We start from the raw sequence: 72089 nt of genomic DNA, 5'->3' as shown, positions 1-72089 counted from the left end.
CGTCCTCGGTGTTCCAAATCCAGAGAACAATTTTTTTAAGAACTTTATCATGACCCTAGCATCATTTGTTAGGAGAGCTTGTGGCTCTAACCATTTGGAAACATAATCAACTCTAACCAAAATAAACTTGATACCAAATGATACATAAATGGTGCCATAAAATCAATACCCCTCATATCGAAGATTTCACATATAAGAATACAATTTTTGGGCATTTCATATATGTGAGAATGATTACCTGTGCATTTCCAGTTGTCACAATTTCGTACATACTTGTTTGCCACTTGGAAGATTGTGGGCCAATGAAAACCTAATTCCAGGACCTTGCTGGCTTTTTGATTTGCGCTAAAGGGCCCTCCAACTAGTCCTGAGTGACAATATCTAAGAATATCCCATCATTCAAATCATGGTACACATCTTCTAATGGTCTGGTGTGCACAAATTCTAAACAAGAATGGATCTCCCCACATATAGTGGTTAAGGTCCGTGAAGAACTTCTTCTTTTGTTAATACGTGAACCATTTAGGAAGAGTTCCTGCAACCAAATAATTTGTGAAGTCAGCAAACCAAGGTGGGTCCTCATATCTTACCATATTGAATCTGTACAAGCATTCTTAGGGAAGGAATCATCAAAGTCTCCATCATTTAATGATTTCTTTCTGGGATCCTCTTGCCTAGATAGGTAGTATAGAATTAAGTTCTCTAATCCTTGTTTATCCTAGATCTCTACATCGAATTCCTGTAAGAGTAAGATCCACCTAATGAGGCATGGTTTAGCATCAGTCTTACTCATGAGATACCTGAGTGTGGAGTGATCGATGTAGACCGTGAGTTTTGAAAGTACTAAATATGGTCAGAATTTATCGAAGGCGAAGAGTATTGCTAGCAGTTCCTTTTCAGTGGTCATGTAAATTTTCTTGTGCATCATTCAAGGTTTTGCTAGCATAGTAGATGGGATGAAAATATTTATCCTTCCGCTGACCCAATACTGATCCAACTACAAAATCACTGGCATCGCACATCAACTAGAATTGCTAATTCCATTCCAGGGCAATCATGATCGAAGCTTGCACTAGTTTATGTTTTAATATTTTGAATACTACCATGCAAGCCCTCTTGAAGTCAAATGGTACATCTTTCTCTAATAGTTTGGTCAATGTTCTAGCAATCTCTGAGAAGTCTTTTATAAACCTTCCGTAAAAGCCAGTGATCTGATCCGTGCAATCCCACAAGTATATAGGTCATCAAATAATACCTCTTGTGCGAACACGAGAGGGTCGTATTCCCAAGGGTCCGAGAATCTACTCTTACTTCCTCTTCGCAATGTTGTTTAACCTACAAGCCTGGATGTGATAGAAAAATTGCAAGATACTAAGTAAATACACTAGAATATTAACAATGAAAGCAATATACGGGGACTAATCAGGGCAAGGAAGTGGTCACGGATGAGGATCCCCTCACGGGCTACTAAAGTGTGTAGGATGCTAGAATTATAAAGCAAGTGGCAGTTGGACCTAGAAAACCCTAAATTAGGTCAACTCGATGGTCATGGCAATTGACCCCTAATCCGATATGAGTATTGGATACGGAATCTCTTCCGCCCAAATCCTCCTATGATTGCAATGGGAGTAGTGGTTTTCTCAAGGTAGGGTTGAAACACGACTTAGTAACAACCCTAGAAATGGAGGTATACAAATACCACATGGTCATGGCGTATTTATATATATATCCCTTCCAAGCTTGGTGAGTCTAATACTAAGGCAATGATCATGCAATCCAGTACTACCTAAGAATTGATACACAGAGTTCTCATGCATACCAAGGCATTAAAATACACCAAAGAAGGATCAAAACCAAGCCAAAATGCAATAGATAAATCAAGCATCCAAAAAACACAAGTTCACCCCCAAGGTTTACCTACATTTGGTGACCTTGGGAGTTTAGTTGATCATAGTCACAAAACAAAAAATCAAAGCCATAGAAACAACTAAACAAAACATGAACAAACTCCCTCAAACGTTGGAGGCCGAATGACACTTGGATTCCTCAGAGATAAGCTCCCAAAGACGCCACTCAAAGGGGTGGCTTCCCTTGTCTTCAACCTCAAACAATCAAGCCTTAGGGATGGATCTTACTCAAATCACGCTCTCCTAGTCAAATCCTTCGTAGAAATGCCCTCAAAAACCTTCATCTTCCTTAGATCGACAATGGTGGTGAGGAGCTCCAAGAAGGGGTATCTCCTTCTCATAAAGAAATGCCCTAAACAAGATTTTGAAGAGTGGCTTCGGGATGGCCTGCGGGTTGCTTCACGGTTAATCTACTGTCCTTGAGGATGCTCAAAAAATGGGCCAAAAATTTCAATATTGCTACTCTCTGAATTTCTTGTGGTCATCTTCACCGCCGTGAGGTTGCCTGTAAGGATTCCCATACATAGAATTTTCACCAAGTCTTCGTGCTTCGGGATGCTATATTGTTGCTACAGTACCTGGGCTCTAAAACACCATTTTTGGTGTCGATTTCTTCTCAAATCGCATCATTAAGCTCACCTGGGCTTATTTTATACCTGTAATATGAAATTAAACAATTAAACCATAAAAGGGCATAGGTTCATCAACAATATACAAAAACTATGAGCACAAATACATATAAAATATGTGCATTTAGACATTTATCAGCCAGCATATTCCAGGAAACTATGAATTTCCAAGACTGAAGTGGGTGGTGGAAGCTTCTTGATTGTAGCAACTTTAGCCTTGTCCAACTCAATCCCTTTTTCTTTAAATTCTGTGTCCCAACACGATACCCTCCAGGACCATGTAGTGGCATGTCTCCCAACTGACTACAAGGTTAGTCTCCTCATATCTTGCTAATACTCATTCTAGATTCCTAAGACACATATCAAAAGAGTTTCCAAATACAGAGAAATTACACATGAATACCTCTATTGTGTTCTGTACCATATCCTCAAATATTGCCATCATGCATCTCTAAAAGGTCGCAAGGGCATTGCAAAATCCGAGAGGCTTCCTGCGGTATGCGAAAGTCCCATATGGGAAGGTAAATGTGGTCTTCTCTTGGTCTTTAGTTGTGATGGGAATCTGAAAAATATCCTGCAAATCCATCTAGAAAGCAATAATGTGAGTGCCTTGCTAACCTTTCTAGCATCAAGTCTATGAATGGCAGCGGAAAGTGGTCATTTATGGTGGCATCATTGAATTTCTTGTAATCGATACATGCCCACCATCTTGTAATTGTTCTAGTGGGTGAGAGCTCGTTCTTCTAGATAGTAATTACTTTCATCCCCTCTTTCTTTTGTACCACTTGTACTGGACTCACCCATGCGGTGTCTGAAATCAGATAAATAATACCTGCATCCAAAAGTTTCATTACCTCTACCTTCACTACATCCTTCATATTTGGATTCAGCCTTCATTAAGGTGGGGTAGAGGGTCTATGATCATCTTACATCAAGATCTTGTGGGTGCAAAAGGATGGGCTAATTCCCTTGATGTCAGATATTTTCCAAATAATAACTTTCGTATCCTTTCATAAAACCTCCAACATTTGTTTCTTTTGTTCTGTAGCCAATCCTAAGACAATAATCACTTGAAGTCATGATTCTTCTTCCAAAAGGGCATACTCTAAGTGATCTGGTAAGATCTTTAATTCCAAGTTTGACGGCTCCTCAAGAGATGGTTTGAGTTGATTATCAATGTTCAATGTAACTCTGGTGATGTTTTCTTCTTCCTTAGGAACCTGATCATCATTAACATCATCATCTAACTCACATGCCTCAGTTTCCTTTTTGTTTATTTATTTTATTTGCAAACTTTCAATCACTGTAGAGTCTTCTACGGCGCTACTCACTGTTCTTTCTTCTAAATCCCTTGTCTTCATAAACTGTCGAACGTTTCCTGTCAAGCTATTTCTTCATGCTGCCCAAAGCAAATGTAAGATGTAGGGCCTAGCTTAACTACATTGATGTATTAAGACTTCGCGTTACATGGTGTTCAATCCACTGATCAAGAGGACTAGTACCCTCTTCGACTGACCTTTATACCTGCCATGAAAAGAAAGCTATTCACAATATAGTGTAGCAATGATAGACACACATGATATACTAAATTAACTAAAGTAAATACAAAAAAAACTAAATGGCTAAAATACTAAGCTACAAGTTTTCCTAGAATCTCTCGACTGTGTTCCCCATCAATGGAGCCAAAAACTTGACGGACACGTTATGGGTGTGTCAATTTTGCAATTATATAAGCATGCAAGTATGTATTTAATACTACAATTGGTCTGTGATACCACAAGTGTATGGGTCATCAAGTAATACCTCATAGTTGAACATGAGGGTCATATTTCCCCAGGAACGGTGAGCGGCTCATATTACTTCCTTTTCCCTTAATCAATAGCCTAATCGGTTATGCTCTTTACCTAGTTTACTTGTACAACACTATCAAACAATACAATTGGAGGCGTCATTAAATACACTTAGAAGGAGTTGGGAGTATGATAATTACTTAAGTAGACATATTTTCTATATGTTTTATATACATTGAGCACCATTTTTACCATGGTTTACGTCTCATATAGTGTATTTGGTGTTTTTTTGTGCAATTAGGTTGGGAATGTCTTGAAGGAAGAAAAAGAATCAAAGATACATTATAAATATGCATTTTGGGAGTTCTTGTGCAATCCAAGGAACAAGACACAAGAGGAGCTCATGTATGTGAAGGTGTGTGCCAACTTCCAAGAAGATTCAAGCCAATTTGCTAGTTGAAAGGGCACAAAGCCAGTCACATCTCCATGTCCCTACTCTATGTAAAGAATGCAAGACCTTCCAAATGATGATTCGATGAAAAAAAGTCTATAAACCTACCACGTGGACGTGTGCCAGACCATGCGACCTTCCAAAAACAATGTTCACGAAACTGCGTGAAAATTCCACATGGTCGCGTGGGAATTTCAATAGCTCACGCGGGCACGTGAAATCTCACGCGGTCATGTGGAGGCACGTGAAAGTCACAGTTTAGCCCTATAAATAGCCCTTTTTCCCTATTTTTTAGGGACTTTTGGCTAAAGTTCAAAGGGCAAGGCGGCTAGGGTTTCAAGAGGAGGTCTTTGGCGAATTTGGTTGGAGTTCTTCACCAACTTCGATAGATCTTTCATCCGTTATAGCATCGAGGGGACCTTTGGCAACCTTGCTTCGGAGAAGGATCCTTCAAGACGTTGAGTGACCCATCAAGGGCATCATCATGAATTCGAGGGGGTTTTTCTCTATGGTTTATATTGCTTTTTATTGCATTATATTTTGCTTTGTAACTCGCCCCATGGAGGGCTAAACCCTAGTAGGTATTTAGGCATGTAAACCTTAGGATCTTATCTTTTGTATTGACTTACTTTATGTTTTCTATTAATTCCGAGTTTACTTGAGTTTTAATCTTGTTTTCTCATTGCTTGCATGTCATATTGATCTTTGTGAATGATTGGTGATGCATGATTTGTTGCCTTGGTGATAGAGAGGTCTCCATTAGGGTTAGAACTCCAAGATTAAAGAGGGTTTAGAGGGTGAGTCATAAGATAGTGGAGTGTCCCCTTTCTTATCCAATGAGTGCTTCCTATCTCCGTATTCCCTAAATATTATACCACCATATTTGGTGTAAGGTGTGAGGTGTGCGATTGAGAGATTTCTCCACCAAGACCTAGTAAGGAGTTAGGGATCTTCCGCCTAGAATAGGGTTAGATCTATTTTTAGGAATCAGTTGCACTCTTAGGTATCCCTAGAGTCTATTGTGGTCATATGGGGTATGAGGTGTTGAGATTGAGTGACCTTGTAGTGGACTAGTATCGGTAGCCTGGAGGCAGGGACCGATTGTTCTTGGATTACCTTGACTCATCTAACTTGGTTTAGGAACATTTAGTAAGTCTTGCACTTCATGTTTAGATCTTAGGAGGAGCATTGTCTGAGTACCTCATCTTTCCTGATTAAGATCTCCCTTATTTTCTACTTGTCCTTTGTTTGCTTGCATTAGTCTTATACTTGCAATTAAGTACACTTCATTACAACTTTGATTTTGACTAGATAACTGAGAAATGGTTACTACTAATACTTCCGTTTCCTATGGATTTGACTACCAACTCACAGAGTATTTTATTACTTTGACATCAGTTCACTTACGAGATGCACACACAATTCGGACATGTTAGAGTATGTGCTATAGTTATTTTGATTATTAATTATGCTAGGAATTAAGTGTCAATCATGTTCTAGGATAGAACTATGGGAATTCAAAGGCCTACTAGCCCCAATAAGCCATGGCGACTAGGTCTTAACCACTAGGAACTTAAGATGAAATCTCTTCCACCACAGCCTCCTAGGTTTGCCTTAAGTGTGGGAATCCCATGACAAGAGACCAATCAGACCCTAAGCCTAAGGGACAATCAATCCCTAATCCGGAAACCTAGTTATGCCTAACCTCTTAGAACATGCATAGATTTATAATGGCATGGGCGTCATCAACATGGGGGCATATTGTCCTTATCCACATTAACGGTAATATGTAATTAAGAGCATGTAATGATTACGAAAACTAGAACAATTTGTATTAATCAAAAAGATTCATAAATAATAACCGAGGGACCTAGACATACAATTCCTCTCTAATTAGGTCCTTATAGATCACAACAATTAAAGCATCAAAGCACAAGAAAACCACAAGACCAAATAAACAATAAATAAGCATTTAATATATTCCTAGACTAACTCCCTCTAATAGTTCTCTAAAAATTAGAATTAGAGGATCCCAAGATTGTCCGGATGACGTGTGACACTCACACTCCTCTAATGATGATCTTTGAAGATGCTTGTCAAGTGCGATCTTCTATAATGATGTCCGTTGATGTACTCTTGAGAAATCGATCGGAATTTGTTAGAATATGGAAGAAACTCCATCTCTCGCTGCTCAGATCTCCAGAAATCTGGCCGCCGTAGCTTCTTTGGCAAAAAAGTCTCCCTGAATTTAGAGAATAATTGGGTATTTATAGTAATCAGCTCACCCACGACCTCACCACGGCCGTTGTGATGTACGTTGTGAGTAAGTTGTTGCTTGGACTCCAAGAAGCATCCTGGCACGGTCTTTGGCCATATGTGTCTTGACAATGGCCATTATGGACTGCATAACGGCAATTGTAAGGTCATTATGGCTTCTATGTTGCTACTGGTGAGTTCATTCAACCATGGCTTGATCATGACAGTAGTAAGTGTAGACATCAGGCATTGTGAGTTGCCATAACGCCCGTTGTGAGTTGTGGTGCAACCTTGATTCGGTAACTTGCTTCATTTTGCTTCAAAACATCCTCGAATTTGCTTCTTTCTACCTAAAATAGAAATAAACGTTGTTGTGAACAAAAGAATGAAATTTCGTACTAATAAAGTGCTAATAAGTACAATTTCACGCTAAATGCAGTTTAAATGATATAGAAAATATGATTACTTTGGCACTTATCAAAGCGAATCTTATTTTATAATACTTGCTATAAGATAATTTCTAAGGTTCTCACTAATCGTTTGAAATTGGTGATCCACAAGTTGGTTGGTATGGAGAAAAATGGTTTTATAGTTGGTTGGTCTAGCTTTGATAATATTGTCACTGTCCAAGAGATCATGCATTCCTTAGAATTTGAGCCAAAACCACACCAACAACCCTCTCCCCCTCTCCCCAAGATGCTTATTAAGGTAGATATAGAAAAAGCATATGATGATTTGGGGTGAAATGCTATTCTTGCTATGCTCCAACTCATGGATTTTCCTCCAATTTAGATTTCCTGTATTAGATCTTATATTACTTCTATCAACTTCTTTTTTCTTATCAATGATCAACCTTTTTCTTGGTTGAATAATCATAGTGGTGTTACGCAAAGTGATCCTCTGTCTCCCTTTCTATTTTTAGTGATCTCTCAAAATCTCTCAGCTATTTTAAATCATGCATTTGGCTTAAAAATGATTCCTGGCTAATGACCTTATTATTCTTATGAAAGCCACTACAAATTGCAAGAATTGTTTGATATTTATAGCAATCCTACAAGGAAAAAATACAAATTTTGATAAATCTAATTTCTTTCTGTCTAGTCAGTGTAATACTAGCATTACTTCTTCTCTAAATTCAATTCTTAATATGAATCCTGGTATATTTCCTTTTAAGTATCTTGGTGGTTTAAGTTCTCCTACAAGACTTTCTATTAACCAATGTTAATTTCTGGTAGATGAGTTTGCTAATACAATTAAGTCCTTGAATCTGTGTACAATAAAACTGGAAAACGTGTTTTGGTTAATAGTTTTGTCTTCTCTAATCCTACATACCTATTGTCATGTTCTCCAATTCCTATTTCAATTCTTGATAAGATTTCCAATTTTGCAATGAATTTTTTATAGGGTAAGAATAGTAATATCATTGGCTTTCACTTTGTTAATTGGAACACTATTGAACTCTTAAAGACTAGGGGGGCCTTGGAATTAGATTCTTTCAAATGCTAAAAGAGCCTTGATGTCCAAAAATATTTTTGTTATTCTAAACTCTGAGGACAAATATTGGATCCATATTCTTAATCTTAAATAAAACAATTTTAATATTTGCATCAGTGCTAGTCCTATACAAACTTCTTGGTTTTATAGAATGCTTTGCAAGACTATTGAAAAGCTAAGACCAAATTTGTGGATCAATGTGTGCAATCCTAATCTTTGTAACCTGTGGAAGGATCGTTAGCTTTTGATATTCCTCTAGCTTCCAAAACTATTTATGTTATTATGGATTTGTCATTTGAGTCCTTAAGCATCTCTAGTTTCATTCGAGATCAAAATTTAAATTTTAACTATCCGGCAGAATTTTTAGGTAGCCATTTTGATTGGAGTGCACTTAATAAGCTGTCTATTGACTATTCATGCTCAAGTCAATGGGTTTAGTTACCTAATACTTTTGCTGGTAGGATTACTACTACTATGTATAAATTTTTAAATTATGAGGATTTTACTAATTTAATAGACTGCATATCTTGCGGAGGTTGCATGTAACTCCACAGGCAAAAAGTATCATGTGGAAACTTTTTCAAGGTAAAACTACATTTGCTTACTTTTGTAACCTCAATATTAGTCATAAAATGTATTGCACCTTTTGTGATTTGAATTTTGAGACTATTAATCACCTAATTTGGAATTGTTCTAAAAGTAAAAAATGTTGACTCTTTGTTAGTTCGTTTGCTAGTGTTAATATCCAGGATAATGATGATTTTACTAATGGGGATTAGATTGTTAAGAATTAGAAAAAATAGATGGGCAACTACCAATTCAAAAGCCTTAATGATCTCATATTCCTGGTCTATATGGAAGGCAAGGTGTAACTTGGTTTCAATAAGAATTATCCAATTACCGGCACGTGTTTCAAAGGGTTCTGGAACTGGTTTATGACTTCTCTTTCAAAGAAAGAATTCAAATCAAGGAGTTATCTTATCTTTTCATGATCAGAACATCTTTTCTATTTTCTGTGATGCATCTAGGATTAATAACAGATCAAAGGCCAAAATATAAAAATAGTCCCTCTATTATCCAAATTCAGCCTCTTTGGTTCCTCTAATATAGAATGCGCCTTTTCAATCCCTTTATTTCTATATTTAGCAAATCTTAGTCCAATCACTGATGGACGTTACTACTATCATTTGGTGTGTGTTGACATGACTTGTTTATTATTAAAAAATTCTTTAAAAATGAGAAAAAGTATTAAAAAGAACATCTTGAATTTGAAAATTCCAACCAAAAAATATGAACAATAAGGCCAAGGAGATCTTAGATCATATCTATGAAAACAAACAAAAACAAAGTTGAAGGGAATTCTACAAAATCAAAAATTAAAAAGTATAAAAAGAAAAAACAATCCAAAAGCAAATAAAGAAGCATAACTCTATTTTTTCTTGAAAAATATTTTCTTTTTCAATTAAGATTGCATGACTCCTTGAACCAAAGAGAATTTAGGATTCTAGATGCCATTTTATCCATAGAATGAGAATTCTTTAGTTCAGAGGCATACTTGGCCTGAGAAACATTGGGAAAGGGTGAGCAAGAGTGATGAAGGAGCTATTGTTTCATAGGTGGGACCCTCACACACGATGATTGAGGGTCACTGGAGCCAAGAGGATGGAGGTTGCCGAGAGTTCTTCACGATCAGACCAGAGTTACTCAAGCTTAGGGATTTGAGAGGGATGAGTTACATATTTCATTATTACACTAACTTTTTCTCATTCTTTAAAGAATCTTTTATTAATAAATATGCCACATCAGCAAACACCAACACCAAATGTTGGGAGTAACAGTCGTTAGTGATTGGATTGAGAATTTCTAGATGTGAAAATAAAAGGACTATAAATGCATACTTAATATTAGAGAGACTAAAGTGGCTGGATTTGCATAATAGTTGAACTATTTTGATATTTTGGCGACAAATTAAACTATGATCTAGGCTTTATCCTTGTTAAGAATAGTAATGCTATTGTGTTGGCGGGTGTTATAGCTACAGTTCTGAGTAACAAAATGCAAGCAATGGCTACCGCTCTGGTAGTAGCCATAAAGCATAGTAGAAGAAGGAACTTGCTTATTGACAGAGCTCTTTGTGATTGTCCTATGCTTATGGACATGATTAAGCATGAGGACTTGCGGATTTTATAGCAACATACAACAGAAATTGCCACAATTAAAGAGTGCCTTAGCTACCATCCACTAGCAACATTGGAGTATATAGCATGAGAACTTAACCAGCTGGTTGATTCTTTACGAACATATGGTAACCTTAATCCTAGAATTAGCCTCTTCCATAAGGCTTGAGCTACCTCGTTAGTTGATGACTATAACACAAGATTGCTAATTTAGCTTTTCATTTGTTTTAAGGCTGCGTATGAAGGGAACCACTCCCATCCTTTGCTGTATAACCTTGTTTGGTATACAGCAAAGGGATTAATAGTTTATTTTTAAAAGGAATGGGACTCCTTCACAAAGTAGTCCCACATCCCTCAAATTCAGTGGGATTGAGTAATTTCTTTCATGGAAAAGACCATTTTACCCTTTATTTATAATTTATTTCCAAAACCTATTTTTCTTTTCTCCCTTACTTTACTCTCCATATCTTCTATGACCCTAACCCTTGTAATCCTCTCTATCGAGATCTGGTGATTATTGTTTGAAGCTAACATGGATTGCAATTGGTAAGTGTTGTTTGTTCAGTTTGGTTTATTGTTCCTTTTGAGGCATATTATCTAAACCACCATTTACTTCCTTGTAGCCAAAGAGCCAGGTTGTTTTCCAGCTTCAATCATTCTTTGAAGCCTCCCATATCCAGATATGTTGAAGTGGTTGATTGAAAAGGAGGTAAAGCTTGTTTGTATTTGTAATGTTGAAAAGTTGGGTTGTTGAAGAGATGGGTTGTTTTGATTTATTTAAGATATTATTGTAAGTTATTATGGAGATATGGATAATTAGCTCATGTATTATTATATTTTTTTATTGTGATAATGAGACAAGTCATAATGAATTTATTATGCTTATCTATTTGCAATTTTGTTTATGTTCTGTTAAGGTGAATGGAATCAAATAAATAAAATATTTTTTTAATAATAATAAGTGTTTTTGATTTAAAATTTCATTGTTTATCCTAATTTTTGTAATTTCCCCTCTTATTTTCTCAATTTATCTAATTGTTGATCTCATGGGATTTGATCTTATCTAGTTGTTTGTGCTTCATGGAAAAAAAAATCTTCTTTTAGATTTTGTGCAATTTCACAATTGTAGATCTACATGTGGAATTTGGTTTTCTTTCCGATAAATTTTGAAAGTTTTCAATTTGATATAATTTCAATAAATATCATTCTATCTTCTATTAATCATGCTTGTTTGTGTTCTTTACAACATATCATTATAGCTTTTTCATTTTGAAATTGGTTGATCAAAGTGCTTATTTGTTTGGTTTTATACCTAAAATTAATTGTGTTTGTATATACTAATTATATATATATATATACATATATAATAATAATAATAATAATAATAATAATAATTGTGTTTATATATACCCTATCATTATAGAATTAATTGTGTTTGATAAAGGATATAATAATTGGTTATGTAATATTAATGACAACAAATTTCATGAAAACCAATAGTAATATCAATGAGCACATATTCCATGAAAATCAATCATCTTACGAAATAATAATTGGTTATGTAATATCAATAATTGGTTTACATATTTGTAACATTTCAAAAAATGTTATGCTTATATACAAAGAGTTGATTAACAGCCATAAATGTTTTCTGCAATCTCATGGAATTCATTGAGGATGCAACATTTATGTTTATTATATCATTGATAAACTATGGTAATTGACATATATTCAATTGTTATTTTAAATATGGCAAATGAGAATATGGACAACATTGATGAAGATAATCTATTTCACATGATGTACGCATGTATTTTATTGGTTGTAAACATTTTGATCACTCTATGTGCATTAGATGAACACGACAAAAGAAGTCACATGGTTGAATATGAGATTGAGTCATCTTCTGTTAGGCACCACAAACAATACCAGTATTTATATATAGTAGTTTATGAAAGTTGCATTAAGTGCATTGATGAACTACGCATGGATCATTGTTGCTATCATAGATTATATTGATTACTGACCATTTATTGGTGGGCTTCATGGCACGAGAAATGTCATGGTTGAGGAGATGATCGCAATGTTTTTAAATATTGTTTCTTGTCATGTCAAGAATAGGATAATTAAGTTTGATTTTGTAAGATCGGCCGAAATAGTTAGTAGACATTTCCAAGCTATACTGAAATCAATTATCCTTTACCATGGAGTCCTTTTGAAGAAACATGAACCTATCCCTAAAAATTCAAAAGACTTTAGATGGAAGTGGTTTAAGGTAATACTCAAGTGCATTGATTTTTTTTCTTGTCACTTGAAAATGTCACAATAGATATTTTGTAAATAACAATTCACTTTTTCCCTATGTAGAATTGTCTTGGAGCATTAGATAGAACACACATTCGAGTAAATGTTTCTAAAGTTGATCAGTCAAGATATAGAACAAGAAAATTTGAAATCACTACTAATTTACTTGGCGAATGCAGTCAAGACTTGCCCTTTATATATGTTTTATCTAGCTGGAAGGGTTCAGCTTATGATGATCGAGTTCTCAGGGATGCTATTACAAAGCACAATGGTTTAAAGTTTTCAAACGGTAAATAAATCACGTGCTTATTACTTTTAATATGTTCTTCAAAAAAGATTGTTCAAGCTAATGATAAATATTTATCTACACATTAAGTTTCTATTACTTGGTTATTTCTGGATACGCAAATTCACCTGCTTTTCTTGCACCTATTCTAGGATAGAGATATCATTTGAGCTTTTAGGTTAGTAGTCATCAACCTGTTACAGCTCTTGGGTTAACATGAAGCAAATTGCTTCTAGAAACGTTATTGAAAGAACATTTCGGTTCCTAAAAAATTCATTGGAAAATTATGTCTAGCCATAATTTTTAAAACATAGCCACCCAAAAGCGTATCATCAATGCTTGTTGTTTACTTTATAATTTTATTAGAAGAGAGATGGAGAAAGATCCTACAGAGGATGAAGTTGATAATCTAATAGTAAAGTGAAGTACAGAAGATGATATCGATAACATTATAGTTGTTGAACCAACTGGTGAATGAACCCAATTTGGGCTTGATATGGCTAGGGTTGCAAACGAACCAAGTTGCTCAAGGCTCGGTTCGAAAAAAGCACGTTTATTAAGCAAACCAACCGAGCTCAAGCTTGACTTTCAAGCTTGAGAAAATAATCGAGCTGAGCTCGAGCCTCACACTATTCGGCCTGTTAAGGCTAGTGAGAAGCTTGGTGGTGTACCATATAATACTGTAGCAATTTAAATATTTTTGAAATTGATTAAAATTACTATAATGCATTTATTATATCTGTATTACTGTGGCAAACTATTATACAATATGAACTGTAGCTATTATACTATAGCTACCTAAGCCGAGCTCGAGCTTGATATTTCCTTAGCGAGCTGAGCTTTAGCTTAACTAAGGAAGCTTGAAATAGGCTCAACTCAAGTTCAAGCTCGGTTCAAATAGTATCAAACCAAGATTGAACATCACAAAGCTCGGCTTGGCTTGACTTGATTGCAACCCTAGATATGGCTAATGACATGTTTAACACATGGCAAGCAAGATGAATGTAATGGTCGAGACTTATATACTTTATATGAATGTTTTCATCTATTAGTCTTTTTCGCTTAATGTATGTTTTGTAATCACACATTGCTATGTTAAGAAATAAATTTGAATTGCTTGATAACGATATGCGCTTTATGCGCATCATGACATGTGCTTTATTGTTTTTCTTTTTTCTCTAGAATGGATCAAGAATCACAAAAAAGAGGGAGGGGACAAAACAAACACTGTTGGACTGCACATGAAGATAAGGCCCTAATTGAATTATCTACAAACACCTTGTGGCGGGTGAAAATGGATTTCTCACAAATTCTCAGTGATGATTTTTTATGACCACGGATGAACCGATTGACACATCATCTCCTTCTACTTCAAATGATAATGCCTCAAGTTCTAGATGTTCAAAAAGGAAAATCCGTGCTAAGGAATGAAATATCGAAGCAATTTCTAAAAGGTTCTTGCAATTTGTGGAAATGATTGGACTAGGATTTAAGATGATGGATGAATGTGCAATCTGCAATGGTGAAACCAATGCACTGAAGAAAGTAGCTCATAGAGAAGTTCAGGAAAAAAAGGAATTACTCAGTAATGTAATTTTCAATGTTGATGGATTTTCTGAAGATGAGACATTAATGGTAATTCAGGCTTTACAGAAAGATGAAGATCAACTAAACATATTTGGAGACTTACCAGATGATAAGAAGATGTGTTTCAGTTAATTCTAGGAAGGATGTGATATTACCTACCTAATATTATGGACTTGTATTTTGTTTCAAGGACTTTCTCGTATTTTATTCAACTTTAAGACATTAGCATATTGCTGGTTTGTATGTTTTAGTTTGGATTATGTTAATGCTTTGTTACTCATATATTGTTGGTTCAAGAAACATGGTGTTTAATTGATGGTTTTGTTTGTGTTTGCAATGTTTGTGGTGTAATATGATACTTGTTTTTTTTAGTTTGTATATTCAACAAGTATGCAATATGTGATGATCATATCAAGAATATTTATGCAGACATGAAAGCAATTTGTGAGCGTGTAAAAATTATATTCAAAATGTATGAAAACCATAATTCTTTAAGCCCATGTCATACTTTCTTTGAATCTAATTAATATTTATTATAGTTTATTTTAAAATAAAATACATGATTATACTTTTTAAATTGAAAAGTAATTAAAATTAATGGTTTACTTTAAGTATCTAATAAAAAAATTTGCTGATTAATAGTTTTCAACATTAAATTAATAATAATAATTAATATTAATGATTTAATTTAAATATAAATTATCCTAATCCGAGTGAGTAGGGATGTATGTAAAATACTTAAATATCAACGAATTTATAAACAATAAATTACTTGAGTAATTATCTATGTAAATATTTAGTTATAAAGTGTCTGTCATATATTATGGTTCGTAATCTAATTTTAAATATTAGATAAAGCAAAAAAAATTAGTTTAAATAGTTGATTATAATATAATAATTATAATTAGTATTTTATTTATATATTTAATTATGATAATTATAGTGAAATATAATTCACTACATTATAAATTAATTTATTTTATTCATATGAAGGGTATGGAAGTCATTTTATCCCATTCTACCTTTTTACTTTTTTTCATTCCTAATGTGGCTTTTTTTAAATATTACATAAATTTTTTTTAATAGGTAAAAAGATGAAATAATCACCGTTTTAGTTTAAATTCATTGAAAACGGTAAAAAAATTTACCGCTTTCAGTGATTTGCACAGAAAACAGTAAATCTTTTATCTTTTTAGCAAAGCGTACAGAGCATATAATATATGATCATCTTGAGCAAATGTTCTCTTCTGTAATGGTTTCCAACAATGGCTTCCTAGGCCTGCGAACACTCAACCTATACTTAAACTCAAGCATGTATGATGATGATGATGATGATGATGATGATGATGATGATGATGAACAACAACCTTCACCTCTTATATCTTCATCCGGATTCACCACCATCATCTCCAGCGGTGCCTGATGCAACTGTCGGCTTTTTTAATGCATGGGAAGTGTAAAAATTAAAAAGAAAAAAGAAAAAAAAGTCACACCAGTATCCAGCGATTCTCAAAAACAAAGAAGCCAAAGCACCTCTCGTATTAATTAAAGAACTTACCATCCAACTTTGTAGTTGCAGTTCAATTCACCAAACTTCAACCTCTCTGATCTCCTCTCTCGGGTTATTTTCTTCTGTACGTACCTAATTATGTACTTATTTAATTTTGAGCACCTAATCTCGATTTGAATCAATTTGAGCAACGTAGTTTGATTTCCTTTCAACAGGAGGCACTGAGATGATTCCGGTGATGGCTTGTTGATGTGTCCACCAAAAAGCAGCCATGGAATTAATTTTTCAACATCATATGAAGACATGACTTGGCCAGCTGGGTGACTTATCCAAATGGCAGCCCTTCTTGCCACAGAGGATGCCACATCAGCCTCTTCCTCTCCCTCTCCTTCTTTCCCGTTCCTTTCCTATTAGCTTTGCCCTAAAGAACGATAATCATTCCCCTCCCCCTTTGCTACTTTGCCCCTTCCCCCTTGCTTTGCTCGCCAGCCATTCCAAAGGATTTGTGACAGCATTTTGCTCAGCAATTGGTGCTTGTGTAACTGTGTTATTTTTCTTTCCTCCCAATACATGAAAATTACATACAAGGCATGAGAAAAAAAAAATTCACCTCAGATTGTTCCACATCATTAATTGCTGCATCACTTGGTATCATATATATGTATAGTTGATAAGTGCTTTTGTATGCATATTATTAAGTGTGTTTTACTTATAATGAGCATTGCTTTTACCAGGTTTTATGGCTCATTCGTGTGTTTTTTTGTTCTTTTGTGCATTAAAGGTTTTGGAGATAGTATAAGAGAAAAGGAAGCAAAAATAGGTCATGAACGCAAATTTTGAGGATTCTTTTGCATAAAACAAGGGTTAAGACTGCAATCATGATCATACGCATGAGGGTGTATGCTAATTTCCAAGAGTGTTCAAGTTATCTACAAGTTGAAAGGGCACAATGCCAGTCACACACTCATGCTCCGGTCTGTGTAGAGTTTTCAAGAGCTTCATCAACACATTCGAAAGAGAAGAAGCGACATGACCTACCACACAGGTGTGTGTCCAATAGTGTGGCCTTAATGGAAGAAGAGAAATCCGTGGATCACTGTAGTAGTTACTGTTTATGCAGTGTGAAAATCAGAAAAACAGAGAATCCGCATGCCCGTGTTGAAATTCCACATGGGCGTGTGAATTCTCGATTTTTGTGTTTAAAAGGCCGATTGAAGAAAGTTTGAAGGGATCTTTTGCCTATCTTGGGGAGAGAGTGCGGATAGAGTTTGGAGGAGATTTTTGCTAAGTTTTGGAGTGCTTCTAGTCCGTTCAACATCGATTTCCTCCAAAGGAGAGTTATTGGGAGAGCTTTCGTTGACATCGTTCCAATGAGATATGCCCTAGGCTTGACGGAAGAGTCTTTGGAGAAGGAGAAGCGACTCTTAAAGACCATCATCATAGACAACAAGAGGGTTATCTTTATGGATTATTTTCATTTATCTTTGATTTCGTTGTTGAATTGTATTGCTCCATGGAGAGCTAAACGCCTAGTGGGTACTTGGACATGTAAACCCTAAGATGATTTTGTTTCATTGAATGTTATTATGTTTCCTTTAATTGAGTTTTTAATTGAGTTTCAATCTTGTTTGATTATTGTTTGATTTTCCTTTAGAGTGACACTAAGGTTGAGAATCTATCTAATCATCCTTTTAATGAGTGACCATCACTATCAAAATTAGATTTAGCAAGTGATGAGTGCTTGTGCGATATGAATGCGAAGCGTTCATTCCTTATGTTGAGCATTACTTTTCTCAGGTTTTTACACTAATATGTGTGTTTTTATGTTACTTTTATAAATGTAGGGTTGTGAGGCCAAGTATGAAGGAAAGAAGCCAATGTGGATTACAATGCACTGATTTTGGAGGAAATCTTGCTAAGGTTCAAACGTGAAGACATAGGTCGATGTGAGATGCTAGAGTGTGTGCCAACCTCCTCGTATTCGAGTTGGCACATCCATTTGGAGGGGCACAAAGGCAGCCACACTCGAGCATTCCGACTTATGCACATAGAACAAGAGCTTCACCAACTTGCCTATCATTGAAGATGCAAGTGATCCACGAAGTGAACGTGTACCCGTTTGCGTTACTCCGATGAAAGTATGGATTCGGGAAGCTATTCAGGCCGGATACTGTAGCAGAGCACTGTAGCAACACGGCAGAAAGTACTATAGCAGCACTGTTCACAGCCGGTCGAGAAAACAGGAGTTTAGAGGATCCACATGGGCGTGTGGATATTATCCACGCCCGTGTGAAAATTCCCCACGGGCGCGTGAAGCATCCACACCCGTGTAGTCGCCCGATTCCAGCCCTATTTAAAAGGCGAATCAGCCCCGATTTTAGTATTCTTTTCTCCATCTTTTCCCCAACTTGAGAGAGGGCTTCGGTTAGGGTTTCGAGGGGTATTGGCCAAGGTTTTGGAGAGGTTCTACGGCTCCGACATGGTCATTCCTTAGGAAGAAAATTGGTAGGGGAGCTTCCGTGGAGGCATATCCTATACCGGACGAGGGAATCCTTGGATGACGAGTAGAGGACTTTCCACAAGACCATCAACACGACTATCGAGGGGGTTTCTTTATGGATTCATTGCTTTTACATTCTATTTCTTTGATTGTACTTAGCTCCATGGAGAGCTAAACCCCTAGTAGGTACTCGGGTATTATGAACCCTATGATGTATTTGTTTCTTTGAACCTCTTTATTATGCTTTCAATAAATTGATGTTTATTGTGAGTTCCAACCTTGAATGCTTGATTGTATGAACATTTTCTCTAGAGTGACACTAGGGTTGAGAGTTCTTGTTGGTAACCTTGTGAGTGAGTAACACACCACGAGCGTTAGACAAAGCTAGGTTGGAGAGGGTTGAGAGGGTGAGTCGAGAGGTACATGAGCGTCCCATTTCCTCTCCGGCATGATAGATTCTACCTCCGTTCCTCGAGTTCTTTGCGGTCATAATAGAGTGAATGGTCTAAGGGATGAACTTCCGCTGGGGCTTACTTGCGCGTGCAACGGAGTGAAGCGTTGAGGTGATCTTAGTATCTAGGGCTCAATTGTGGTTAGGGACCTTCCACCTGGACCAAAGGGTTAGGTCTATAATAAGGAAGAGATTTATCACTTGGAATCCCTAGAGCTCATTGCAACTCTATGCGAGTGCGAGGTGTTGAGATTGTTCGATTTCTCCTTCGGGACATGTATAGAGTTAGGCATAGTTGACCTTATATTTGGGACTATGTAATGAAGGATTTCCACGACTCACTATTGCATTGATTAGGAAGCATAATAGAGGGTTTTGCAGTTGAAGCGATCGTCCTAGGCGGAGCATTATCACACTTATTATCGATTGCCTTACCCCCTTCTTTACTTTTGCTCTCTTATTTGTTGTTTTTACTGTTGAGAATTGAATCATTGTCACACTCATTATCATTGATCTTTTACATAGCTAAGAATCGAATTTAAGTATTTTTATTCCCTACTCCCTGTGGATTCAATACCCGCTCACCCGGGATTATTACTTTGACAAACCCGTGCACTTGCGGGATATACGCAAGGGGATCTTGTCAGCAAGGTTGAAGAGGGTTGAGAGGGTGAGTCGAGAAGTAGCGGAACGTCCCCTTTCCATTCCGCTGTGATTTATCCTACCTCCACATTCCAAGAGTTATTTGCAATCACAACAAAGTGAATTGTTAAGAGATCTTCTCCACTAGGGCTTAGTTGTGCAGGCACAACAGAGTGAAGTGTTAAGAGATCCTCTCCGCTGGGGCTTAGTTGTGATTAGGGATCCTTCACCTAGACCAAAGGGTTTGATCTAGATTTGGGAATAGGATTTATCATTTTGAGTCCCTAGAACCCTAAGCAGTCTCACGTAGTGTGAGATGTTGAGAGTCTTCCTTTCCGCCGGGGCATACGTAGAGGGCTAGTTATGGTTGACCTTAGATATAAGACTGTGTGCTTTTGGATTTCCACGACTCTTTAAATCTCAATTAGGGAAGTGTAGTGTTAGTCATGCACTTGAAACAATAGTCCTAGGGGAGCATTGTCTGAGTATTCCGCTTTATCATTGATTGCCTCTTCTTTTTACTCTTTGCTCATTTTCCTGTCTTCTATTAACATCTTGAACACAATCACCAATTGATTATCACTCTAGCTAATTAGCAATACTAATTGTTTATAGACTCTATTCCCTGTGGATTCGACTACCCATCCCTTGAGTACTTTATTACTTCGACACCCGTGTACTTACGGTACATAACGCAAGGGTGTGTCAGTGGTTACAAACTATACCTTGCTGAATAAAAATTTATTTTATTCAATTCACAAATTAGGCTTCAAGGTACCTTAATTCCATGAAATCTTTTGTTATGGCCAGTAGCACCACATATGCTGCAAGTGATTTTCCTGCCCTTTATACTAACCTTTCCTTTGGTGAATCCAGCCTTCTCAGCATTATTTTCTTCCCTCTTTTGTTGTTTACAGGTGAAGGTGGGATCATAGGGCTTTGAGTACTACTAAGCCAACAACTCCTGTCCTATGTGGTATATAAAATGTGGCTATATATTGCTAAAAATGTGGACACCTCTTATATAATTTTCAGGCCTATCCTGGTTCTAGTATAATGCGGAGATTGCATGAACAAAGGACACTCAAGTTAGTTGCAACTATCTACAAGTGAAAGTTTTTTCTAGTCTAACAACCATAAATTGGCCCTCATTGCCTAGGACTTGATATTATGCACCTCGTGACCAAGTTGTGCTATAAGTAAAGCTCAATGCCTTTACCTTCTCTAATTTTTCATTATTCTAGTACAATACTCACTGCCACATTTCTCCATAGCATCTCTTTTCTTTTGAATTCTGCATATCAACTTTGTTCTAATACTTTCATTCAATGTCACTATTTCTTTGCACCTAGCTCCAAGTATTAGACTATTAAAACATTCACAGAAGTTATTCTAGAGCATGTCACATTTAAAACTAGGTCTAAACTGTACCCTAGACCAATGCTCAGGCGCTATTTTCTGCAAGAACCCATAAGCTCCAGGGGGCATTGCCTTTAAAACTTCCATTTCTTTATTAAATGCATGTATATAAGTGGCCCTTGCACATTTCCAAAGTTGATCTTTTAGGTCTTTTCCTTTGTAATTATTTCTGAAGTTGATATGTATATGACTAACACAATATCTGTGTTCACTATTGGGGAATAGGTCTTGTAATGCAGGTATTAGGCCCTATATTGATATTTATTTAGTGACACATTACACAAGACACAAGGAAAAACAAGAAGACAACAAAAGCAAAGAAAAGAAAAATAATATAGATCTGTTAAAGTTGACATTTTAAAACCTATATTGAATTAACTGAAGATGAAGTCCAATGCCGGTTATTGTTGATGCCCAAATCTGCAACTAGCAACTCCAAGAACCATCTCCAATTATAATTGTTCTCCCTATCCACCACTGCCCATACAATGGGATGAATGCTGTCATTTGTATCTATCCCACAGCTGAAAGTAGTTGCCCTCCAAACAAGCCCTTCAACCAGGAACCATCTACTAAAATGACTAGTCTGCACCTTGCCAGGAATCCAGCCTTCAATAGAGATAAGCAAACATACATCCCTTCAAAAACACCTTCACGGCATTTGAATTTGATAGTGACCCTGGGTGTGTCCTCCTAAGCTCAAGCCTGTAGTTATACAAGCTCTTCATTTGCTCATGCTCATCACCAGCTAACATGCTGTTTGCAGGACAAAATAAAATGGTGTAAACAAATCAATAGTAAATTGTAACATGCACTAATATAAGCACTGACATGAAGTACATATAGTAGTTCTTTAGAGCAATTGATTTTGCCCTTCATGCTTTTAGTCTGGTAACCTCAGCCTCCGTATTTTGCTTTACAGCTTGAATGATGAATTCTAGAGACCATGAAGGATCTGCCCTGAATGGAGTCATGTATGTCTAAGCAATCCATGTTGTACTCACATGCCTTACATTATGGTCTCTAATGCACTCATGCTTGAGAATCCCATATTTTATTTGAATTGTCTCCTTGTCTTTGATCATGGAAGCTGCCTACAAGTAGAAAGGGCAACCCTTCTTATAAATTGCCTTGCATCTTTTCTTATTACTGGGTCTAAAATTCATAGCATATCTATTCTTAATCTTATAGTTCCTAACAACCTCCTTAAATTGTTTAAAGCTACTGAACTACATTCCAATTGTGAAATGTGATGGATCCTTTATGTCAATTTCTTCTTGGAACTCTAAGTATTTTGGTCTGCTTGGACCTACAACTTCATCATCTGTTGAAGAAGCTGAATGCAAACATGAGCCAGATTCCCCATAGTCAGAGTTAAATTCTTCTTCTTCATGGACATGACATTCTGCTCCTATTCCTTCATTTCTTAAATGGCTAACCATGTCAGGCCCCATGACATCATTATTGCCCTCATTTATGTCTTGTTCCTCATTGTCAAAGCTATATTCTGAGTCATATAACTCACTCTCTTCATTATTTTGTCCTTGTTGTCAAGGAGAAGCATCTTGCATATCAACATTCTCATTTATGTCCTGTTCCTCAGCATCATTCCCAGCAGCATCATCTTGCATACCAACCTTTTCAAATTTAAACAGTTCCTCGGCATCATTCCTAGGAGAAGCACCTTACAGCTCAACATTTTCTTCCACAAATGGTTCATCAACATCATTACTTGCATGTATGCTGTAGACCTTGGCATATATACTTATCAGCTTATTTTGGGAAACATTTGAAGCCATCTCCAAGGCATCTAGATCATTTTTTATTTCCGTCAAACCTTTTGTGGAAGCCATCTCCAAGACATTACCATTAAATCTCAGCCACCAAAATGTGCAATATTCTACTTGCAAACCCAACTCCTTGGTCATGCCTAACAATTCTAATGTAGACATATTATCAATACAACAGTAATCTATATAGCCAACAAGCTCCATGCTTTCCCACTTATGCACCTCATCACTTGTGTAAGACAATTTTATTGTGAAGTAATCACTACCAAGTGCTGAAATATAATTTTCCCAACAATAATTAGCCAGACATGGAATTGATTAAATGGCCACAATTATGCATCTCAGGCTTATCTTATTGTAACAAAGGAAGTCATGGATAACAAAAGAAGCTAATTGATTAAAGGAAGTCATGGAGAGAAGCATTTAAATGTTCTCCATAGTTCAGCTTTCATTCTAGATACGAAAATCATATTCACTCATCTAAGTCCTGCATGTACTTAAACTATAAATTGCAATGGCACAAAAAAGAAACAATGGGAATAATAGAATTTTCTCAAAATAAGAGGCCATTAAATATTTGAACATACTAATCATATTGTCGTAAAAACCAGTGACAAACAAACAAGAGATGTCATCATTTTTTGTTGAAAATACATCTACACTAGCTTGCAACCTTCTTTCTATTCCAGAGCCTTGTACCACATGGATTTGACTCTTTAGACAAATCTCACATGTAACTCCAAAAAAATCCTACAAGTATGTAGAAATTATCCTTTTTTAAAACTATAATTTCTACCAAGATTTAAAAACCAAAAAAATATATATTTATAGTAGTACGTATTGTTACAAAATATCACATGAAAATTTTTCCAAGAAAACATGGTGCATACATCCTCATCAAATTGCAAAGCAAGATGCCCTCATTAATAGAACACTATAGATTTTTTCAAAAATTGTAATTAAACTAATTAAACACCATAATAATAATTAACCAATGAAAGTTCTCCAACCAACCATCCTAGCACCTTGTGCAAAGTCAACAACCATCCAACTCCCCAACACAACTCTTGTTTTTTAGTCTTCATAGAAACTCCTAACCATAAACCTAACCCTAACCCTAATTTTTCTTTATTTTCACAGCATGGACCATTATTTATCTCAAGCACATTCCAGCTATTCCCAAATAAAATAAGAACTCACCGAAGACCACTCTTTAACGTCCACTTATTTTAATTCCCAATTAAAATAAGAACTCACCCAGGACCACTCTTCAATATTTATATTTAAAGATATAAATATAGTCTGAAAAGGTACACCATATTGAGTTATAAAAGTTGGCAGTTAAGCAATTAAGAATTATAAAAGTAGCCACTTAATTTAGCATTAGAATTACATCTGTTGCAGAAGCTGAATGCAAATCATCAATGATCACCATTCAACACTATAAAAACCATAGCCTTTAAAAGAAAAACAAATCAATCAATGTACACGAACACATTTACACAAGCACCACTGATCCTAACATTCATATAAAATTCTAATTTCATGAAAAATTGGCAAAGTACTTACGATAAGTTGGAGATCCTAAGTCATGGGACCTTATCGCCCCATCGACGTCCATGATACAGTCAATATGAGCAAATGAAGGCTAGTATATGGCCGAGGGCTGGTTGGTGTTCGCTAGGTCTCTAATCTAGGGCAAAGAAGTGGCAAAGAGAGTGATGGCTGAGGGATGGCTGGCATTCTCTAGGGCAAAGCTAACGGGGAAGAAACTGGAAAGAAGGAGAGGGAGAGGGAGAGGGAGAGCGATAGGCTAATGTGGCATCCTCCGTGGCAAGAAGGGTCACCACCTGGATAAGTCACCCAGCTGGCCAAGCCACGTCTTCAACTGATGTGGAAAAATTAAATCCACGGCTGGATTTCGGCGGACACATCAGCAAGCCCTCACCGAAACCATCTCAATACCCTCCCGTTGAAAGAAATCAAACCGAGGTGCTCAAATTGATTCAAATCAAAGTCATGTGCTCAAAATAAAATAAGTAAATACTTAGGTACGCACAAAAGAAAATAACCCATTCTCTCTCTCTATGTATATATTGCTCTTATTCTTCATATATTTATATATATATATATATATATCTTGGTGCTCATATTCATAATAAGTCTTTCCTGTTTTCTGGTTTAATTTTGATGTGTAACTACATCTCATGCATGTTAACAACATCTATATGTATATACATATATTGCTCTTGTTCTTCATTTATATATATATATATATATATATATCTTGGTGTTCATATTCATAATAAGTCTTTCTTGTTTTTTGGTTTAATTTTGATGGGTAACTACATCTCATGCACGTTATACATCTCTTGGAAATTAAACCAAAGGTGCAAAAGTTATCTTCCAAGATGTAACACTAAAACAGCTTCAAAGCCCAACAAACGCAGCCGAACTCATGTTTGAAAATCCTAACCACTTCCTTGTCAACTCTAGATCAATGGAAGTAGATCAATAGAAGTTGGCCGGAGATTCTCCCTGCTGGCCGCCAATGAGGATTTGGAGTCCGGCAATGTTTATGTCATGTTTCCTATGAAATGGCTCAATGCAGTGATCACAGCTAGCGGGAGATATGGGTCGGTTACTGATGGCTGCTAACTCAGCTCTCCCGCGAGCTTCTAGTGGGAAGACTAGGGTGTTGAAGGATTTCCATCAGGCAACGCCAGAGGTGATGGTGAATAAGGATGAAGATATATATAGGAGGTGAAGGTTGTGTTAGAGAAAGCAGAGATTGAAGAAGAATTTAGTGGATTTTGTGGCGTGTAGAACACTGTCTTTTAGGAATTTATCGCCCTCAGGTCTGCACCAGGTTTTGCAACAATTCCCTCAGGATACAACAAAATCCCAAGATCAAACTTTACAGAAAAGTAATGATCTTCTTTGAGAACTTTTCTATATTTAAAGAAGGTGAAGAGGTGTGAATAACGGTTGAATTTTTTTTTTTTTTCTGTTAGAGAAAACAACTGCCATCTCTTCGTTAAAATAATAATAATAATAATAAATCTTAATTCAACCCAAGTGCCCATTCATAGATTAAATAAATAAATATATAATTATAATAATAAATATATATATATATATATTGGAGGGCCTACTTGCACTTTTCTCAAATTCAATTATTTAATTTCTTTATTATCTTGTATTATATAAATATATGCCCGTTCTTCTCTTTAACCCATGTGGGACTAAACTATTCACACATACTATACTAACAGGTTGTTGTTCATCATCATCATCCATGCTTGAGTTTAAGTATAGGTTGAGTGTTTGCAGATCTAGGAAGCCATTGTTGGAAACCATTGTAGAAGAAAACATTTGCCCAAGATGATCATAAATTATATGCTCTCTACTAAAAATGGTAAAAGATTTACCCTTTTAGTGCAAATCACTAAAAACGGTAAATCTTACTGTTTTCAGTGAATTTAAACTAAAACGGTGATTATTTCACCATTTTACCTAAATCCATAATTAATTAAAAAATAACTTATTTACGTAATTAAAAAAATTATGTAATATTTAAAAAAAAAAGCCTCCCAATATTCATTCCCTCTATCCAATCATTGTTTTTATTCTATTCTCTCCTTGTTATTCATATCCCCATTCCTGTTCCCATTCCCTCCTTTCTCATTCTTATTCCGTGATCCAAATTCTTTATCCTAAAGAAGCCTAAGTCTTTTTGTGCCTATGTGTTTGTTGTTAGCAGTTGACTTCTATTCATTTACCCAAAAAAAAAATTGTTCAAATTACTTTGTCGAGCAATGAAAACCCAGTAGTACCCTACTACGGGTAAAACCACCTTCTTACAAAGCTTGCACCATCATGAAACCGTTCCCCAACCCTGCCTTCCATACTTCCTCTCAAGAAACAACTTCTCCCTCCCCCTCCAACAGTATCATTTTTATATTTCGAAGAAGCTTCATGTATTTAATGACTAGTAGGTTTTTTTGCAAAACAACTACTGAAGATGCTCAAGTGGTTGCAAATCACTTCAATTATCCAAAAACATATGCGATTTATTGTTGTGAAGAACATCTATCAACAACAAAATCACATTAGATGTCCATCGGCAGCAAACACACTAAGTGGGTAATACAACATGCTATGCAGGTAAAGCATGTTACTAACCATCGAGATGAAGGAACACACTTTCTAAATCTCACCACCAAGAATCCGCATTAAACAACAGAATGCAAAGTGACAAATAAGAAACTCACTATGAATCCCTTTTCATCCATGGATTAATGCAACATCAGCAGCGCCGGCACCATCCAAAGCTTTTTCCATGACTTCTTGCAACAACCAGATAGCATCCTTCAGGCCTTTGCATCATTTCGATGGTGACTATAACCCTTTTTTTTTCCTAAAAGTTCTCATTAAATTCCATAAAACCTTGCATCAAATACATTCTTAAAAGTTTATTTCATTTTGTTTCAAATTAAAAAGGTAAAAAAGTCTTTATACAGAGGCATTTATTAGCCGCAAGCCCGCAGCATCGATGATTCATTCAAAACGCAAGGTTTTGCATGTCCTGCAGGCCAGATGAAACCTGTTCAAGGACCTTTCCACTAAAACTAAAGTGAATTTCAAAAAACTTTTGACAGGGAGCTTGATTGGACACGCAGGAAAAAAAATGTCAAAAAAACAGTAGGAAAAAATATACTTGTAGGCCTTTAATGACTAATCAGAGGAAACCTACTGAAGGACGTCAAAGGTCCTACACACTAAAACTAACCATGATTGTGGATTTCAACAACATTTTGACAGGGAGATTTACACCTAGGACAAAAATTGTCAAAAAAAGGTAGATAAAAAAATACTTGTTGACAATTAAAAACTATCTAATGACTAACCAATCAGTTTGAAATTTACATGGACTACTAAATTATACACCAGAAAAATTACCTGTCCAACAGAACATCAATGTTGGCAAATGGAATAAAACCAGGAAAAATAATAATGTAGGATCATTTTTTAAAATTGATCATCTTCAATTCAGAGTTCTTAATCATTATAAGCAAAGCAACAAGGTTGGAACCAGTTCAACCTTGCAATATATATGCTAAAACTCTTTTCTGTGAACAAAGAAAACAAAATGAGAGACGTTCATGCTCATGTTAAGCTAGAGCTCACTATCAACATCTAAACAAAATAAGTAGGCCACCAATCCCAGAACAGGAACAAACCTGAGGTTACCAACCAGTCCTTCATTACTTTTCCGAACATTTTGAAGGTTGCCTCCTATCAACCACGGCTGAAAAATGGAGTAAAGGCATATATCCCAGATAAATGCATAGGCAAGCCTCTCCGAGGTGATATACATCTGACAAAACTGCCACCGATCTGCAATACCTCCAAAACCACCATCAATGCGACCAAATAGAGCCCACAATGCTGAGGTCACACAGACGGCTGCTCCAATTAGTCCAACTACTGATGCACCCCTCGTCATCAAGGATCCTAATCGTGAGGCTTTCAAGGGAGGTTGCTCCACATCAATGTCATTGAGCCGGATTGCCATGTAAGGTATCAGGAAAGCTAGCATTGATGCGAAAGTTCAATCAGCAAGTGATTGCAACAACAGATACCGAACTAAAGCAAGTAAATTAGAGCATTCTGATTTTGTGATGGGACATACTGTTTGTAAGGAACATTTGTAAGCTCCATAGGACATCTAATGACCCTTTGTATCTGTCCCTCCGACGGTCGGTGAACAATAGTGGAGCAAACATAAAGGTCCACCCAATTACAAAATTGAATAAGCCTTCAGCAACCTGAGAAAAAAAGGATGAGGTGAGGGCAGTCTTAGGAAAGTATTTTTGATGCGAGAGTTTTAGCAGCTTCTTACAGGATGAAGGACTGGTTCTTCAATCATATGAATGCCAGCTATACTGCCAAAATAAGCATTAAAACATAAAAATTTATTAATAACACAGATAATATGTAAAACTAGTTAACAAGTAATGTTGGGTCAGGCATCTCAATTAGTCCACCAACAAAAGGAAAATGCATACATGGATTTGCATCATTGATGACCTTTTAGAAATCAAAGTTACAGGCTGTACTGAACAAAATAGAGTCAAGGAGTATCAAAACAAAGAAAAGCATGTCTCTGATAATTCTGATACACATGAATAGCCATAACAAACAATTTTGTAAAAATGGTTCTTATTATCTTTCAAACATTCCAGCAAATTAAAAAAAGAAACAAACAAACAAAACCAACAGAAAATTGTAGGCCAGTCATTCACATAACGGGATTTGTAGATACGAAGCTTTATTTAGAAGAGGGAGGAGTAATACATTAGTTGGGTTACATGCACACTATCATACTCATGATTTTTTTCACACCCTCATGCATTGCTCCCTGCCCTATTTTATAGCCAAATCAACCGCCTTAAGTCACCTTCATAGTACCGCCTCACATCACTTTTACTTCACCTCATGTCTTTACTGCTCTACCTACCGCCCCATATCACCATCATTCCGTTCGCTTATCATTCCTCTAGAAAATGGGTCATTGAGTAAACATTCTAACACTCCTCTTGACCCATTTTTGACACATTGAAGCATCAAGAATTTGACCTGTTGTAGAACTTTTGTGAATATTTCTTCAAGAAATCCTCAGCATATTTTTTCTATAAGATGAGAACTCCTTCCTGATGATCAATCTCGATTCCAAGGAAATAATGCATCAAGCCAAAGTCTCTCACCTCAAACGCCTTCATCATGGCTTCTTTAAATTCTTGAACCATCTTCTTGATGTTCCCTATATATATGCCATCATCCGCATATAGAATAATAACAAGAGTATCAAATTTAATTTGGAACTTCATGTAGAGAGTTGGCTCACTCATGCTCCTCCTAAATCCATGCTTTGTAAAATATTAATATATTCTACTGTACCATTCTTGTGGTGCTAGCTTTAACCCATTTATCACCTTTTTTAAGTTTTGAGACTTTGTCTTCTTTGCCTTCAGTGCTGAAACCTTGTGATTACTCTATGTAGATTTCATTTTGTAGATTTCCATTTAAAAATGCAGAACTTATATCTAATTGTTAGATCTTTCACTTTTTTTGTACTAGGCAGTGAAGCACGAATTGTGTGGAGGCAAGAAACAGGAGCAAAGGTTTCAATATAGTCAATACATAGTTGTTGCGAGTATCTTTTTGCCACTGGTTGAATTTAGCAATCTGCAGTTGGCTTCATCTTGCAAACCCACTTGACTCAGATTATGTCTAACTTCAGGACGGCCAATGAGTTCCCAAGTTTTGTTCTTCTCGATCGCTTTAATTTCTACCATAGCTTTTCTCCAAACTTCTTCTTGAGATGCTCCTTCATAATTTTCCCATTCCTACTTTTACTTCCTTTGGACTACCGATTCCTATTTTTTGGAAACAACTATAGTTATTGGAGTTTCTAAATGATCACATTCTTAATTGTCCAAAAAAATTTATAAGACATTGTAGAGAATGGGTACGAACCACTAAGGAGAGAAGAAAGCAGCTTCTAAGAGCAATACTAAAAAAATATAACGGGGCTTTTTATATTATTCAATAAGCTTTGTTAGAGGCTATATGCCTTAGAATTATTGAAGCCAAGACAGCAAAAAAAGCTTCGGAAAACTAGTGAACTATAACAAGAGTTCCAAGGATCAAAACAGGTACCGCCATCAGGCTTCAATCTCAAAACAGAGAATTTAAAAATATAAAAATGAAAGATTATGAGACTGTTTAAGAGTATGATGAAAAAATAAAACAACAAACAAACCAAATGAGAGCTTACGGAGGTGATATTACTAACAAGAGAGTAGTATAAAAAAATATTAGTGACCTTCACCAAAAAGTACAACTTTGTTGTCACCTCTATTGAACAATCTAAGGATATAAAATCTTTGGCAATAATGAATTAATAGGCTCCCTAGAAGCACATGAAAAAAGACTAATGATGCAAAAAAAATAAACTTTTAAAAGTGCCTTTGAAACAAAAATAGATTTTCGGTCTCATAAATCTAAAAATAGTCAAGAAACTCATGGAAAATACAAGAAGAGGAAAGCTTATCCAAAAGGGAATTGTACGTCTTGCAAGTTTTGCAAAAAGAAAAATCACCCAGAAAAGAATTGTGGGTTTCATGCTAAAGCACAATGTCATTTTCGCAAAACATTCGCCCATTTAGAAAAAGATTGCTGCTTCAAAATTAATTACCGTGCTAATTATGTTGAAAAGAAAGAAAATAAACAAAACACAAGTACCAAATAAGGCGAACATGATTCTGGGTATATAGATAGTGGATGTAGTGTTCATATGACCTAATGAGTTTATATTCACTGATATTGATACTTATGTGAAATCCAAAGTAAGAATGGGGATGGTGCCTTGGTATAAGTAAAAGGAAAAGGCACTATAACACATGAAACGAAGAAGGGCTCAAAATTTATTGAGGATGTATATTTGGTCCCTAGTCTTACACAAAACTTGCTCAGTGTGGGTCAAATAATAGAGAATGGATATTCTCTATTCTTTAAAGAAGGCACTTGCACCATCTATGATAAAAATAAAATTATTGCCTTTATCAAAACGGCAAAATAGAAATTCCCTATTCAATGGAAATATACCAAAGGCATAGCCATAAGAACTCAAACTGGTGAGTCTTGGTTATGGCTATCGGGCCAACAACATAAGAACAAAGAAGCTAATTATTAGTCTAGATTTCAAGTTCAATGAGAATGCTGCATGGAACTGGAAGGAAAAGAAGATAAAGAAGAAGCATATCACACAATCAGACATCCCATCAGCACAGGGAGAGCAAACAACACAAGAAGAAAGAGATGTATCCAACTCTACTTAAGACATTACACCATCCCCACCCATGACGAGGCAGGATGAATCTTCTTCAAAATCTCCTATTCAAAAAGTGAGAACTCTTAAAAGAAATTTATGAAGCATGCACATTCACAGCTCTAGAACTAGAAAATTATGAAGAAGCATCTCAAGAAGAAGTTTGGAAAAAAGCTATGAAGGAAGAAATTAAAATGATCGAGAATAAAGAAACTTGGGAACTCTTTAACCATCCTGTAGAGGGACATTATTGAAGTCAAGTGGCTGTGAAAGTGGAGCAAGACTGATCAAGCAAGGAAAAGAATATTGAAAGGCTTTTATGTAGAAGGAGAACAAAGCTTTATTTAAAAGAGGAAAAAGTAATACACTGGTTGAGTTACACACACTATAATACTCATGATTTTTTCACTTACCTCATGCACTACCTTGCATGCCTTTTTATAGCCAAATCAACTGCCACACATTACCTTTATTATACCACCTCACATCACCTTTGTTGCACTGCCTCACATCAATTTTTACTTCACAGCCTCATGTCTCTATCACTCCATCTACAGCCACATGTCTATATCCATCACCCCGCCGCCTTATCATTCCTCTAGAAACATGGGTCAATGGGTGTCATACTAGAATGGTCTAGGTATGGTATACATGCTGCTTTAAGCTTCCTTATTCAGCCGTAATCTTTGACACCACCACCATACTTTGAAAGGTCTAGAAAAAGGATCAGTCTTCCAATACATTTGTTAGGCAAAGTTCAGCAAAACAGGCATTGCCGCTTGAGTGTCGGACTGAGTTAACCATGGTCGAGAAACGAGATTTAAGTTTATAGCTTGAGTTCAATGTTTACTACAATCATTTCCAAACAGTAGTCACTGACTCACTGTTAATAAGTACTCAGGATTCCTCCATTGGAACAAATAAGGACCGTCTATCACATGCTGATCTTGCAGAAAGTTGGTTCTTTAAAACCATTAATTCTAACTAATAATTCTTTCAATTCTAAACTTCATTTTCACTTTGGTTTGTAAACTAAAGTGTTAAATTCAATTCTACAGAATTCAAGCTTCCAGTGAGAAAATAAGAGCATCTATGCATCAAAAGATTTATATATATTTGCAGAATAAAAGATTTAATTGGTTCAACTTCCAAATGATATATGCTCTAGCTTATATTAGCTTTTCAAAGGTGGGATAGTTCAAACAGTCTAAGGGATCAATATCAAATCTAGGTTTACATTGGCATTATGGCATAACCAAAAACTACTTTACTTCTAGATAATATATGTTGTAGAGAATATTTCTGAACCATACTTGCACAGAGATTGAATAGCAGTCAATCCAAGAAATCACACATGAGACTAGAGGTGTCCAGACAGTTTAGGCTAATCGAACAACCATAAATTTTGGTTTGATTATTTTTCCAAATTTCATTTTTTGGTTACTAACCGAATCAAAATATTATTTCAGTTCCGAATTTCAGTAAGTGATATTCAAATTTTTAGTTCAATGAAAACCAAATTTTGAATATAGTATCAATATACTATACTTATATATAATACTATTAACATTTGGTTATATTCACTTTTTTTAGCTAAATAGTAAAAATCTGGTTTCTTTGGTTCAATTTCTGTTTTCCCTTTTCACGAATTTTGGTATGCCTTTGCTATAAAGATGGAGTTTAGTTATAATTAAACTAACAGAATGCACAACCTTACATGAGCCCACTAGGGATATATTACGAGCATATCTTAGATCAAAATTCAAGTTCTCCGCTGCAAAGGTGCTTGACTAAAAGAAACCATTAAAAGCTAACCTAAGTGAGTGTAGCAATAGAGTTGGTCTTATCATGTAGTGTCACCAAAGAGCCCAAATCGTATTATAGTCTAAAATAAAAGATGTGCAGAATATAATACTATTTTTCTTTCATTTTCTATCTTTTCAGCAAATGTGTGGACTATATGACACTACCCATGGTAAGAAAGAAATGGCTTATACCGCACATGTGTCTTCCAGTCATTGGAACTACAAGGAAACCAGTTAAAGAGAAGCATTTACGCGTTGAAATTTTGCCAAAAAAGATTTTGTTGTTGGGTTGGAACTGATTTAAAATTCTTCATCATGAGGGTAATGTTGAAACTTCCATGTGTTCAATATCTCTGAATACTTACCAAGTCCCTTGAATGGTCAAAACTTACTAAGGAAGTATGTTTCTCTTGAAGAGTCAGATCACTTTCTCCAAATCTCATAGAAAGAACATAATGGCTGTGTTCCTTGTTTAAATAAATTTAGAGGTTCGAGTTTGAAAATATAGTTACTGAGTTAAGCTACAATCGGCAAAAGAAAACATACCTGAATTCAGTATCGGCACTACAAAGAAGAAATTTAGTGAGAGCCCCAATAGATCATTGATGGTTTCTGGCTTGATAGACCAAACAGGATCACCCTGATCACAAATTAATAGGGTCAGCTTTAACCAGTAAAACCATTCTAAATTAACATGAGTAATGATCTTTAAAGATAAGAAGTAAGAGAGTGGTGTATAAAAAAAAATAGAGTGTGGTGTATAAAAAAAATAAAAAAAAAAAAGAAAAAGAAAATCCTATTAGCATGGAGTTGATGATTAAAGAATCTATTCCGGTAACAGTATGCACCACCACATAATGTTAGGGGATTGATTTGAACATCAAACAGATCCACATATGAACATTGATAACTAAATTGAGGACATTGGATAGAAAAGAAAATATGACTCATAGCAAAAAGGACCAAATCTTACAACACTTTTGCTAGAATATTAGTATTAGCAAGTGATGCTGATGTTTGTAATGGATTCAGACGAATGTAAGGAAATTGAAATGCCATTAGGAGGCACAAAGTCCCAGGGATTTTGTAAACTAATGGTGCCAATTGCTCTCAAAGACTATGCACTTTTTTAGATAACTGAATAACTGGATTGAAGATAATTGAGGCTTTAAAAACAAGGACTGAAGAAATCTTGGAAAACTTCCACTATATGTTTCCAGGAGACAACTATTTCTCAAAAGATAGCCTTGTCTTAATATCTAATTTTACCTTTTTCATATTGTTATTTAAAACATCAGGTTCATATTATCTCTATGACTTATTTTCTCTCTCACTCTCTCAGTTGTGCTTATTGATTCATCACGGTGGTGCTTTCATTGATCTCTCAGCATAGTTGAGGGTGCAAGACTCAACTCCTGATGAATACGTTAAGCATCTCTAGGATTGAACAACATCTCATCATCATATGCTAGACTTCCTTGAATGCCATCAATATCAGAATCACTCAGTCAGTTGGTGATGCATGTTACTGCTTGAGATGACAAAACAAACAGAACTTGCAGTCTATAACTAGAGGTTCCTCAAGAGGCATATGTTCATATTCCAAAGGATCTCATGATATCATTTATGGTTCTCCAAGAAACTATTCAACATCCCATTTTCTGCATGTTCTTTACAGCTGGAATTTCCCAATTTTGATGGCACAGATCCATCAGGTTAGATCATCATCGCACCGAAGATGCATAATGATTCACAATCTCTTCTCTCTATATGGATGTTAAGGCACTCCAATGGTTCCAATGGATGCATAAGAATAAAAAACTGCATTCATAGGTTCATTTTCCTAAGGCTGACGAGATTTGTTTTAGCCTGTTGGAGTTTGAAGATCCCCAAGGTGCTTTAGCGAAGATCTTGTGCTTTAGTGAAGATCTCGCAAACATCCACAGTGGATGAATATCAATCCTAGTTTGAAACTATGGCCTATAGAACAGTGGACCTTTAAAAATCTTCTTTGATTAGTTGTTGTATTCTTAGGGCTCTGAGCTGAGATTCATAATGAGGTTTTAGCAGCATTTCAACCAATATCAATGGCTCAAGCTATTAGATTGGGTCACTTATGAGGAAAATAAATTGGCACAAATTCTTTCACATTCCAACAACTTCCATGGTCTTTCTCTTCCAAAACTTGGTGTTAGACCTCCTCTCATTAAATCTACCACGCCTGCTGTTGACACAAGAATCTGCCTCTCTCTCTAGATCGAGACAGACCTCAATCAACGGGTTAGATGGTGATGATCTAGATGATGATCAGATGATGATATTAATGATGATGGAAGGACAACATAAAGAATAACAAGGTCTGAATATCTTCCTTCCCTGCTGTCTCTATGAAGTACTAAAGCCCTATAAAAGGGTAGACCTCTCCTAACGAGTGTTGTTTGTATATACAAATATTTGAATTCAAAACCATTTGCTTAAGCAACCTAAGTCTCTACCACTCGGACTAACCCTGGTGGTTCCAATAACATATTTTCATCAACGCTAGATGATAAAGCTCATCAAAGTATTCCATTTACTCCAGATTACAAATTTCATTCTTTCAACAAAAAACTTAATATAGTATAAGGTCATTAAACCCAAATCAATATGTATCATCTTTCACCTAAGCAAATACAATTTCCTCACGTCCTTCCAAACTAGTTCACATGCTACTCTAGCTAATCCCTAAAAAAAAACATTTCTCCATATAACCGTACAGAAAAACAACATCCACCTTAATTGCTCACCTAGATAGCTCATCAATTTGGGATTAAACAAGCTCATTTAGCCATACTCTCTAAATTCTCAAAATTCATAAAGAAAACATTCAAGAGCACAATAACAAATAAATAAGTAAACCTTAATATTCCCTTCGTTGTTTGCTCGTAAACCTACCACAAAATCTGATTTTTAAAGCACTTCCAAAGCCATTAAACCAACAAGAAAAGAGACCTCAAAATCCAGACAAAAATGGAAGTCAAAGAAAGAACAGAAGAATAAAAAGAAGCAGCATTACTGGAGCATAGGGAAGGAGGAAGAGCCAGAGGATATAAGCAGCCTCAGCAGACCAAAGAGCGGCCTGCAGCGCAATCCTTCTGACGGGATCACCATCCTCCTGAACCTGCAGCTCCTCATTGAAACCTTCCCTGTTTTTGGCTTTGCAAGGACCAAAATCCCTAAGGAGAGACCGGCAGTAATGAGTGTGTTTGCAGGCAAGCAAGGTCTTGATCTTGGTGGAATAAGGGCTGTGTGTTGGAGAGGACGCGGCGGGGAGGAGAGGGAAGTGGTTGAGATTATGGGCATTGATGCCGGGGCTGCTCCACAGCACTGAGCTCCATGCCATCCTTTCTCAGTCTCGGGGATTTATCACCATAGCGCTAAGCAATTCGATTCTTAAAAAAAAACCTTTAAAGCCATTTATTTTTTTTATTTTATTTTAGCGACTAGTGACAAGATACACCAGTTACTAGGGATGGTAACGGGTCGGATCAGGTGCGGGTTATACTATACCAATACCCGTACCCGGTACAACTTGGTGGTTAAACTCTACTGCGGTGACGATACTGTGGGGGAGGTCCTGCGGAAAAATAGCTCGACGCCAGAATGATAAAAAGCTTAACACCCTTTTAAAATCAAAAATAAAATAGGAAAAAGATAAAAAGAAAAAATTGTAAAGGTCGTCTTATTCAAAACCCCAATTATGGCATCTCCTCTCTCCCACTTCACACCTCGGAACGCACTATTCTTATAGTCTTATAGAGACAAACGCGCTTTCACATTTTCTTAACCCGAAATAGCTGAGGAGAGGAAAGGTTCCTTTTTGAGGGTACTCCCGGGAACAGATCCAGTGGAGACGGGGTGGGGCCTGTAGCTCAGAGGATTAGAGCACGTGGCTACGAACCACGGTGTTGGGGGTTCAAATCCCTCCTCGCCCATAACCGGCCAAAAAGGGAAGGACCTTTCCTTTACCTCTAGGGGCCGCTAGTATACCCGAACCCAACGGGTTTTAAAAACCCCAACCCACACCCGCACCCGACGGATAATCAGATACTGCGTGGGTATACCCTCCCGCCTCCATATTAAAAAAATCAATAAAAAAATATTTTTTATATAGAAAAATAACTTACAAGTAATTATCATATTTTTATAAAATAAAATAAAATTATTATAAAATTATAAGACTAAATAAAGAGGAAAAATAAAAACCCTAAATTATTAAGTTGTAGAACATATTAGTATATATATATATTATATAAATATTTTAGTAATTTTAATTTCGGGTAGGATACGAGTTCGGGTACGGGTCGTGTATTAGAATTCCCATACCTGCATCCGAACCAAACCCGGTCTAATCGGGTTTTACCGTCAAACTCAGATCAAATCGGGTTTGGGTATTATTGCCATCCCTACCAGTTACAATGACTTAACTGACTTAGATTGCAGAATAAATTCCTCATCATCTAACTCTCAAATGGAGAATTAAAGATATTCCTCACATAGAACATTTAAACATATATTATTATTTTTTGATTGTAGTATTTATATTTTGTTTAAATAATTTGTTTTTAAATTTTTTAATTATTTGATTTTTTTCGCTTTCCATAAATATAACGAGGTTTCATATCCACATAAATATTTTTCAAACAAATTAACTAATTATTATTAATATTGGATTGAGTGTGGATTATTATCGACTTATTTTATTTTCCAGTTTGGTCTTAATAATTTATGAAATTAATTTTCATTTTAAAATTTGTATTTATCTTTTTTACTATAATAATATTTATATGTGTGACAAAAAAAATTTACATTTTTAATGATTTTTTTATTAAATTATTTATGAAGTAAACACAAAAATGAAAAAATAATAATAATTAGTTATTTCAGTTTCAAAAAGTTTATATGTTCTTCTATTAACATATAATTACATATTTTAATAGGGTATGCATGATAGATCTATATATAGGCTTTTTTTTTAAAATATTGCTTTTTTTTTAATTAATTACTAAAATAGGTATTTTTAAAATTATTTACCAAATTAGGCATTTTTATTTTTTTAATATTAAATTTTAAATTTTAATAGTCGTGGGTTCACTTGGTTTTTAATATTAAAATTTTTATTTTTTTAAAAAATCGGCAGGTCCCACTAGTTTTTTTAATATTAAAAATTTATTTTTTTAAAAACTCGAGATGGGTCCTACTAATTTTTAAATTAAAAAGCAATTTTCTAGCTAAAAAGCCTTATCGTTTCATAAAAAGTTTTCAGTTAGTTTTATTCACACTTATTTTCACTAATCCTATGAGATAAAAAATTATGGGTAATATTCGGTTAAAAAATTTAAAAGATAAAAAAATTGTTGTGGTTAAAATTTTTTTATACATAAAAAATTAAAATTATCTCGATAATACATAAAAAAATTAAAATTATCTCCGATATTAGAATAGTCGAAAGATGTAATTGTTAGGGGTAGGTGGAGAGTATTATTGGGGGTTGATGGGATGAATTATTGGTGGCAGTGGCCTCACACCCTGGTCATGAGTATTAGATCGAATTCATCCATGCTAGTCAGTTTGTTAGGGTGGCGAGTGGGCGCCTACATGCTTTCTTATGAGGATAATTTTTGGGCACTCACTGATGAATGGATGGTTATGATGAATTTGATCCCAATAGCTGCTTGTGAATGGGGTGAGGTGCCTACTTGCACGATAATTCATCCCATCAACCCGATAATACTCTCACGCTCCCTAACAATTCATCTTTGACTATTCAATATTGGAGATAATTTTTAATTTTTTTATGTATTATTGGAGATAATTTTAATTTTTTTATGTATATAAAAAATTTTAACCACAACAATTTTTATCTTTTAAATTTTTAACCGAATATTACCCATAATTTTTATCTGTTAGGATTAGTGAAAATAGAGTGGGAATAAAAGCTAGTTGTAAAAAAAGCTTTTATGAGAATGATAAGGGTTTTAGTGTAAAAGTGTTTTTAATTTAAAGCTAGTAGGGACCCATCTCGGTTTTAAAAAAATAAATTTTAATATTAAAAAAACTAGTGGGACCCTGCCGATTTTTTTAAAAAAATAAAATTTTAATATTAAAAAAATCGGGTGGAACCCACAGCTATTAAAAATTTAAAATTTAATATTAAAAAAATAAAAAAATGCCTAATTTGGTAAATAATTTTAAAAATACCTATTTTAGTAATTAATTAAAAAAAAAAGCAATATTTTAAAAAGAAAGCCTATATATATATATAATATGTATGTGTAAATAAATCAAATTTTAATAGGTTTACATAAAAGGGTTATATATATATATATATATATAAGGAAAAACATCATCTCAGGGGACGTCCCCTAGATTTCAAATATAGGGATGTTTTTAAAATCTAGCTAGTTGGATCATCATCCGATGGTTGATTGATTATATAAAGCATGTCTAGCATTTTTCTACTGTTTCACTGATCACTATACTGACACTGTAGAGCGTGGTTTCTCTATTTCGTACTCGATAAGAGCCGTCGATTTTTCATCCGATGGGTTACTTATGGACATCCCTAGATTTGAAATCTAAGGACGTCCCTAGATGATGGGTTCTCATATATATATATATATATGTATGTATGTATATATGTAATTAAGTGAATATGCAGGGGGCATGTAGCCAAAAGAACAACAATTATTTGCAAATGCATCTCAAAAAATAATATTCACAAAATAGAAGGGGTCAAATGAAAACTTGATTTTCTTCTTCCTCAAAACCCCAACCAAAATTTCTCAGCTCTACCTCTCCGCGCCGCCGCCGATCACCTACACTAAGGTACGCTCCACCCCATAATTCTCCAGATTTCTTGTGTTTCATCGATTCCTTGGCATTGTGATGGTTGCAATTGTGATGTTGGTTGGAGTAGAGATGTTCTGAGATCGGAGTGATTTGCTTTTGAATCTAAGGTATACATTTTCCATTTTGTTGTATTGAGATTTTTATATACCTCAGAATCAAACTCAAAATTGTAGTCTGTTTTGGAAATGATGTTGTTTGACTGCCAAAAAAACTAAATTTATTTTCCTAGGGGAACAAACGGAGTTTATAGTAGCATTGTTTGATAATCACTTCGAATTTCCTTTTAAAATTTTTCATTTAGTTAGGTTGGGATTGTTTTGTTGTTGTAATGTACCTCAAAATCATGCTGACAATTGTAGTTTGGCTGCCAAAGAACTAACTCTACTTTTCTAGAAAAAAAAAATTTAATCAAAGAGTTTATAAGAACATGGTTTGAGAATATCTTCAAGTTTGTGTAAAAATTTTCCGTTTTGCTAGATTGGATTGTTTTGGTACTGTAATATGTATCTTAGAGTCGTGGTTAAGATTGTTGTTTCTTTTGGAAATGGTCTTCTTTGGCTGCTGAAGAGCTAAGTTGATTTTCTTAGAAAAATCAAAAAGTTTATAGTGGCATTGTTTGAGAATCAGTTTGATCATCCCCATCTTTCAGCACTATGAACAATTAGTTGTAGCATGAATGATGAACCAAGAATATTACTGTTTTGCATTGGGATGTATAAAGAATTTTCCTTGCTATACACTGTCCTGCAGTAGGCAGTGGTGGTTCATGAGTATTGTCCAATGAGTTTTAGTTAGGGTTTGTCCTAATCGTGCATGGCAATTGTAATATGATTTGAAGTTGGGAAAGGAAAACACTGAATAAAAAATAATGGTATGAAAGATTAAATTAGACTTTGAATGAAAAAGAGGCTAAAGTTTGCTATTGATTCAATGGAATGTGTTAAGGGATCATGAGTGTTCTCTTATATGGATATACATGGTTGTTTCTGATGGTTATAATTTCCAGTGGATGAATCAAATTAATTTGATTCTAATCTTTATTTGTTAAGTTATGCAAACCTAGATTTTCTGATACTTTGCTGAAGCTGTGCATCTCTGAGAATTTTTCACAGGTAATTAGCTGATAATCCATACAATAATTAAATTTAAGCATGCCTACACACTGGTGCTCTCTTATCTGTTTTGATTTGATTTGATTTGGTACTATCAAGCATATAGATAAGTCAGGCATATTCTTGAGGTGAATAACCAATCTTTAGATTTGTGACATTGATAGATATTAGCAAATATCAGTTCTGTATTTGATTGGCTCTTCAATTTCATTTGTGTATTTGATTTATGTTATTATTTGATACATTTTAAGGATGACACCCTGCTTTCTGCTTTACTGCATCATAGTTATATACCTTATTGTTTATGGCTATTGGCCACAGCCACAATGGTCATCCCTCCCCCTGTCAGACCACCCAGGATCATCAAGTACCTCAAGCCCTATGTGCTCAAGATGCACTTCACAAACAAGTACGTCAGTGCCCAAGTAATCCACTCCCCAACAGCCACTGTTGCATCCTCCGCAAGCTCACAGGAGAAGCTGCTTAGGCCAACCATGGAATCAACAAGAGACGTTGCAGCTGCTGCAATGATTGGAAAGATACTAGGTGAGCGACTGGTGCTCAAGAACATCCCTGCTGTTTCGGTGTTCCTGAAGCGGGAGCAGAAGTATCATGGCAAGGTCAAGGCCGTGATTGATTCATTGAGGGATGCTGGTGTGAAGCTACTCTGACACCTTTCCCAACTTTCCTTACAAAATTGTAGAACTTGTTGGCGATTAGTATTGTGCACTTCCCTTGTGTTCACAAGTTGCTTTGTGGATTATATGATCATAACATTGACTTATCAGAAAACAAGGTAATGTTTTTTTCTGACTAAGTTTGATCAAGTGCAAATCTTATTGAATGTCAAAAGTCACCTTTGCATCAGAAATCTTGCTCAGTGAAAGGGTATTGCATATGTTTTTAAGAATGAAGGTATGCTTATGTTTCACTTGTTTATTTGAGGACATTGAGGCACTTAAACTTACGTTGCTTTGAGATTCTACTTTTTCTCCTTTTTTGTGATAAAATTGTGATGTTTTGATATATATATATATATATATATATAAAAATGTGGGTTCAAAGTCAAGGATGTAATGGGCCATGTCTTCTTGTATTGAAGTTGAACTCAGTTATCACTTGATTGATGTCTGAGTCGCACTACGGAAATTAATTAGTTTTACTTTACATTCCAATTATTGACTTGTATGATCAAGCAACCTTTAGTATAATTTGTAGAGATAGTGCTTATTTAAATATATACATATGTACGTGTTGCTTGTAAATTGTATTAATAGAGATTTGTAAGTAAAGCAATGTAAGGTAATTTAGTCATGTAGAATTCTTATTTGATAATTGTAAATATGTATGATTATGAGTAGGATTGCAAATGAACCATATTCAAAAAAAGCTCATTCATAAAGTAAATGAGCTGAGCTTGAGCTTAACTTTTGAGTTCGAATAATTAATTGAGCGGAGCTTAAGCCATGTATTGTTCGGCTTGTTAAGGCTCGTGAACCTGTGCAAGAACTTAAAAAACGAGCAAGCACATGGGCAGACTTGTGAGCCTATTAACGAGCTTACTAATAAGTATTTTAAACAAGACTAATAATGAGCATACTTGCGAACATGTTAAATATGGTTTTTTCTTGAGTATGGATGGATTTATGTACTAAAAATAATTTATTAATGATAATTATTATAATTTAATTTTTTTTATAAAAACTATATAATCTACAAAACAAATTTTTATAAATTTGAGCAGAATTTTAAAAATATAAATTACATAATCTACTCAATTTTAAAATATATCTTATCATGTTAAGAATGTTAAGAATATCACTGTCCTACAAATATTGAGAATGTTTATAATAATTATTTGCTTGCCTTTAGAAAGGGACATTTCAATTTTAAATATATTAAAAAGTAGCAATTGCCCCATATTATAGATACAAATATTTATTAAGATTATTATAAAATATTTGTATGCTACATCGATAATAAAAAGTTTTTAAAATTTATTAATAAAATATATTAGCATCAATAATTATATCTTATATGCACAATACATACACACATGTATACACACATGATTCATCCTCATATTGCTTGTCTTTAAAAATAATTTAAATGTACAAGATAATTTAAATTATAATAAGTATCTTCTTACATTATTTACCAACATTATTATCAATACTCATATGCACCCTATGTTGATATTATCAGACATATAAATTAAGAGTTACTATAAAAATTTTCTTGAAGACATAATAATATAATCATTTACGTTTGGATTAAACATACTATATTGATATTACCTAAAGTTATTTATTAAGATTTACTAACTGCTACCAAAATCTATTGGTATAAGTTAGTAATTAATAATAACATATTAAACTATTTACATAAAATTATTACTCTATTAACATAAGTAAATATACATGGTATATACATAAGTAAATATATAACTAAGATTGAAAACTTATTATATATTCGGCCCTATTTATCAATTTACATAAAACTTATAAATTAAAATTTATAAATTAACACCTAATAATTAATAATTAATGATAATCCATTAACTGAATTAAAAATTCTTAATATAATTAATCTTCATCAAAAAATAAATAAATAGGAAAAATAGAATGAATTAAAGAAAATAAAATATATAGACAATTTGGGCTATTAGTAGTCTTCGCTAGTATTTTTTATTATTTTAATGTATAAATCTTTGCTTAAAATAATCCAAACCAAGTTATTAAAAAAAAAATTGTTACAGGACAGGACCATGAAATTTATTAAAAAAAAAAAATATCAATTGGATACCTTAAACTCTATATAATAATAATTGATCTTAAAATTCTTAACTTTTGTGCTGCCAAACTAATCAATTTAAATATTTAATATCATAATTCTTTGGATCTTTGGATGATCAAGATCAAATGGCTGAGTTTGCAATTTGATGGTGAGTGGGATCAAACTGCTAAGGTCCCGTTTGGAATGCGGAATAGTAATAAGAAGGGAGAATAAAAAAAAGGGAAGAGTGTGAATGAGAATAGGGGGAAAGAGGATGATAATAATAAAGGTGTTTGGTTGGAGAATTAAGAGTTAGGAATAGAAAAAAGTAAGAGAGATATATAGTATAATTACATCTATGCCTTTCTATACAAATAAAATGACATTTTACAAAACAATAGTTTATATTATTAAAATTATCATTAAACATTTCTAATATATTTAACTATTTAAATTTATTATTATTATATATTTCATCTAATTAATATAACTTAAAATAAATTTGTTATTTTCAATAATAAATAATTAGCATGATTTATTATTATTAAGTATTTATAATATATTTAATTATTTATTTTAATTAATTAAAATGAAATATTATGACTAATTAATATAGCGTAACAAATGTTTGTTATATTAATTAATAAATAAATAATGTATTTTATTATTATTTAATATTTTTAATATGTTATTTATTTCTTTTAATTGTAATTAACTATTTCAACGGATTAATATAATTTAACAATTATTTATTTATTAAATAAATAAAACACTAATATAAATTTATTATTATATAAGAAGGGTATAAAAGTCATTTTATTACTAAGGAGTCCAAATGCCCCAAATTTTAGGAGGATTAGAAATGGACCACATGCATGCATCTCATGTCCATGAGAAAATACAATAAAAAAGAAGGCAAAAAAAACTTTAAAAACTAGCGAGATATGCCTCATGAGCACTCTGCTGGCGCATGCCGGCCACAGTGGCCTGCCTGGGTGTAAGCTTCCCACAGGGGCGCACTTGCCCCGAGGTGGCAGGTGCCCTGCTCGGGCTCAGGCTCCCCGCGGGGCCACATTTTGTGCCTGTCTCACGAGTGCAGGCGGCCCGACGGCTGCCTAATGGCAAGGGTACTCGACTCAGCCTTCGGTCCAAGCAACGAAGGTGAGCACGCACCCTCACACTCATGAGCGCGAGTCCAAAAATGACTCGAACTCAAACAGACTCAGTCCACACGATAGAGTCAAAAATGAACAGGCTCGAACAAAAGTTATAGTTGACGCACACAAAAAAGCTGAAACACCATAATATTTATATACGAGTATTTTATGTTTTTGCAATGTGCGTGTGCACATGTATTCAGAAGAAAAATGTGTGCATACTCAGGATGATAGTAACCTATATATGTTATAACCTGGTTGGTATCTTTTATGTGCATGTATGCCAAGTATCATATTCATGCATTCACATTATATGGTTTTGGTTACTAATTTATAATGTATGTGGGCAAATTGCATATATGCATATACAATTAATCTTTACTAGATAAATATGTGTAGGTACAAATGTGATTTGGTATAATAATTAATGTTTTTATTTAGGAAAAAAATTTATGTGCTTCCTTGGTGAAGGAGAATTTATCATGTTCCATTTTTTTATTTTTTTTATTTTTATTTTTATTTTTTTGGAACTGTTAAGTCAAAGCTCATCTTACTCCTAGTGCATGCTAACTTTTAATTCAACTGTAACTCTTTGAGCCTCTAAACTTTGAGTTTATAACATTTTAGTTCCTAGGGGTTGGTCAAACCCAAGTTTCAACCCTCAAAGTCTTCAAAGCCTATTATATGGTTATTATGTGAAATCAACATGATATTACTTGGTAGTTTAACTTTCTTCCAATGCAATTCTTGTTCTTCAAAATCTTGCTCAATTAAACGAATGTTTCAACTGTCTTATTTGTCATCCCATGACTTACCTATTGGGTTTCATTTGAGTCCTATCAAATATTTTTAAAGCTATTGCTCCTACTGTTGTTGTTCTTATTATTATTATTGTTATTACTACTTTTATTATTGGTGTAAATATCAAAATGATCCCTCTATTTTGCGTTTTCCTCCCTTTTAGTCCATCTAATATAAAATCTACCCTTTTGGTCCTCGTATTTGCACATTTCCGTCTTTTAGTTGTAAAATCCGTCCTTTTAGTCCTCGTATTTACACATTTTCATCATTTTTGGTCCCTCAAATTCATTAGTTGGAAGGACCAAAAGGGTAGATCCATCAATTAGATGGACCAAATAGACAAAAATGTGAAAATATGAGGACCAAAAAAAAGGGATTTTATATTAGAGGGACTAAAAGGGTGAAAAACGCAAAATAGAGGGACCATTTTGACATTTTGACTTTTATTATTATATGTTGTTATGATAATGGATATGGTGTGTCATTTAGATGCTACAATAATATACTTATTGATTGTGAAATATCCTAGTAACCCAAATCTAAGCATATGTAGTTTTTCCTCGTTATATGTACTGTAGCATATGCTCATTTGAATATTGAATATCACCATTCGTGATATATGTTTTCATGTGTGATTTGTTATATGGTTGTCATTATTCAATATTAGTCTTACTGATTAGTTTTTTTATTTTGCCAACTAGAAATGGAGTAATATGTTTTTTAGTTTTTTTTAAAATAGGCTATGTAGGTTTTGATTCCTTTCACACCAAAGACATACATTTCCCGTCACATTTCCCATTTTATAGCTGCCGTGACATTAATTACCATTAAAATAATAACAAAATAATGCAAAAAATACATGTGACTGTAATTATCTGTCTAACAAGCATTATTAGCTAATCTATTATGGGTTAAATACTAACTAACCTCATTTCATGATCGGGTCCAAATCCAATTGGATGCATATTCAAAATAAAATTAACCTCTCTCTGTATCCCTTGTACACTCCATCTTACACCCACCCAACCATAGGAGGAGGCCCACCAACGCAACAGTTGTATCGTATACCTTCCCCAGACAAATCAATACCACCACCAACAAAGGACTTCATTCTAGCCAATGTTGACCCCAAATTTCTAGAATAGCAAATTCTCAAAGTGACAATCCTTTCGCCAATATCTCTAAAGCATGCAACCATTGTTGATTTCCGCATTAGAGTTTATTTTTATCTTTATGCTTGAATTTGATTTTTCATGATGTCTTGTGATTGGCTTAGTGTTGTTATTGAATGGAATGTGGGTTTCATAGATCGCTTAAATTGTTTCCCATTTATACATTATACATTCACTATTATAGTTATCTTCTGAACAAGTGTTGCACTCGTTTATTCCATTATTTAGTATAACCTTGCTGGTGAATACATATAATAATTTCCAAAAAAAATGTTAGACTTGATTATTTTTTTGTCTTCATAAATTCATCAATATAAATTGATTGTGGTCCCATAATATGACACCACTATTGATGCTTGTGCCTTTTTCAAGACTTATTCTGACAACATCTACTTTAAAACAACATGATAGCTAGAAAAAATAAACTATTTAAGTAATTAATGAGAAAAATAAATGAAGTGATCTTTTTTTAAGTTAATCTAGTCTTCATCAAGAATGACCAACTCTTCATCTTTGGTTAAGTTGATGAACTCTTCATCATTATTGGACAAAATATAATCACATGCAGAAATACCTTCATTTAAAGGGGTACTACTGTACTATGATTGTTTCAATACTTGTACAATGACATATATCTAGGGACATTAAACCTTGTTCTCTTGCTTATTGCTTATGCCTATCATGATAGCAAAATAAATCATAAATATCTACAGAAATAAGCAAACTCCCTTTAGCAAAGTTGCTAACTTTTGGCCAAACTAGTGACCGCATAAAGCTGGTGACTTTGCCCAAAACTAGCGACTTTGTAAAGGCTGATGAGTTTGTATTGGAGATATGAACTTTTCTTTTGTCATTAAGCTACTAAAAATAAATAAAATTAATTTTAAAATCAAAACAAACTATGAGAAAAAGATAAAATCTAAAATTACTTCTTATTTCTCTATGAATATATTGATAACATGTCTATCATTGCCAAAAATATATTTAGGCCTCGGAATTTAAATAAATGTATTGCGCTTAAATTAGGTCTGCACTTGTCCCCTTATTTGTAGAGCATCAAAACATGTCTATCAGTAAGGAATACATTGTTAGATACCACCATGGAGTGAAAATGGTAAGAGTAGGGGATCAAAAATATGAGAATGGGAAGGCTGATGAGTTTGATGTGGACCCAGACAAGATCTAGATTAAGATTTGCAAGGGGACATCCAGGTGTTCGGTTATGATATTAACAAGACTATGAATTTGTTTTATGTGGATGGGGATGGGACATTAAAGCAAATCTCCGTTGATAGTGGGATTATAGAGCTAGTTGAATAACTAAGAAAACATATTGCAGTGGATGTATAAGTTGAATCCATATGTATTAGCCATAAGAATGTTTTGCCAGAAATTATAAAACCTTATGTGCAAGAGAATTTCTTTTGCAAAATTATTATCAATAGATGGTTCAATTGCTACCCATAATACGACAGTGCCAGATGTGCTGGTGACTGACCTATTGAGTAGAAGTGACATCCAAGAGGAGAAGTAGGACTAGTAGAGTGAGAGTAAATGTAGCAAGAAGCAGGACTAGCACAGTGAGAATGAGTACAACAAGGATAATGCAAGTGTTGCTTTCCAGAGTGAAATCCAATTTGTGGGACAAGACAATGAGACAAGGCCATGTGTGTCGGTTTTAGCTTTAGGAAGTGAAATCCAATGTGAGAAATAGGTCAAGGATACAAACCAAGAAGAATTAATAAACTTTAGGGAGTGAAATCCCAATGAGTGATTTAAGGAGTGAAATCCCAAATGAGTCGCAAGCCAATGAGATAGATCTAGTGGAATTATTGACTACTCTAGGGAGTGAAATATAAGATGAGGAACATGACAAGAAAAGTCAAAATGAGTCTAGTAAGGATGAAGAAGAAAGCCTAGTTTAGGTACCATTTGGAAGGGATGACTCAGATGAAGATGCTGAAAAAGAGGAAGCTAGAGACAAGGTGAGAAAATATGTTGAGTTGAAAAAGAGTTTACAGCATGATGATCAAAATGAAGCTCATAAAAATATGGCTATGGTGGGAGTAATGTGAGGTTTCTAAGTTTAGGAAGGTCAAGGGTTATGAGAGTGACTATATTTGATCGTTAGACCCAGGGAGTTATAAAGACACCAATGAAGGCTCAAAAGCAGAAGATGCATAGAGGTACAGGTTCACCAGGAAGATGTATGACCCAACTATTCCTCTGTAGTATTTTTTTCTTGATCTCAGGTTCAAAGATCAAAAATTGTTTAAGAAGAGGCTAGTTGAATTCATAACCAGGAGAGGTTTTGAATTCAGGTATATTAAGAATGATGCAATCATGGTTAGGGCTGCGTGTTCAAGGAAAAATTGCAAATGGCTAATATTTTGTTCATGGTGTGGTGGGAAAAATCATTTGCAGTTAAACATTATATCCTTGGCCACTCTTGCCTCCTTGGAACCACCAAGAACATAAGGGTAACTGCTTCAGTTATTGCCAAGAGGTTTGGAGATATAATTTTTTCTATGCCTTTCATTAGGCCAAGGAATTTGATGGCATTGGTGAGGAAGGAGTTAGGAGTCTTCATCTTAAGAAAAGTCTACAAAACTACAAAAAGTTTGTTCATAAAGAAAATTGAAAAGCAGTATTGGGAGGACTTATGGGTTTTAAATAATTATGCTTTTAAGTTGAAAGCCACCAATCCGGGAAACAATGTGAATGTGATGTTTCAAAATCTTAAGCCAAATTAATTGCTTATATTCCAGAAGATGTACATTTTTCCAATAGCTACAAGAGAAGGATTTATTGGTGAGCGTAGGAGGATCATAGGGATTGATGGGTGCTTCTTGAAAGGATTATTAAAGGGTTAGTTACTTGTAACTATTGGGAGAGATGCAAACAATCAAATGTTCCCCATAACTTGGGCAGTGGTGCAGAAAGAGAATCATGGACCTGATTCTTTAAGCAGTTGAAAGCTGAACTCTCCATTGGAGATAGGTTTGGATTGTCTTTAATCAATGACATGCAAAAGTTATGTAGAGCATATAATATATTAATTTATTTATTTTCTTAAATATCGTAACAAGATTTCATTTGAAATTAACTATTGTTTTCTCTGTAGGGTCTAATACATGCAACCAAAGATCTTTTCCTTTCATTGACCATAGGATCTGTGCTAGGCACATCTATACAAGGTGGGAAAAAACACTAAGACAAGAAGCTCCAGCTTGCATTTTGGAATGTTGCTAGGTGTACTAGCCAACAAAATATGTAAAAACACTTAGATCAAATGCATAGCATACATGGAGGACATGAGGTTATGAAGGATTTGTTAGAGAACTGGCCAATAACAAGTTGGTGCCAAGCATTTTTTTTTTGACGTTGTTAAGTGTGATGTCAAAGACAACATGTGTGAGACATTCAATGGGGCAGCTATAGAATATAGGAGTAGGCTAATTATAATTATGTTAGAAGACATCAAGAAGTATGTCATGACCATGATAGCTATGAAAAAAGAGTATGTTCGGAAGTGTAGATGTGATTGTGGACCAACTATAATTACTAATAGGGATGTAATCGATTGAGTTTGAGCAGAGTAATAGGGAGCTTGAGCTCGAGCTCAGCTGAAAATTCGGTACTTGATACTCGGCTCGAACTCAATTAAGTATTCATTTTATAGCTCGAGCTCGACTCGGTTCACAAATCAAGTTACTCGAGCTTGCTTGATTAAGCTCAAAAGTGCTAAAAATGACCATAAACATTATGCTCGAGCTCAACTCAAGCTCAAAAGTTTGTTTCCCTTGTTTTCATCAAATAAATAAAATCTATTTTTTCATCCATTCAAAAATTACCACATTCTAAAATTTTTTAAAGATAATAAACATAATTTATAATTGACCAAATACAAGAACTAGAATAATAACATTTTATAATTTTTCAAAGATAAACAAATACATTTCATATTTGACCAAATGCAACATCAACTAAAACAACAACATTCCAAATATTGTGAAAATAACAAATAGAACTCATACTTAAACAAAATACAACAAATAGAACAATTAGAAAGCAAGTCCATAGTTAATAAGTCCAAGTAGAACAAATAGAAAATAAACAAGTGGCAATGCAATTGATTGACAACAAACAAATAAGTCAATAGATAATAATAAGAAAACAATTAATCCACCATCAATATCCACCCTCTCAAGAATATATTGTCTTGAATGTGAAGGTTTGCCCAAATGTTTCCATCAAACCTATAGAAATGAGTAAGTAGAAAACAAATCATTTTAATTATTGATGATTAAAAAATAATCATGAATAAACTTAAATGTTACTTACATGCAAAAATAATGCTTCATACCATTTTAAACTAGAGCTTCAAGGTATTTTAAGTGAAATCTCAATTGGTTTCTTCTCTTTCTAATATATACAAATTGAACAAAGAATAGTAAAAAATTACATTAAAGCAAGAAAAAAAGAAAAATAAAAATTTATATTAAAGCAAGAACAATTATAAACTCACTTTGTTTTTTTTCTTCACTCCGTGAAGATTTTGACACCAATCTCCTCCACAAAGCATTGGTTGCATTGTTTCAAGATCCAATGAAGTACGATAAGTGTTAATCATTATACCGCTTCACTAAAAGTAGCCTCTGAAGCCATTGTAGTGATAGGAATAGCAAGTATATCACAAGCCATTCTAGACAAGATGCGATATTTTAAAGTACTTCCCTTCCACCATTCTAAACCATTAAATTGATTAGGATCTCCTCAAAAAATAAAACAACCTTTAGGTAAGTATGCATCCAAATCTAATTGTTGTGGTGAGGCTTTTCAATAGACTTCTGACAACGCCCTTTTTGCGTGTGTACCGCAAGTGCACGGGTTTGTCAAAGTAATAATACCCCGGTGAGTAGGTAGTCGAATCCACAGAGAATAGCGATTAGAAACACAAAGATTGATATTTAACTAGAACGAGGATGAATTAATAGTGATTTAAATAAGAATCAATGCAAATAGATATAAGAAAAGAAGAAGGAGGCACAAATAAAAGATAGGAGAGGCAATCCAAGATAAATGGGGCACTCAGACATTGCTCACCCTAGGACTATTGTTTAAAGTGCAAGACCAATCATTATGCTTCCTAACTATTGTATAATGAGTCATGGAGATCCTTAAACACACAGTCCCAAAACTTATGGTCAACTGTGACTAACCCTACACTATACCCCGGTGGAGAAATCTCTCAGTCTTGACACCTCACACTGTGTTAGGTTGCTTTAGGCTCTAGGGATTCCAAGTGGTAAACCCTATTCCCTAAAATAGATCTAACCCTTTGGTCCAGACGAAAGATCTCTAGTCACGATTAAGCCACATATACTAAGGATTACTTCAACGCTTCACTCTGTTGCTTACGCAACTAAGCCCCAGCGAAGTTTGTCTCTTAGCACTTCACTCTATTGTTCCCGCAAAAAACTCTTGGAATGTGAAGGTAGGATAAATCACACCGAAGGGGAAAGGGGACGCTCCGCTACGTCGCGACTCATCCTTTCGACCTCCCCAATCTAGCATTGTCTAACCCTCATAGTGTGTCACTTATCCACAAGGATTACCAAAATAGATTCTCAACCCTAGTGTCACTCTAAGGGAAAATCAACTCAACATGCATTCAAGATTGGAACTCAATTAAAACATCAATTAAGGAAAGCATAATAAAAGGTCAAAGAAACAACATCATCCTAGAGTTTACAAGTCCAAGTACCCACTAGGGATTTAGCTCTCCATGGAGTACAATACAATCAATAATGAAATCAAAAGTAAAAAGATGCAATCCATGAATAAAACCCCCTCGGTGTTCATGTTGATGGGCTTGTGGAGTGGCTGCAACTTCTCTAAAGGTCCCTTCACCAAGCTTAGGGCACACCTCATCGGATCGGTGCCAATGAAAGCCCCCAATAACTCTCTTTCAAAGAAATACGATGTCGAACGCCGTAAACCCCTCCAAAAACCTAGCCAAAGCCTCTCCAAACCCTAGCCGGGGGTGGCTCTAAAGATGGAGAAAAGATAGCAAAAAAACGGAAAAAAGGATTTTTAAATCGGGCTTAAATCCAACTTAAATAGGGCTGGAATCGGGTTTCCACACGGGCATGTGCAATTTCCACATGCTCGTGTGAATCTCCAGGAAATCAATTTTCTGCGGCCTCTGAACAGTAACTGCTACAATAAATTTCTACAGTGATTTGCTACAGTACCTGCCACAATACTCCGTCAAAATACTCCTTAATCCACACTCTTCATTGAGGTAACATAAATGGGCACACGTCTAAGTTGTAGATTGCGTTGCATCTTCAAATAAAAGCACATTTGACGACAATCTTTCTAGCTTTGCACAAGTCGGAACAACATGAGCGTGACTGCCTTTGTGCCCCTCCAATTTGCATATTTCCTTGAACATAATAGAGGTTAGCACACACTCACATGTCTTTGAGCACAACTTGTGTTTTCACATTCGTTCACTCAAAGATTCCATCAACTAAATTGCAAACGCAATCTACTTTGGCTTTTTTCTTCTATACTTGTCTCCACAACTCTACATGCACAAAAGAACACAAATACACATATATTAGTGATAAAATCTTAGAAAAGTAATGCTCATCGTAAAAAAAGAATACTTCATATTACTAATACATAAGAACTTATCAATTTCACATAACTTGAAAATTCGGACCAACCCGATGAGTCTTTTCCATTATTACCAACATCATCATTATTAAGCATTGGAGTTTCACCACTGTGCTCATTGCCATGTTGATATTCATGAACCTATTCTTCAAAAATCTCATGTAGAGGTTCTCAAACTTTAGCAATATTTTCTCTTGTTTCTCTATCAGAATACATTCTTGAAAAGGTGAAATCAATAACCCTCATTTTGCATATTGGATCCAAGATGGCAGCCACGGATTATCAAATTTAGGCTTTATTCTGCCAATCATTGCTCAAATAAACTCATCTTCATCATTCACCCTTTTGTCTAGCAACATTTTCATAAGATGGACTTCATTAAGAAACAAGTTGGAAGTTGGATGATCACTACCGGAAATAATTTTTGTGATTGCATTAAAAACATCTAAAATCTCACATATTTTCTCCATTTTTTCACAATCTTCAGGGCATAGGCAACATTGATAAAGGATTTCTTGATCTTTGAATATTTGAGAAACTTCTTTAAATTTCATTGCAACTGATATTTTAAATGTTGAATTCCAACGTGTCTTGCAATCAAGAATAAGTTTCCGCTCTGGCAATTGCAGTTGCTATACAATATCAAAAAATGGCTTCAGTATTGTTTTACTCTAATTAATAAACTTCACACTTTCTTGAATATCTTCAATTATTTCTTCAATTTTAGGAATGCCATCTTGCACCATGAGATTAAGAATGTGTGCATAACAACAAACATGGAATAGCTTTCCTCCACAAAGCAACCTTCTAGTTCTTAAAATGTGTCTTTAAGAATCCTAATAGCCACATCATTGCTTGAAGTATTATCAACAGAGAGAGTACAAACCTTGTTCTCAATTCCCCACTCCTTCAAACACTTAAAAATACAATCGGCAATCTCAACACCAAGATGAAGAGGTGGAAGATGAACAAAATTGATGACATGCTTTTGTAATCTCCAATTATAATCAATAAAATGAGCTATTATGACCATATAATCAATCTTTTGATTGCTAGGCTTCCACAAATCTGTTGTCAAGCTTATCTTGCTAACATTCTTGAGCAATGTTTTCAATTTTTTTTTCAACTTCATAAACTTGTAGACAATCTTTCTTAATAGTAACCTGTGAGACTTTTCCCATTCAAGCATTCCACATCTTTGCATCACATCAAAATTTTCCTCTTCCATTATTGAAAAAGGATGCTCATACATCAATATCCAATATGTAGCTACTTCTCTAATTTTTTCATGTCAAACTTGCCATATGTGAGAGCTAGTTGCATTTCAACATGGCCATTACCTCCTCCTTGTATAGGTTGGAAAGAAATCCTTTGTTGCTAATTTTGATAAATTTTTCTCTTCATGCAAGTTGACAAGTGCCTTTTAAATTGAGTTGTACTCTTGCTAGCATCTATAGCCAACTTCCTCTTCCAATGAATGCATCCTCCTTTTTTACAACCATTAGGAAGATCAATTTTTTTAAACTCCAATCATACGCTTGAAGTCTTCTGTCTTTTTTTTCTCATTACCTTCCTCTTCTTCCCCCTCACCAAGGTCAACAACATCACAATCCTTTTTAGTTGGATTAGTGCTTTTATTTGCATTCACATCATCACTATCAAAACTTTTACTCATTGGAAAAATCACCTTCCAACACAGCCCGACTAGTTGATGAATTCGTTCCGGGTTGAAATGGTGTAGATAAGAAAGTTGGTGTGCTTGATGACATGCTGCCTATCGCAATAAACAAACAAACAAACAAACAAACAAATAAATAAATAAACACAACCATGCTAATAGAAAGCAAGTTTGTGCTTAGCATTGAATCAAAGGCGTGCTTCCGTCTCAGGAGCTCCGGGTAAGCCACAGAAGCATGAGCGTGCTTTAAGAAAAGCACGCCCGTGTTTTAGGGAAGATCTTCTTCCCCAAAAACCCTAGAATCTAGCATGCTAGCTAACCCTAGAAATCAATAATGACAGTTCAATAATATGATCAAATAAAGGAAACCAAAGCATTGCACAACATAGAGATCAAAATTTGATCAATAGAATCCAACAAAAAGATAAGGGATGGAGGCCTACCGGAGTTGAGGAAGAGGGAAAAAGCAAGCAAGGAACAACATGGCAAAAAAGTCAGCAAAAAGGTTGCAAAACACTTAAGGAAACTAGACAAACCAAGGAAGGGAATGAAAGTAATGAGCAAACGGTGAATAAAAATGTATGGCGGTGACTGGGTCTTTATGGAAAAAGGAGAGAAGCTGAATGACCGTGATTGAGCATGCCCAGGGTAAGGCCGAGCTCGGCCCATGCATAGAAAAGAGTAAAGCTAGATAGGGGAAAAGCATAATCATGCTTCACTCATGCTTCCTAGCTGTGCTTCTTTCGGGAAAATTTGCCAAGACTTTAGACAGTGAAGCATGGTCTTGAAAGGGGCATGAAAATCGCTCTCATTAACAAGCACGCCTGCGCTTGCCCTGTGCTTCATGGAATGCTTCAGAAGAATTGAAATCAAATAAAATCATGGCTTAAGAACGGGTGTGCTTTGTCCATGCTCATCCTAAAACACTACAGAACTCTGTTTTCCTCTGTTTTCCACAATAAAAAAACAATGCAATCGAGAATTCGCCAACAAAAGAATCACTAACTAAAGAAACACCGAATATATAAATAAAAATATGCAAGAATTCCAAAAGAACATGCAACCACCAATAGAAACAAATAACCAAAACCATGAAAAAAAAAAACAAAACAACAAAACTGAAAATACAAAATCTTGGGTTGCCTCCCATGGAGCGCTTGTTTAATGATGCTAGCTTGACATACCTTTTCCGCGCAATCAAGGAGGTTCATGGAAGCGAGACCTCTCATTGCCACTTGAAATATAGTCACAAGCATACGACAATATAATGTTAATTAAATTGATCTCGCCAAAAGTCTAGAATTTGGATAGAGTCAAGAAATGGAGGTTCGTGGCTTTCTTTTTTTGCTAATCACTTGTTTCCACCATTTTTTGGCACGGGAAGTTTTTTTTTTCTTAGATAGCTCCTGTGTCAATGGTACTCCAACAACAACAACAAGTTCTTGGTGGTATACTTCCTCCACCAAGTCATCTAGTTTATGAGCATTAGGAGGCTCGTCCTCAAACAGTTTTGACAGCTTATCCTTCATAAATGTGTCATGCACATACTCGAAGACAAAATCATTAATGATATTTCCCATGTGTATCCGTAAGTGCATGGGTCATATGAAGTAGTGAAGTGTAGCAAATTGGATGGGGTAGTCTAATCCACATAGACCAGAATAGCTCTCGATACTTATCTATTTTCTAATTTCTAACCGGTCCAAGAATTAGAGATGGTGAAATTAACACTACTAAAAAATAAATGAAGAAAAGAGAAGAGAAGAGGTAGGGTTTTGGGTTGAGAAAACAGCTATGAAAAGGACAGTGCCATAGATTAATCCCCTTGACAAATACAATGACTAAGCAATAATTCAAGAGCTTCCTCTTGGACCGCGGCAAATACCCGCGAAGGGTTTACAAACATACGTCCCCACTCAATGGCACGGAGTGGACTCAACCCCTTCCCCAATGCATGCCCTAGCTAGATGAGTAAAGATTACTCTATAGATAGCAAGCCAATCAAGGGTTGAATAGCAACTTAAAATGAAATGGAAACCTAATATGAAAAATAGCAATAAAACATTAACGCTTACACGGCTATTGGCAATCCCCACATTAAGTTAGAAACATACAAGTATCAAGGCAATCAACACAAAGAAGGTTAACAAAATGAACAAAAGGGATATCACAAGGAAATTCAAGAATCAATATCACTAAAATCAAAACATTAAGAGTCGAGTTTCATATTCCGGGATACCGAAAGATGATTAACCCCTCATGGTTTTACAAGCAAGCATAACAAAACAAGTACAAAAATAAAGATTATACATTAAACTCCCTTCTTGCTTGCAATCGTGTTGGAGAAGGCATGCCAATGGTCATCGTTGATGATCCTCCGCTTTCATGCTTATCTTCTCTCCAAATCTCCCCCAAGATGGTGCTCTCCATTCTCCTAGCTATGCATGCAAAAAGATGGAAGAAGAATCCCCTTTACATCTAATTTTTGGGTTTAAATAACCCTTTCCTAATGCAAGCACGCCCGTGTTGATGAGCATGCTGATGACCCTGCTCAGCTCTAGATCCTGAGAAATAGCCTCGGCGCAATTCCAGTGAAATGCACTGGGGTAAGCACGCCCGTGCTTATGGACCGTGCTTCTCTAGCATGATGGTGCTAAGAGCACTTGTGACCATGTTGAATTTCTGATGACCTTCTAGTAAAATGCACAGGGGTAAGCATGCCTGTGCTTAGCGATTATGCTCCCCGGTACGAGGGTGCTAAGAGCAGTGAAATTAGTGCTTCAATTTCTATGCAGATGCCAAAAAAATAATACGGGGCTTAGCACGCCCCTGCTTCCGACCGTGCTTCCCAGCATGGGTGTGCTTCTGACCCTGTTTGTAGTAAAACATGTATTGCAACACATTTTTGCATCAAAATTCATCTGTAATCATTCCTTTTAGTTAGAAAGGTAATTATCTACACATATTAGCAAACATACCTCAAAAAGTATCAGTTTATGACAAAAACAAGCTAATAGGATAAGTAAAACACAATAAGGTATATAAAATATCTATATAAAATGCACTCATCAATTAACAACATCCATATAATAGCATGTATCATCGATGTCCTTGGAGTATCTCATAAAGTCTCAAAGTTTGAAAATGATCTCTTCCTCACCCACTCCTAGTACCATTTGACCATCTTTCACATCAATTAGGGCTTTTGAAGTCGCTAAGAATGGTCTTACTAGGATGAGGGAGACTTCAACCTTATCATCCACATCAAGGATCACAAAGTCCACCGGAAAGATGAACTTGTCTACCTTCACCAACACATCTTCAATAATACCTCTTTCTTGACAGATATACTTGTCCCATGGTTGGCTAAGGCTTTCTCATCTACAAGCCCACTAATAGTGCAAGAGATGATAAATCCCTCAGGATCTTTTTCTTTCTAGGGGAGCTTGTTGGTGATTAGTGTCGAGCATTCTTCACTAAGTGTCACTGAAGATACTTCTTCCAGCTTTCTCTTATTTGTGAGTAGTTCCTTCAGGAATTTTGTATACTTGGGCATTTGTGTAAGAGCCTCAACAAATGGAACATTTATGTGCAAGGTCTTGAACACACCAAGAAATTTTTTGTACTACTCTTCTTGTCATTTTCATTGGGTAAGGAAGTTTGGGTTGATACTTAGGTAATTCAGTTCTTCCTTTTTCTTTTTCTCTTTCTCATTGTCAACTGGAGCATTAGGGTTTTCTTCTGATAAGTGCTTGTGTATAAGTAATATGAAGTATTCTTTTCTTATATTGAGCATTATTTTTCTCAAATTTTATCGCTTATTCTTGTGTATATGTGTTCATTTGTGCATATAGGGTTGTGGAATAATTGTGGAAGAAAGGAACCAAGAGTAGATCGTGGATACAATTTTTGATATAGTTCTTTGATTGAACAAATGTAAAGACACAAGTTATGCTCAAAGGCATGTGGATATGTGCCAACCTCCATTGTGTTCAAGAAAATATACAAATTAGAGGGGCACAAAGGCATTCACACTCATGTGTTCCAACTTATGCAATACTAGCAAGATCTTCATCAATGTGATTTTATTGAAGACGTGACGCGATCAACCACATGGATGTGTGCCCATTCATGTGGCCTCAATGTAAAGTGTGGATTCGGGAGTATTTTGGTGAAGTACTATAGCAGTTTACTATAGCAAAATCACTATAGTAGTTACTCTTCACAGTTCGCTGAAACCAGATTCCAGGAAATTCACACGGGCGTGTGGAAATTCTACATACCCGTGTGGATGCCCGATTACAATCCTTATAAAAGCTGCGATTTCAGATTCTTTTAGTGATCTTTTTTTCTCATTCTTTCCCCATCTTTGGAGGCGCTCATGGCTTGGGTTTGGAGAGGCTTTGTCTAGGTCTTGGGAGTGGTTCTATGGCCTTCGACACCGCGTTTCTTTGAAAGATAGTTATTGGGGGAGCTTTCATCGGCATCGATTCGGCGAGGTGTGCCCTAGGCTTGATGAGGGAACCCTTGGAGAAGAAGAGGCAACTCCATAAGACCATCGATATGGACTACGAGATGGTTTTACTTGTGGATTGCATACTTTTACATTCAATTTTATTATTGATTGTATCTTGCTCCATGGAGAGCTATACCCCTAGTCGGTGCTTGGACTTGTAAACCCTAGGATGATTTTGTTTCATTAATCTTTCATTATGATTCTTTAATTAATGTTTTTAATTGAGATCCAACCTTGAATGCTTGTTGAATTGGTTTTCCCTTAGAGTAACACTAGGGTTGAGAATCTATCTTGGTAATCCTTGTGGATGAGTGACACACCATAAGGGTTAGACAAAGCATGGTTGGAGAGGGTCAAGAGGGTGAGTCGAGAGATAGCGGAACGTCACTTTTTCCTTCCGATGTGATTTATCCTACCTCTACGTTCCAAGAGTTCTTTGCGATCATGATAGAGTAAAGTGCTTAGAGACAAACTCTGCTGAAGCTTAGTTGCACAAGTAATAAAGTAAAGCGTTGAAGTAATCCTTAGTGCTGGGGCTTAATTGTGACTAGGGGTCTTTTGCCTGGATCAAAGGGATAGATTTATACTAAGGAATAGGGTTTATCACTTGCAATCCCCAAATCTTCATGCAACCCCACACAGTGTGAGGTATCGAGAGTATCCATTTCCGTCGGGACATAGTGTGAGGGTTAATCACGGTTGACCTTAGGTTTGGGATCATGTGTTTTAGGATTTCTACGACTCATTAAACATCAGTTAGGAAGCATAATGAAGAGTCTTGCACTTGAAATAATAGTCCTAGAATAAGCAATGTCTGGGTGCCCCATTCTCTAATTGTATTGACATTGTTCACACCACTCTTAAATCATCTTCACTATAGTTAAATAACAATACTTGTGTTTATGGGCACTATTCCCTATGGATACTACTATCCATTCACCAGGGTACTTTATTACTTTGACAACCTGTGTATTTGCGGTACACACACGCAAGGGGTATGTCAATTTTTGGGCACTATTGCCGGGGAATAGGTGTTTTGTAAGCATTTTGCACTTTGCTATTTTAGCTATTCATCAATTGTTCTATTTTATATTTTATTATTCTTCTATCGTTCTGATTTATTTTTCTTTCTTTGGTTGCAGTTCCAGGTTATAACCTGAGGAAACCCTTTGACTTTAGTTGATGCCGATCTGGATATTGGAAGGAGAATTCATAGAAGGGGAAAAGAACTTGTGCAAGAACAGTCTAATTAAGCTGAGATAGAAGGTGAAGGGTTTGATAATATGGCAGAACAGAATGAGTAGCAGAGGACACTTTCAGATTATGCTAGACCCGTAGTTCTTGGCACGCAGTCTAGTATTGTGCGACCACCGATTACGGCTTAGAATTTTGAGCTCAAGCTAGGCTTCATCCAGATGTTATAATAGTTAGCACAGTTTAATGGTTTGGCAGACAAGGATCCATGCAATCACATTGCGAACTTTTTGGAAGTGTGCGACTTGCTTAAAATTAATGGAGTAACGGATGATGCTGTCAAGTTGAGGGCCTTCCCATTTTCCTTGAAAGGAAGAGCAAAGCAATGGCAACATTCATTACCTAGAGCATCGATCACTATATGGGAGGAGATGGTAGAAGCTTTTCTTGCTTGATATTTCCCTCCCGGAAAATCCACGAAGCTTAGGTGGCTGAGGAGGTTGATGAGCTCCTCTTAGTCAGAAGCTAGTGTACATTATTGTCGATTCGAGAGCCAGTTATCCGTATTCTCACTCTAGAGGTGCTTTCTTCATTAGAGTTCAATCGCTGGTATAGTAGCTTTTCGAGCATCAACACTATACAGTTCAGAGCATTTGGACAGTGCTATAGCATGAGTGTCACTCAGTTCTCTATCCGACTGGGGCTCTATGATGAGGCTTTTACTGATACGAAGGAGTATGAGCAATTGCCGATGGACTATCCAGGCAGTTTGGCACCGCAGTGTGCATACAGAGCATTGTGCGGATAGGGACAGTATGAGCATGGGAGTGTCCAAGACCATGTGCCTGTCTCAGCTAGCGTACAGATACATTCACGTCGTCTTGAGCAGATCAGTAAACAGCTGCAGTGACAGCAACAGAGTTATGAGCAGATAGGAGTTGTTACATTTGTACCCCACGGTGTAGAGTGAGCCAATTAACTTGGGACACATTGTGGCTGGTTATTTGCGCTACTAGGGGCAGTATGCGAGAGTTGGCATCCTCTTCTCAGGCCCCTACATTACTAAACTCATCATGGGGATGAGTCTTATGGGTGCCATTCGAGGGGCTAAGAAGATGATTGTACCATCCCCCCTCAGTATAGAGACCATGCATTTGATGGGCATGGTGAGGAGACACAGGCCAGGAGTCTATGTGATGATCATGCCTCCACCAGAGACAGCCGAGGGGGAGACAGTTGCCGGAGAGGGGTCTCAGCCTGCACAGGAGCCACAACCCAAATATATGGAGACTGACACACCAACTACAGCACATGAGACACCTCCAATGCGCATGTTTTCTCCATCTCGAGCCTATGATCATTTTGAGAGGCTCGAGAGTGCTGTAGGGGTACTACGGGCAGAGATAGCTGAGGTTTGCGCTACATAGGCAGCGAACCACACTGAAGTGATGGCATGTCTCGATATCCTTCAGCAGATCTTAGAGCGAGACGTGACCTCACCATTCGTTATGAGACACCGTAATCTACCAGAATCCCCAGCACCACCATTACCAATACCGGCATCACTAGCCTCATCAGTAGTAGTCGTAGTAGGGACAACACAGTAGGACACCGACGCTTGAGGCATCTTTACTTTTCATTGTCTTTATGTTTTCCGTATTTTATTTGGACTTGTACTACTCAGAAAGGATCTTCCTTCTGAGTTTATCTTTTATTTTGAGTCGTTTCGAGTTGTATTTCATTTTCATATCTTTATAGACTCGAGTTTATTTTGTTTTTTGTTGAGCTTCAGTGAACCCCCTTGTATATACATACAGATGGTCGTGTGAGTCTGGAATTTGAGTAATAGTCATTGGCACAATCAATGTGACATTCACATGGCCGTGTGTGCTTCACAGCCCGTTGTAACTCAACACTCAATTAATATAGCTCCATTAAACATACCATTAGGAGTTCAGGAGAATATTGTTTCAATTACCGATCTCCACATATGTGTTTTGATTGCTTTATATTTTATTGTGCTTGTCTGCGTACACTGAGGGCAATGTACATCTTAAGTGTGTGTGTGTGTGTGTGTGTGTGGGGGGAGTTCACGTTACACATGATCTATACTTATGCTTTCATTGTTCATGCTTATGTAGCCAATGGCGATTCATCTTTAGCACTATTTTAGTTTGTTTCTTGTGTTAATTTCTTTGAAAAAAATGGCAATGAAAACAAAACAGTTGTTTGTTTTGTTGTGCATTGGGGTTGGAAAGAGCTACCACCTATGAAGTATGAAGCTACTCTCATAAGTCGAATACTAGTTATGCCCTAGTGAGAGAAAGAGCTATCTCATGGGATGAGTGAAAGCTACTACCCCGGTAGAAAGAGCTACCACCTCGAAAATGTAAAAGCCACCTTAGCGGCCGCTTAGGAAAGGGCTACCTTAGAGGATGTGTGAAGCTCCTACCTTTTCTTTTCTTTTGGTACATAAATAAGTCCCTTTCACTTAGAGCTTTGGGGAGTATACGTGGGTTGACTTAAGTCAGTTTATAATCACTTACACGATATCGGGTTGTTGTCCTTTTTTATTCAAGTTTTAAGCTAGAGCATTAATTTTTCTTATTCGGTATTGAAATTTTTCCTTACTTGTAGAATGCTTCCCTTGCATGCTTTTGGTGAACCTAAGGCCAAGCACTTCCAATTTTCCTTCTTATATGCTTTAATGTTTTATTTTTGCTTGAGGACAAGCAAAAGCTTAAGTGTGGAGGGAGTTTGATAAGTGCTTGTGTATAAGTAATACGAAGTATTCTTTTTTTACATTGAGCATTTTTTCTCAGATTTTACCGCTTATTCTTGTGTATATGTGTTCATTTGTACATGTAGGGTTGTGGAGGTAATTGTGGAAGAAAGGAACCAAAAGTAGATCATCGATGTAATTTTTGATGAAGTTCTTGGATTGAACAAATGTGAAGACACAAGTTATGCTCAAAGACATGTGGATGTGTGCCAACCTCCATTGTGTTCAAGAAAAAAATACAAATTAGAGGGGGCACAAAGGCAGTCACACTCATGTGTTCCAACTTGTGCAATACTAGCAAGATCTTCATCAATGTGATTCCATTAAAAATGCAACGTGATCTACCACGTGGATGTGTGCCCATTCATGTGGCCTCAATAAAAGGTGCAGATTGGGGAATATTTTAGAAATTCCACACACACGTGTAGATGTCTGATTCCAGCCCCTATAAAAGCCGCGATTTCAGATTCTTTTAGGGATATTTTTTCTCATTCTTTCCCCATCTTTGGCAATGCTCGCGGCTAAGGTTTAGAGAGGCTTTAGCTAGGTCTTGGGAGTGGTTCTACGGCCTTCAACACCATGTTCCTTTGAAAGATAGTTATTGGGGAATCTTTTGTCGACATCGATTCAATGAGGTGTACCCTAGGCTTGATGAGGGAACCCTTGGAGAAGATGAGGCAACTCCACAAGACCTTTGATACGGACTATAAGGGGGTTTTACTTATGGATTGCATACTTTTACATTTGATTTCATTATTGATTGTATCTTGCTCCATGGAGAGCTAAACCCCTAGTGGGTGTTTGGACTTGTAAACCCTAGGATGATTTTATTTCATTGATATTTCATTATGTTTCTTTAATTGATGTTTTTTAATTGAGTTCCAACCTTAAATGCTTGTTGAATTGATTTTCCCTTAGAGTGACACTAGGGTTAAGAATATATCTTGGTAATCCTTGTGGATGAGTGACACACCATGAGGGTTAGACAAAGCATGGTTGGAGAGGGTCGAGAGGGTGAGTCGAGAGGTAGCGGAACGTCCCCTTTCCCTTCCGATGTGATTTATCCTACCTCCATGTTCCAAGAGTTCTTTGAGGTCATAATAGAGTGAAGTGCTAAGAGACAAACTCCGCTAGGGGTTAGTTGTATAAGCAACAGAGTGAATCGTTGAAATAATCCTTAGTGTTGGGGCTTAATTGTGACTAGGGGTCTTTCGCCTAGACCAAATGGTTAGATCTATATTAGGGAATAGGGTTTATCACTTGGAATCCCCAAATCTTTATGCAACCCCACACAATGTGACGTCAAGAGTAGCCCTTTCCGTCAGGGCATAGTATGGGGGTTAGTCACGGTTGACTTTAGGTTTGAGACCGTGTGTTTTAGGAATTCCATGACTCATTAGACATCAGTTTGGAGGCATAATGAAGAGTCTTGCACTTGAAACAATAGTCCTAGAGAAAGCAATGTCTGGGTGCCCCATTCTCTATTGATTGCCTCTCCTATTATTCTATTGCATCTCTTTCTGCTTTACTTTATTTCTATTTTCATTGACATTGTTCACACCACTCTTAAATCATCTTCACTATAGTTAAATAGCAATACTTGTGTTCTGAGCACTAATCCCTATGGATATGACTACCCACTCACCAGGATACTTTATTACTTTGACAACCCGTGCACTTGCAGTACACACACACAACGGGTGTGTCATCTTCCATTAAATACTTTACTCTTGACTGAAGTTCAACAGTTTCTATCTCAGGTTCTTTCTCTACAAGACCTGGGAGTTCATTATCACTTCTTAAAGTAACAACCTTCAAGGAATACTTGGGGTTGACCTCGGTGTTACTAGAGAGGGAACCTGGGAGTCTTTCCTCTATTATCATTGACATCTGAGCCATATGGTGCTCTAAGTTCCTCACAGTGGCATTGGTGTTCCTCATCATTTCCTCATGCCCTAAAAGACAAGTTTCATTATCCTTTATGTACCGCGCGAGGAGAGCCATGAGTTCATTAGAAGGTCATGTTTGAGGAGGAGGTGGTTGAGCATGCTCTTGGGGAGGCCTAGGTTGTTGTTGTGCCATTTTACCTTGTCCTTGTTGGCTCCAAGAAAATTTTTGATGATTTCTCAACCCTGCATTATAAGTGTTGTTGTATTAATTATTTTTGTATCAACGGTTCTCTTCAACAAAGTCAACCTGTTCAGTCTGCCCGATACCCATATCTGCTGAAGAACAACTAGGATCTATCTGGGGGCCCCAATTCTCACAATGTAGCACTAAGGCTTGAGAAGTTGACTACATAGTATAAAGCCTCTTCGTAATTAACTCAACCTATGTTGCCAAAGTAGTAATGGCATCCACTTGATAAATCCCAGCTTCCTTGACCGGCTTGATACTTTCAGAACTCCATTGATAACAATTGTTTGCCATTTCATCAATCAAACTATATGTTACACTTAGTTGTTTACTGCACAATGGCCCATCCAAAATTGCATCAAGCATCTGCATAGTAGCACTATTTAGCCCATTATAGAAGATTTGGAATTACATCCACTCCACAATCCCATGGTGTGGGCATTTTCTCAACATGTCCTTGTACCTCTCCCAAGTATCATACAAGGATTCAGACTCCATTTGTTAAATGGAGGAGATATACTCCTTAACTTAGTGATCTTCGCCGGAGGAAAATATCTTGTAAGAAAGGTCTCGGGCAACTGCTTCAATGTAGTAATAGACCCCTGAGGCAAGAAACTTAGCCACTGTTTGGCCCTTCCTCATATAGAGAATAGAAAGAGTCTAAGACGAACAACGTCCTCAGACACATTACTCACCTTGAAAGTATCGTAAATTTCCAAGAAATTCTTCAAGTGCTCATACGGGTTCTCATCTTAAAACCCATCAAATTGGCACATATGCTACACCGCGTAGATAAAATTAGGCTTTCAATTCAAAATTATTCGCCACCACATGAAGATGAACGATGCTAGACCAGGCTCCTTCCAAGTTCGGTCGAGCATAACCTAAAATACTCTGTTGTTGATTCCCACCATTTGTTCCTCTTGATTTACCTCTGTACAGGCTTCCACAGACTTGTTTTTCTTAGATTGACTTGCCTGAATCTTCTTTGAAGACTTCGCTCAATTTCTAGATCAGGGCTTGCCAATGGAGATGAAATGCTCCCTCAGGTCATACAAATGTTCCTTTACAAGACAAAAATATAACAAGATAAAAAATAAAAGATAAAATAAGGCAAGTGGAATAGATAGGTAAGAACAAATGGTAAAAAAAAATAAGAAGAAAGGTATTCACAAATATGCACAAAAAGAACAAATACTAGATGACTAGAATCCTAATTTTCCTAAAAGTTGTTAGTCCCCTGCAATGGCGCCAAAAACTTGATTCCCTCTATGCAAGTATAAGGATCGTAGCAAGTAATAAAGTGGTATATCGTGAAGAGTAGGGTTATCAAACCATAGGGATAGAGACTTCTAGTACTAATTGTTCTTCTAATCTCTAGCCAAACAACAAATTCACTGGATAATTGACTAACTAAGCAAAGAAAGAGAGAGATAGAGATAGAGATAATAGGCAAACTAGGGTTAAGTTTTCAGCAACAAAAAGAACAATGCCCTGACATAATTCCCATGTGCTTTAGTGTACTAACTTGCTTCTAATGACTATCAGGTACATTCTAAGGTTCTTGCGGGTGCTCAACAGTAATGTCACATCCACGGCTTTCCAATACGCCAAGTTTTACGAGTGTAACTATGGGTCTCATACACGTCAAGTTTTGCAACTACATTAGGCAATCACAACTACGGTACTCAACACACATCAAGTTTTATAAATACAACTATGCAAATCAAGCACATCAAGTTATACAGCACATGAATTAAGCAAGAACACAATAAAACTCTATACACAATAAAAGCAAATAAATCAAAGTACACTAGGCATCATGGTTCAACATCCTGGTGCACAGTGGAATGGTTAGCCCCTCATTAGTTCATATAATTGAGACAAAGTAACGAGTATAATAAGGTGAGAAATTATGACTCCCTATTTTCATGAGATCTTCTCAATTGTGCCTTGAAAGATTCATGAATGAACCAACTCCACTTCTCAAGTGTATCCAGCTTAACCTTGATCTCCATAGAAGGTGTAGTGAAGACTGATCATGGCTTTCTTCGATCACTGAAAGATGGAGATGAAATCCTCACCAACCTCTCCTTTGAAAAACCTAGACCGGGGAGATAAAAAGAACATTTCAAGCTCAACACGACCCAAGCACGGGGGCACGGGCGTGCTTAAGCCGTGCTTTTCTTGGGACTTCAAAGAAGATCAGTTAAGTGTCATCCAGAGAAGTTTATGGGGAGAGCACGATCATGACTTGCCCATGCTCTGCTAAAACACACCCATGAAAGGAGCATGCAGACCATAGTTCCCCTAAAGGAAATAGATGCTTTAATTTAGTGATAATCACGTGGAGGGAGCACTCCGGTGCTTCGCTCGTGTTCTCCTTGGAGCACACCCATGCTTACCTTGTTATTCAAGCTTCTTGAAGACATCAATAATCATGACCAAAGAGCACGACCGTGATGGGGCCATGCTTGTCTTGAACACTTAAGAAATTTATATTGTTTGGTCAATTTTTCCTTTGATTTCACTCCTACTTGCTCTGAACCCTAAAAATTTGTACAATGAACAAAACATACCTACAATAACATCATATATATACAAAAAGTGCTAAAAGACATGCAAAAGTATAATATGGAGGTATATAAAACATGATATGAAATGCACTCATCAATAAGTAATGGAGCTAAGACTATATGATATGTTTTTGTTTGGACCTTATCTAAGTTGGCTTGTTGGCAAACTAGTCATAAATTAGATCACAACACTATTATGAGCCTTTTTCCCCCATTTTCCTTGAATTAATACTGATTTAGTGAGTGTAACTTAACATGTCAACTACATCAAGATCATAGTTTAGGTTCATTATATTGGAGTTTTTGAATCAAGATTAATCTTGGTTGATGCCATAAGAGTATAAGCAGACAATTTCCTTACCTAAGACTTACTAAATTTGAGTCATATCAGTATTAGGATAGCTAAGAAATGTGCCTCCACTGGAAATCATTTGCTTCAAAACTCTATCTAATCTAATATTCAGTGTACAATACAGCCATATCCATTGATTTCACTCAATTACCAACAAAGATAAAATGGGTATACACCCTTCTCTTAGCTTAACATTCACCTAGCTTTCTTCATAATTATCTAACATATTCCTATAAATGCACATTTAAGATATAAAATGATCTTCCAAAAAACGAAAAAATGAAAAATAAATTCAAGGGAATGGTATGAAAAGTTGTTTTAAATTACCTCTAGTAATTGGTCATTCTTAAGCAAACTCTTCACCAAATAAATTTGATCATGTTTTAAGTACTGATGCATCAAGAGCTTAGAATCTCATGTCAAAATTACTCTTTTCTCTTTGTATGCTTGATCTAGTAAGTGCCTAAAGAAAAATTAAAACAAGTGAAAAGGGGGGAATTAAAGTTAAGCACCTTCAAGTTCATTATACTCTATAGAAGCAAAAATTAACTCTTGGTCCCAAACGTAATCTACAGAGTTTCTTAAGTGGAGTAACCTTGGATCAAGCTTTTTAGAAGAGGGTATGGCTACATCAATCCCAATACACCGTAGGTGCTTTGCTAATCCTTCGACTTGTGATAGGATTCAACTTAATAAATATTATTAAAAAAACTCACCAAAAATTTGCATATATAATTACCATATTACATAGCACTAACAAAAATTGCTGAATCAAAATAAACAACACATCATAATATTAACTCACTGAACTAATGGTTTGGTAAGAAACTGGATGGCTTTGATGAACTCGACAGATTCAAGAGTTAGCACTATCATTGGAACAGAACATTAGCACCTACAACTTTCACAATAGTATGTTTAACTTACATAAGCGCATTACTAAAGAACTAATACAAAGATAACTCTAAGGAAAGTGTTAAGGTGAGGAAAACAAAATCTCTCTCAAATTCTACAAACGCTAGGCCCAAAAAAAATTGAAAACTCGGGAATTTTGACACTATGGACTAAAATCAGAAGAGAAAACATCAAGCAAGGCAAAGCCGTGAGATCAAACTTGGAGAGGGAAGATGGAGAATTGAGGAGTATGGATTGAGCACAAGGGATGTGGGACATGAGTTAAGGACGATGGAGGAACTGGTAGTGAGAGTATGGGTAATGGATGTGGGTTAACTTCGCTATGATGGTAGCAGTAGTTGTGGCAGAGGTGGCAAGAGAGAGTGGAAGGGAAGGGACCGAAGTGTTAGGTTTTTTGAAAGGAGGCGGCAGATGGGTAGAGCAAGATAGAAAAAGAAAATTGATAAGTTAAAAAAATATTAGTCTTTTTTACTTGAGTTTGAGTTTTCACGGAGTCGAGGCCAAGTTTGACCATGACCGAGCCGAGTTTGAGTTTTCACCGAGTCGAGCCCAAGTAGCTTGCGAGTAGAGGGGTACCATTTACACCCCTAATTGCAAAGATTGAAATGGAGAGGACAAAGAGTGCTAAATGGAAAGTTTAGTTGAATGGGGGAGGCAAGACATGAAGTATACAACAACAATTTGATCTTGCATATGAGAGAGGCTTATGTAGTTGTGCTGGAAATCCAAGTTTGTTCATGTAGCAAATGGGATAAATTTGGGATTCCTTACTGGCATGTAATGGCTTCTATAACCTTTTGTAGAGCAGACCCTCTAGAATATCTCTAAATAGTTCAAAAAAGACACCTACCTAAAGACCTACCAATCCTTTGTCAATCTAGTGAAGGGCAAGGCATTCTGGCCATCAAGTATAAAGAAGCCAATGATACCACTAATGGTCAATGTGATGCCAGGAAAACCTCCAAAGAATAGAAGGGAGCCATTCTAAAGCAAAAATAAGAGCAAACACAAGAGTACAACAAAGCTGACATGCTCTTTTGTGTGTGTATACCTCAAGTGCACGGGTGTCGAAGTAATAAAGTACTCGAAGGTTGGGTAGTTAAATTCATAGGGAATAGAGAGTGCTAGTACTAGCTATTGTTCTACTATCTAACCAAATAATAATTAATTAATGAAAGAAGCTAAGCTAACACAAACGAGGATTGGGCTAAAATTGTGCGCAATTAGCACACAAAAGAGTGTCACACAAGAAAAGATTGCATTTGGACAAGAAATCCTCCTAGGACTTCACTAAGGCACGAGACTTAACTAATGCTTCCTAATTGAGACAAGTTGGGCCACAAGTATCCTAAGATAGACTGGTTCCTTTCTCAAGGCAACTAGTGACTAGTCCCATACAAGGCTCTGGTTGTGATATCTCTCATCAGCTCACACCACCTATGACTGCTTAA

At 35.8% G+C, this 72089-nt stretch overlaps 2 protein-coding genes across 4 annotated transcripts; one reads left to right on the top strand and one right to left on the bottom strand.

Moving 5' to 3' along the window:
• Nucleotides 1-28200: 28200 nt before the first annotated feature.
• On the bottom strand, nt 28201-37313 carry LOC120281662. The gene is made up of 5 exons (XM_039288356.1): nt 36950-37313; nt 34441-34534; nt 29099-29136; nt 28889-29024; nt 28201-28788 (listed from the first exon to the last, which is right to left on the bottom strand). The coding sequence occupies exons 1-5, from the start codon at nt 37274-37276 to the stop codon at nt 28373-28375; spliced, it is 1011 nt and encodes a 336-aa protein (XP_039144290.1). The 5' UTR covers nt 37277-37313; the 3' UTR covers nt 28201-28372.
• Nucleotides 37314-40667: 3354 nt separating this feature from the next.
• On the top strand, nt 40668-42707 carry LOC120281805 (50S ribosomal protein L18). 3 transcript variants are annotated; one of them, XM_039288499.1, is made up of 3 exons: nt 40719-40761; nt 40853-40892; nt 42219-42707. In XM_039288499.1, the coding sequence occupies exon 3, from the start codon at nt 42224-42226 to the stop codon at nt 42566-42568; it is 345 nt and encodes a 114-aa protein (XP_039144433.1). In that variant the 5' UTR covers nt 40719-40761; nt 40853-40892; nt 42219-42223; the 3' UTR covers nt 42569-42707. The 3 variants fall into 3 exon arrangements, with proteins under 3 accessions (XP_039144432.1, XP_039144431.1, XP_039144433.1); XM_039288498.1 differs by lacking the exon at nt 40853-40892 and having other exon boundaries at nt 40668-40761; XM_039288497.1 differs by having other exon boundaries at nt 40712-40892.
• Nucleotides 42708-72089: the final 29382 nt, after the last annotated feature.

This window comes from Dioscorea cayenensis, chromosome 18 (assembly GCF_009730915.1).
Source record: "Dioscorea cayenensis subsp. rotundata cultivar TDr96_F1 chromosome 18, TDr96_F1_v2_PseudoChromosome.rev07_lg8_w22 25.fasta, whole genome shotgun sequence".
Lineage (NCBI taxonomy): Eukaryota > Viridiplantae > Streptophyta > Magnoliopsida > Dioscoreales > Dioscoreaceae > Dioscorea > Dioscorea cayenensis.
The sequence above is the reverse complement of the archived record's forward strand: the minus strand, read 5'-3'. Positions and strand labels throughout refer to the sequence as shown.

Coding starts and splice junctions, on each gene's coding strand:
- LOC120281662 (XM_039288356.1), bottom strand. CDS start 37,276: ATGGCATGGAGCTCAGTGCTGTGGAGCAGCCCCGGCATCAATGCCCAT. Junction 34,535..36,949: donor TCCTCCTTCCCTATGCTCCA/GTAATGCTGCTT, acceptor ATTTGTGATCAG/GGTGATCCTGTTTGGTCTAT. Junction 29,137..34,440: donor AGTGCCGATACTGAATTCAG/GTATGTTTTCTT, acceptor TTGGCAGTATAG/CTGGCATTCATATGATTGAA.
- LOC120281805 (XM_039288498.1), top strand. CDS start 42,224: ATGGTCATCCCTCCCCCTGTCAGACCACCCAGGATCATCAAGTACCTC.